Genomic DNA, 72,089 nt, shown 5'->3' on the forward strand with positions numbered 1-72,089 from the left:
TTTACTTTTGTTACTTGTTGCTCGTTACAATTTATCTTATCACAAAACTATCTGTTACCACTTATTTCAATACTTGCAGAGAAGACCTTGCTAAAAACCGCTTATCATTTCCTTCTGCTCCTCGTTGGGTTTGACACTCTTACTTATCGAAAGGACTACGATAGATCCCCTATACTTGTGGGTCATCAGCCGTTCACACGCCCTACTCATCCCCGTCTTCTACCTTACAACAGTTCGCTCCCAGTCGTCCCGTCCTTTAACATTAGTTCGCTCCCAGTTTTTTTTGCGGGGTACAACAGTTCAACTTCGCCTAACCCTCCTCCAAAATCCATGGCCTCCCAAATCTCCATGGTCGCCGCTGAGTACCAGGTTAGAGCCATCACCAGCGATCAGTTCATTGTCATCTACACACGTGGATCCGAGACAGTGAAAGCATGGCTTGCTCGCTTCCTACGCATGTTCAATAGTTCAACGGATGAGTGGGTCGCTGGGCTAGATGTTGAGTACACCACAGTCCTGGGACAAGAGAAGGATCTAAAGGACGAAGAGAGGAAGACGCCCGCTGTGATCCAGGTTTGCGTACATAACGTTTGCTTGGTCTACCACATATGCCATGCCGACATTGAGTGCCAGGATTTTAAGAACTTCCTCAAGGAAAAAAGAGTGAAATTCGTTACTGTGGGCTTTAAGAACGACAGTGACGTCCTGCGTCGGATAGGTCTCATTGTAGGCCAGCCCTTCGATCTCCAGAAGGCAAGCCTGGTGTCCTCCTCTCAACCTTCAATGATGACCCTGGCAGCAGCCATGATTGATCCTTCGTACGCTAAACTAAAGAAACCTCATCACGAGTTTCATCATGCATGGGAGTCGAAGACATTAGATGAAGATCACATCCTGTACGCAACAATGGATGCCTACCTTTGTTTAAATATCTACAAGGATTGGATGAAGAAGTAGAGCCCAGTGTCCGATACAAGCAAAGAAGCGTCGGCGAAGAGGAAGAGGAAGAGGGACGAGGACGAAGTCGAGGACGTGGACTCGGACTCCAAGTAGGTGGCAGTGCCGTCGCTCATGCTGGTTCTACTGCAGTGTCAAGCGAACTAGTTGCTTATTAGTTTATTTCAAGGGTGTGTTGTGCTGAGGCCCCAGCAGAACTATGGGGCTGTTTGGATTGTGACTATCTTTGCCATATGTTGCCACATGATTTTTTGCCACATTTGTCACACTTGCCTTACTTGAGTTGCTCAAATTGTTAGCCATACTTTGGCTTGCCTAAGGGAATCTTGCCACACTTTTGGTGTCTATGACATGTGGGGTTCACTGCTCATAAAAAATTCCTTGTATCAAGTGTGGCTAGAACCAAACACCTACCTAACTTGGTCAAACTTGCCTAAGGTTAGGTGTGGCAAAGTGTGACAATGTGTGGCTAGGAACCAAACAGCCCCTATGTTTATGTTCTTTCTCGTTATTTGAACTATTTAGTACGTACAGTAGTACTAGTACTATGTCTTACTACTGTTCTTCTTGCAGTTGGTACTACTGCTCATATCTTCGTGTTCCTACTGTACTTAATACGTTCGTACTAGTAGTATAATTTGGGTCAGTCGATTTGTGAAAGAAGTTCGACGGAGCGAAGGAAGAAGACGACAGAAGAGGTGGAAGAAGCCCTTCTAGCCATCCATGTTGCATCAAACGGCTCACATGAGTCGACTGACCCAAATTGCTCCTTCAGATTGCAGGATCTACGTGGCATTCAAGGTCTCGAAGATAGATTCCGCATCCGCACCCGGTTTGCGGGCTCGACGCGCACGCGACCGGCTTCCGCCGCGACAGCCACCATGCGCGCCTCCTACGCGCGGGCGGAGACGACAATGACATGCTAGTTCCTCCTCGCCGGCGTGCTGGAGCACGCGCTCGTCCTCCTCTTCATACGCTGCATGCATAGACGTGGCTCCACCAGCTGCTCGCGTGCTTGGCAGCGCGGCGGCATCACGAGGTGGGACTGCAGACGACATGAGCGGGCGAGCCTTCGGCTTCATGGCACAGGGATGGCGGCAACACGGCGGTGATGGGCGAGAAATTGTTGGCCGGAGCAGGCGGGCGCCGGCATGTGCAACGGCGGCGGCATATTGATGAGTGCGCGTGTGGGAGCTTACTTTAGTTTTATATATAAGGTTGGTCAAACTTAAAATAAAACCATACTAGTACACGTAAACATTAGACTTAGGCAGCGCTTTTATTAGTTACTAGCTTATGTTCTTGCCCATTGTGACCAGCCTTAGTACCACGGCCACGATATGGAATCCTGTGCAAGCGCGTGAACCGCGGCCGCGCGGTCGATCGAACGGTGCGTCACCGTGTCACGCTCGAAGGACATCCACCGAACCTTTTTGTGCATGTGAAAACAATCCTTGAATATTATTCAACTTTTTTCCTGTGAAAGTTCTTGACGCTGCAATATTTCCATATATTTGAATTTAGCTCCAGTTCGTGTTTATTTGGATTTGGACGTTTTAGGTGCACCCTAATTTTTTTTAATAATGATTTTGTGTATGTGACTGAGAGAGAACGTGTGTATGTGTCCATATGTGTGTTGTGGCAGAAGGGCAATGTGGAGACGGTGTGCGTGTGATACAGACATAGAGAGGTGTGAATGTGCAAATGATCGTGCATGAGTGAGACATAGACAGATGCCGATATGTTGTGTATACATGAGAGAATGGTCTTCGAATTTACCTGTGTGTGTGAGAGAGAGACAGAGAGAGGAGCATCCGTAACACAACAACCATCTCTCTCGATTCGTCCGTCCCTCGCACGGTCGCATGCAACACATGCATCAACGCGCACATTTTGACACCCTCACCCGGCCCCTGCCCACCTCAAGGCCCGCACAATCTCTTCATGAATACCCATTTCTCTCCTTAGGTTTGTTTTCTCTTAATATCTGACACACACACACGCACACACACACACACACAAAGAGAGAGACACACGCAGCACAACACACACACACACTCCCCCGAGCACACAATTCATCCCCATCCAAGGTTATACGGCGACCACTCTCACTTGTGCTTCTTTGCACCCCAACATGAACAACACCTCAATCTTCAAAGAGGGCAACGAGCAGATCGAAGACAGCGACCACACCGCGCTAGAGAATGCGGGGTCATTTGGAAGCAGGGTGATGTGACGACGGTTGACTGACTCCTCCCCCCACCCTCTCTCTCTCTCTTGCACAAAATTACCAATCCCTCTCTCCCCCGCACAAAATTTTCAATCCCTCAACCCACGAGATCCTTCCCCTCTCGTCCATGTTTTTCCTGCTCTCTCATCAAACATGTTGTCTCTTCTCCTTCCACGTATACAGAATCCAGATGCACACGCATCTCATGTATATTACATGTATGCATCTTTCTCACAGACCTAACTTCTTCCCCTCTCTTTCTCTCTCTATCTTTCTCTCTCTGTCTCGTTAGGTTTGTCTCCTACTCTCTCGTCCACATACATACAATCTTTCCCTCCCAATCTGCTCCATCTTCAAAAGCTCTCTCTGCACGTTTCATTCACACATTGGGATATGTCAAAATGTTGCTTCTATAATGGCTGATGTAGAGTTATGGTTGTTCTTGTTGCATCCTACAAAGTAATAACTATGAAATGCATTTAGATTCTCATTTGACTGGGATTATGTGAGTTTAAGCATGTTGTGAAGTACTATAGACCTTGTATATATCTTGGTATTCGACAATGATTGTAACTATTGAATTGTATAGACCATTACATTCGAAGTCAATAGCCTAATATATTTATTTCACAATTTCAACAAATGATTAGTTCACTACAAACTAAGAAAACAAATGTGTACTCCCTCCGTTTTTATATAAGTCCGCGTATTAGCATTGGTCAAAGTCAAGTTTTGTAAACTCTCAGAAAGCTTATAACAAAAAATATTAACTTATACAATAACAAATAAATACCATTAGATTCATTATTGAATGTACTTTCACATCATACATATTTGTTATGGCAAAAGTTTATATTTTTCTATAAACTTGGTCAAACTTTAGGAAATTTGACTTCGGTCAAACCTAATATGCGGAGTTTACTACTACTCGCTAGTTGCTTAGCTGAATCACTCAACACGCCACACGGGGAGTCCAATGTCACAAAATTTTGAGGTCAGCGGGAAAATCTCCCGCGACCTTGATTCGAGCAGTGGGAAGTTACCATCATAGCCTTCGGAACAGGCCTACGGATGACGCTTGGTAGGGGGCTGTTTTCGTAACTTCAGGTTTACCCTACCCAGCCAACCCCACCCCGGCACCCAGAGTAGTACACCTGAATACTCCCCAATTTCTATCCCCACCACAAAATAGACTTCTCCACGGCACCGCAGCCTTCGTGCTCCTCCCCTTTACATTGGCGCACTCGTCCCCCGCAGCACATCTGCCTAATCGATGACCTCGTACGCCACACTGGTGCCGGTCCACCATCGTCGTCGTACACGAAGCCTCTTCCCCGGCATCATCTTCCACGGTCTCGTATCTGCTTCCCGGAAGCCGACGCCAAGCGCAGAAGTACCATCGTCATGGACAATGAACTGACTCCCGTTGCCGACCATGACTCACAGAGGCCGCCGCGACCATCGTTCTCCTCCTCGATTGGTAATGTGTGTATTGAATCACTTAGCAGTACATGTGCAGTTCCAATTTTGTTCATACCTACCCTTCAAATTTCCTGGGTGCTATTGTTCCCGTAAAAGTAATTGGTTATAGCCTCCATTGTCCAACAGAATATCAGCTTGTAATTGTGCGTCGCTCCTGTATCACGCTATGCTTGGGTAGGTTTTTCATCTGCAACCATTAGTGTGGCAAATGATGGAAAGGTTTTTAGAACTAGCAAAATGCCCATGCGTTGCACGCATCAAGATGCATTTGTATGAGTAGTTTATCTTGTTGGAGATGCTCTAACATGGCAGACGAGTGCTTTAATGTTGCCCACAAGATGCACGAGTATTACTAGTAGTATATTTTTCTTGCCATGTTGAGATTTTAAAACCACGAGTGCGAACATGCAGAGGAGCAATGAAGATCAAACACGGGATATTCGGGACATCTTCAAGGAGCGTGGCAAGTTAAAGAGGAGCTGCACCAAACCTGTAAAATGAGCTTTGGTAAATAACACCCTTTCAATTACTTCCATGTAGCCTCGTGTTCTTCAATGTGTATATGTTGTAGTTTCTATTTCTCTTAAGCGTGGTGTTCTTCGATGTGCATTAAGAAGAGTCTTAATCGTCCTAATGCTTTCGTTTTTAGCTTGATGTAGGAAGTGGGTGTTCTCACCTTGTAGTCTGTTTTTATTTATTTATTCCTTTTGAATTCACTTCTCCGAGTTCTATTTATCTGGCTTCTACTAAATGGATCTAGGTTGCTCTGAGTATTGATCTAAAAAAGAAGTAACTTCATGTCAAGATGCAGTTCCTGCGAGGAGGGAAGTATGGTCAACCTCGAGATCATGTTTCCAAAATGAGGCTGGATTACACACAAGGTGCCAGTTCCCTAATGATGTTGGATTAGACACAAGGTGCAAATTCCCAGATGATGCTGGATTACACACAAGCCAGGTGGAGTCATCAGCTGTTCGTGTCCTCGTGGCATTAGTAAAGGCTGAAAGAAAGCGTGCAGCAACCCTTGAGAATGTAGATGAGTTCCTGAAGAAGCAAAAAGAGCAATCAGATGCTCTCTTCACCCAAGCCAAAGAAGAGATGCAAGAAGCCAAAAATAAGCTAGCAGAGGCAGAGCAGGCTAGGCGTCTCCTGCTATCTAAAACTGTTGTCAATACAAAATTTCCTTCATAATAGCTAGGTTCAAATGTTTATCCAGTAAGCATGCCTGTTGTGATGTCCGTGCATCTACTGATGTGGCACAAAATGTTTTTTTGGGTCATGTAATAACAGCAATTACTTTCCAAACAATAACAGACGAAGCATTGGACATGGTATAGTTCACGCGCAAGCCCAACATTCCAAGTTCAACTTCCACATCAAACTCATGTTCACAGATATCTGCACATTCATACATAATGTCCACAACCATGATTCACTTCAAAGCCAAAAAAATGTGAGGAGAGTTATAAATAAAGAAAATCATCTACTAGTTCCTGCTACCAGTGCGAGCACAATAAGTCAAGACCATGCATAAATTAATTATATTGTAGTCACTTTTTGTGTTCTAAAATGCCTGCCGGCTCGCGGAAGAACGTGTTGCCGGCACACGCGTGGATTCAACGAAGGCAGGCGGGGCAGTCTTAAGCTGGTTACACGCGGCGAGGAGGCGTGCTCAGCCGGGCCTGCAGCGAGTGCGGCCCTCTTGGCCGGCGCGCCAGTTCAATGCGTGCGCTATGAGAGGTCGCATCCGTGTCAAAGCAATCACTCCCTCCAGTCCTTTTTTGTTTGGGTATAACAAAATCTCCATTCACATTTTAGTGGTAGGAGTTGTGCGGGTGTGTCTGAGAGAGAGAGAGACGAGACGGTAGTCGGGGTTGTCTGATCGGTAAACAAATGAATAATGTCGGTCTAGGATGGAGACGAAAAGGAGACCGCAACAAATGTTGTGTCTACAGGAGAGATAGAGAGAGTAATTTTAGTGGTATTAGTCATATGTAGAGACATATAGGGTGTGTGAGAGAATCCCATAGAGAGAAAGACAAAGTGAAAGACGAGTGGAGACTGTGTGTTTGGCGGTGAAAAAGAAAGCTTAGGTACCAAGTGATACCAGAGAATAGTAGAGACGTGAGAGATAATGAAAACCGTGTAATTTATAATGATAGGGAGAGTGTGACACTTCTCAAGGGAGACGTCGAGAGACCATGTTTGCGAGGATAGGAGCAACATGAAGTGAGCGTGCGGGTGAGTTGGAGAAAAGAGAGTGATAGCTACCTGAAGGAGCATGCATGCGAGAGAGATGGGCGTGAAAGGAGTGAACAAAAAAGGGATTCAAATATTTGAATTCGAGATGATGATACATGTAATCCATACTCGAACCAAAATTGATCTATTAAACATGCATACTCATATGAATTCACGCACATCTATGTTATTTAATATGTAGATATTACTGATCCATACATTTTAGTAGAACATAATTTGGTTAAAAAATTTCGAATTCAACCTTAAGATTTCGAGATCGTTGTATTTGTAGATCATATTATACATATAAAGGAGCAGAATTCTTTGTTGTGCTTTTGAAAGTATATACATATAAAATGATGTATATAGAATGTAATTCCAATTGAAAATGGATCCCGCCCGAAAAAAATAGAATACAAACAGGATTCAAATTGAGTTGGCACGGTAAACGTGCACTCTGCAAAATTTGAACGAAGCGGGATGGAAATCACTGCTGCCTATCCCTGCCACGCAAAGCCTATATGCTGGATTTCTATAGGTTTCGATAGGGGTAGGTTTGTAATTTCACCCAAACGTGACGTAACCGCCTCTCACCCGGATTCATACACGGTGGGCGCCAAAACACAGTGTGTCCTCAGCCGAAATCGACTCCCTCCCCGATTCATATTCATACACGGTGGGCGCCAAAAACAAACTCTCGTCGACAAATATTCGTTGTATGCGAGATTATCGTCCTATCCCCGACCGACTAGTGTTGCTGTGATGTAGTAGAAATTTGAAACGGGGGCTAAGTTTGTAAATTTCCTCGCATTTGAGACAAGCGCGCCATAAATACATGGTTCCCCCATTCCTCTCTACCTCTCTTTTCCCCATTCGTACTCTGTGGGCGCCAAAACGCCCTCTCCACCCCACCCCCCTCCGTTCGCCGCTGTCCTCCACCCCATCCACCGTCGTCCTCCTCCACCATGCCGGAGCTGATACCCCGACGCCGCCGTCCATTACAAGAGATCGACCTCTCTCATCCACGGCTTCGGACCGGGATCCTTGCATCCCGTCCTCTCGCTTCATCCCCGCTGTCGTCCACCTTGCCGGCGCCGCTCCTACGATCGTCTCGTCCACCGTGCCCCGCCGCCACCGTCTACCCTCCTTGATCTGCTTCCATGCCGCCGACATCCATTGCTACCGCAGCACCGTCAAATTCTCAGCAGATGCCTACACGGCGCCGCACCAGAGGCGGTACTCTTTCGTATCTGCTCAACTTATTTATCGCAGCAAGAAAATAGATCGCCACTGCTTTACTCTGATTTCTTGTCTTGGTTGCGAAGTTTCCTTTGTCCGGTTTGCACCTTCAGATCCTCCATGGCACGCTCAACACCATACTAGCAATGCTTATGGTTTTCCCCTTTTATATTCCACACTAGTTAAATCACAGTAGACTAAATTTCAAAATTGGGTCAGCCAATTTTTCAGAGCTCACCGGAGTTTGCCGGTGCGATCGAAGGGGCTCGGGTGGTTGTGGGGCCTCACCGAACGAAGAAAACTCGATGCAGGTGGGGGTTGGGATGGGGGTGGGGCTGGGGGTGGCGGAGGAACACAGGCTGTGGGGGCCGGTGGTCCGGCCGGTGGCCCGTGCAGTGTTTTGTATGGGTAGAATCAGAGACGAGGAAGAAGAAGGATTAGGAGACGTAGGATCTTCATCCAACCGCCTGAAATGGTCGAGATACAGCTAGGAGTTGCATTCTTAATGTGCTCTGGTTCATCATGTGTGGGCACTGCGCAACCAACATTTTATTATCCAAGATTTGCTAGCTCTTCTTTACCATGTTTCTCTTCCGTTCTTCTTTAATATGTACTCTCTCCGTTCCTAAATACAAGTCTTTGTATAGATTCCACCATGGACTACATATGGAGCAAAATGAGTGAATCTACACTCTAAAATGTACCTGGATACATCTGTATGTGATCCATAGTGGAAATCTCTACCAAGACTTATATTTTGGAACGGAGGGAGTATGATAGTAGTACAGTATGTTCCTTGTACTGAAGATGAGTAGGGACATTTTCAGTGTAGAGGTCTATACGGTCGGTTGTGATGGACACTTTGAGCCTCTTTGATTCGTAGGATCTTGTAAACATAGGAATAGGATTTGTAGTGGCCTGCCCACTTGAATCCTGTAAGAATAGCAAGGAAATGCGGGGAGCTGTGTCGCCTTTGAGAGTTACATTGATATTAACAGTACCGCACCTTCACTTGAATAGAGTTGGTATCCGAAGCCTTTCTAGCCGTACCGGCAATACTAGCACATATATTCCAGCAAGTTCCACTTTGCTGATTTTACTCTGATGCTTAAGGTTTTCCTATTATATCTACACTATGATCTGTGTAGCTGCTTTGTGTCGCACTAGTAGCAGTCCACTCTTGAAGCTAAACACTGCAATGACTTACAAAATTGGCACCAAGGCATTGAGTGCCATTCTGGATGCAATGAAACTCATACGCTCCCCACCTGTTTATTCTTGTTCAGAATATAATCCTAATGACTATTCTAACCTCGAGGAGTCAAAGGCAGATGGCCTGTCCTGTTCACCCATCAAGGTGCCTGTTCTAATTTAGCAATGTTTTATTGATTGCGAGTATCTTGCATATGTTGTCTTGCATTTCTTTTACTTTGTTGCACCGCCATCTGCTTAGTTTACTCATCATATATGTCGATATGCCATGCCCATCCATTATCAATGCATATTCCATCTGTCATCATACCATGTTTTTCCACTCAAATGATGTTGTTGTGCATCAGACATCAAAAAGTTAGAGGGTGATTGCCGAACCTGAAGGAGCACCAGCAAAGTCCTTGAAAAACGTGGTGGTGCCGGAGAAATCAGACAGCACCCCACTTATATTGGTTGTACAACCAGTGACACAAAATGTAGGACCGACTCCAGCAGACTGTACCCATACTTCACTGGCCACACCACTAGCCCCACCACACAAGACCTGCACTCCAGCAAAAGGTATACCGATTCCATTTGCCATAGCACCAGCTATACCACAGAAAAATCCCACTCCAGCAAAAAGTACAGCAAGTCCACCGGCCGAAGACCTATCCCAACTGCAGAGACGGCCAATTCCTATAGTTGGAACCCCATTCCATTTATTCCCAGTTTAAAAGACAATGCTTTCAATGTTGTTAGGGACTACGTGCATATATTCCCATCATGGGAAGATTATTGTGAAGACAAACACCATTTTCACATCTTCCTGTCCAACTTACGTGTAAGTGCTATTATTCATGGATATTATTTTCCTGTTTTCTGCTGATTGAACACATCAATGATTTACATTACATTGTTGTAAATAGGCGAGGGTCAATCTGGATAGTCATGATGAGCAAAGCTTGCTTGTGCTTTTTAAGGAAGCATTGCAGCAGTATCGGTGTTACCTGAGGAAATCACACTTTGATGGCAAGTCTATAAACGAATTCCTGGTGAAGTCTCCTGTGCTAAATTTAGAAGACATTGAATGGAAAAACCTTGTTATGCACTGGTCTCGTTCCCAGGATGAGGTACTGTCTATGAAATCACATGACAATTTGAACTTCTACTTTTCCGCATGTGCCTTACGGATCTTTTTTGCAGGAAATCTTCTCGAAGAAGAATTCTGGTTTGACAAGAATGACAGGATATCTCAAATATGCTGCCCGCTGCTTTGCTCTTGTTAGTACCTGTTGTCCTGTATCACTGTACTTGCATACATACCTGGTTCATTATGTGACAGCAGTATGCATGATAGCTTGTTTATCAATTGTTCGCTCCAAATTATCTGATCTGTATGAATGGTTACATTAGTGTAGAATATATCCAATGCCAATTTTTTTTAGCTCTGCATTGTTCTTGTAAGTACATGCTGTCCTTTATCAGTGTACTTATAATGACAGGTAGTTGTTCATGTACCATCACTCTGCAGCTTATTTTCCTTTGCCCTCCATTTTCTACACATCATATCTATATTTACTCTTACCATAAGGTTGGTACTGAAGAAGTTTAGCTGTGCATTGCTCTTGGATGTACCTTTTTCCTGTATCGCTGCACTTACATTTATAGCTACTTGGTTATGTAGCATCACTCTTCATCTTATCTTAAATATTCTCCCATTTTTTGTATATTATCACATCTATATTTACTCTTAACAAAATGTAGAATAAAGGCAATGCTTTTGAAGAAGATTCTATGGTAAACTTCTTGAATTGCCCCCCCCCCCATCAGCATGGACAAGGCCTTTATAGAGCTTGTCTTCACCAATAATGTAAATGTGTCCATCTCAAGCCTTCAAACTTTGTTGTATATATTTGGTTAGGCATGACTGCAACAGATGTTTATTTTTGGTGTTTGCATCAAATTGCTCATTTAAAGTTTATTATATGTAGTTCATAAACAAAAGTTCGTCCTTTCTCAATTTCAGTTTTCAGTTGTACAACCAAGTTCCTTCTTCATACCATGTAAATTAAACTATACAGAGCAAGTGATCTTCTTTTGCACTGCATGTATGCTTCTGTTCTTCATCTGTAATCCAGTGGTGTGGTGAACCTACCCACTACAGCACAATATCATATTCTGCAATATCTTAACTATGAAAAATGTCATATCATTCTACTATTATTTAAACCGTCTCTTTATTTGCCAATCTGAAATGGTATAAATTGACAGCACACTAACCATTGATACTTATGACTTCTTGATCTGTAATCTAGTGGTGTCGTGAAGCTGCCAACTCCTTCACAATGTCATTTTCTGCCATGTCTTGACCTGAACAATACCATATTGTGTTAATGCAAATTTAATCTGTGTCACTTTATTCGTCAGTAAGAAATGTGATGAATTGTCAGCACTGATACTTTTATGTGCAAAACCTGTCATATGTCTGCTTGTTTATCTTTCAGAGTGAGGAAGATATAAGTGTTGAACAAGCGCAGTCTCATCATCTTGCTTAGCTGCTTGCGCTGCAGCTCCCCAGCAGGGCTAACCTTTCTTGAACTCTATTGAAGTGCTATCGGTTTTGTATATTATTTTGTCGGCATGTTTATTTGCACTGGTGGCGATCTTTGATGCCCAATGTATGTAATCTGCTGTCTGCTTGTGCTTTGTTATCATAGTGGCGAACTTTGATGCCCAGTGGATGTAATATGCCGTAATTTCTTTATTGTATAGTATAGGTTTTTTCTTATTCACGATGCTGCAATTATTTTACTGTATATATATATCCTATCTTCGCAGTAAACCGGCCAAACCGTAAAATTACGGTACATAATCGGGCCGTCATGCAATCACGATGTAGGTTGGGCCTGAAACGTGCCGATCAGCTCACGGGCCGGCAGCAGCCCGAAATGAACCCCGGCCCATGATTGTGTGAATCAAATCACGGGCTTTTAACAGGCCGAAAAATTGTCTTGGTCCTTATTTGGCCCAATCAGATATCGGCTGCGAGCAGGCCGGATGCAAACCGGGCCGTAGTTAGGCCCAACTATATGACGGGTTTTTAACAGGCTGAAATTAATATAGGGCCGAAATGTTAAACGGGCCCTTAACAGGCCAAAACTAATATCAGGCCGAATTACTAAGTGGGCCTTTAGCAAGTGGGCCCAAAAGCATAGTGTCCAGTTGACGGGCCGAATCTGATATGGGCCATAATTAGGCCCAAAACCTCTTAAAGGGCCGGACCTGATCTGGGCCGTAATTTGGCCCAGAACTGGTAGGCTTTTAACGGGCCGGATCTCATATGGGCCACTATTAGGCCCGGAGCGTGGCAGGCCATTAATAGACCGTATCAAATATGGGCCGGCATTTGGCCCAAAACATGGCAGCCAGTTAACGGGCCGGCCTAGTAGGGTCCTCAAAATCTTGTGAGCCTACAGCTGGGCCGGCCTATTAATGTCGGTGAAATCTCGTGGGCCTTTAGCTGGGCCGGCCTATTATGATCCGCAAGAATTTTGTGGGCCTTTTCCTGGGCCGGCCTATTATGGCACACAAAAATCTTGTGGGCCTGTACCTGGGGCGGCCCATTATGGCCCGCGAAATCTTGTGGGCCTTTAGCTGGGCCAGCCTATTATGGTCCGCAAAATCTCGTGGGCCTTTAGCTGGGCCGGCCCATTATGGTCCGCAAATCTTGTGGGCCTTTAGTTGGGCCGGCCCATTTAAACTTTTTGGGCTGTGCCACGTGTCGACGAATCATAGGCGCCTTCTGTCCAATGAGTGGATGACATTTGTCCCGACGATGAGCCGACACGTGTTTCCTCTACCCAATGATGATTTTACACGTGGAAAATCCCCATTGGTCGGGGCTGTTAATGGGTTATCGGATCCAAAACCCAACCCGATAGCTTAACAACGTTCCGTTACGGTGGATGCCACGTGTCGGTCACCCTTGACAAAAGCACTTCTGTGACGCGCGATTTATCGTCATGGAAGTGGACACTTCCGTGATGATAATTTTGGTAATGTCATGGAACACTTCTACGACAGCACAGATATGACTATCTTGATTCTGTCATAAATTTGTCGACCTACTGTGACAAACACGTATCATCACGGAAGTGTATTTTTTTGTAGTGATAGGAGACTCTCTATCATGAAGATCATGGTGCTAATTTGAAGCACATGTGTGGAAAAAGGATAGTAACATTGTCCCTTCTCTCTTTTTCTCTCATTTTTTTATTTGGGCCTTCTTTCTTCTTCTTTTTTCTTTTATTGGCCTCTTTTATTTTTTTTCGTCTGGAGTTTCATCCCGACTTGTGGGGGAATCATAGTCTCCATCATCCTTTCCTCACCGAGACAATGCTTTAATAATGATGATCATCACACTTCTTTTTATTACAACTCAATACTTTAGAACAAAATATGACTCTATGTGAATTCCTTCGGCGGTGTACCGGGATATGCAATGAATCAAGAGTGACATGTATGAAAAAATTATGAACGGTGGCTTTGCCACAAATATGATGTCAACTACATGATCATGCATGGAAATATGACAATGGTGAAGCGTGTCATAACAAATGGAATGGTGGAAAGTTGCATGGCAATATATCTAGGAATGGCTATGGAAATGCCATAATAGGTAAGTATGGTGGCTGTTTTTAGGAAGGTATATGGTGGGTTTATGGTACCGCCGAAAGTTGCTTGGTACTAGAGAGGCTAGCAAATGTGGAAAGGTGAGGGTGCATATAATCCTTGGACTCAACATTAGTCATAAAGAACTCACATACTTATTGCAAAAATCTATGAGTTATCGAAACAAAGTACTATGCGCATGCTCCTAGGGGGATAGATTGGTAGGAAAAGACCATCGCTCGTTCCCGACCGCCACTCATAAGGAAGGCAATCAATAAATAAATCATGCTCTGACTTCATCACATAATGGTTCACCATACGTGCATGCTACGGGAATCACAAACTTCAACACAACTATTTCTCAAATTCACAACTACTCAACTAGCATGACTCTAATATCACCATCTCCATATCTCAAAACAATCATCAAGTATCAAACTTCTCTTAGTATTCAATGCACTTATATTAAAGTTTTTATTATGCCTAAAAGCAAATTGACATGTTGTTCTAAAGGACTCTCAAAATAATATAAGTGAAGCATGAGAGATCAATTATTTCTATAAAATAAAACCACCACCGTGCTCTAAAAGATATAAGTGAAGCACTAGAGCAAAAACTATATAGCTCAAAAGATATAAGTGAAGCACATAGAGTATTCTAATAAATTCTGATTCATGTGTGTCTCTCTCAAAAGCTGTGTACAGCAAGGATGATTGTGGTAAACTAAAAGGCAAAGACTCAAATCATACTAGACACTCCAAGAAAAACACATATCATGTGGTGAATAAAAATATAGCTCCAAGTAAAGTTACCGATGAACGAAGACAAAAGAGGGGATGCCTTCCGGGGCATCTCCAAGCTTAGGATTTTTGATGTCCTTGTATTTTACCTTGGGGTGCCTTAGTCATCCCCAAGATTAGTCTCTTGCCACTCCTTGTTCCATAATCCATCAAATCTTTACCCAAAACTTGAAAACTTCACAACACAAAACTTAACAGAAAATCCCGTGAGCTCCGTTAGCGAAAGAAAACAAAACACCACTTCAAGGTACTGTAATGAACTCATTATTTATTTATATTGGTGTTAAACCTACTGTATTCCAACTTCTCTATGTTTTATAAACTCTTTTACTAGCCATAGATTCATCAAAATAAGCAAACAACACACGAAAAACAGAATCTGTCAAAAGCAGAATAGTCTGTAGTAATCTGTAACTAACGCAAACTTCTGGAACCCCAAAAATTCTAAAATAAATTTATGGACATGAGGAATTTATCTATTAATCATCTTAAAAAATAATTAACTAAATATCACTCTCCAATAAGCGCTAAAGTTTCTGTTTTTTACAGCAAGAACAAAAAGACTTTCCCCAAGTCTTCCCAACGGTTCTACTTGGCACAAACACTAACTAAACACAAAAAACACAACCAAAACAGAGGATAGATAATTTTTTTATTACTAAACAGGAGCAAAAAGCAAGGAATAAAAATAAAATTGGGTTGCCTCCCAACAAGCGCTATCGTTTAACGCCCCTAGCTAGGCATAAAAACGAAGATAGATCTAGGTATTGCCATCTTTGGTAGGCAATCCATAGGTGGCTCTCATAATATATTCATATGGTAATTTAATTTTCTTTCTAGGGACGTGTTCCATGCCTTTCCTTAACGGAATTTGGAATCTAATATTCCCTGCCTTCATATCAATAATTGCACCAATCGTTCTAAGGAAAGGTCTACCAAGAATAATAGGACATGAAGGATTACAATCTATATCAAGAACAATGAAATCTACAGGCACATAATTCCTATTTGCAACAATAAGAACATCATTGATATTTCCCATAGGTTTCTTAATAGTGGAACCCACAAGGTGCAAGTTTAAAGAACAATCATCAAATTCACAGAAACCTAGCAAATCACACAAAATTTTTGGGATCGTGGAAACACTAGCACCCAAATCACACAAAGCATAGCATTCATGATCTTTAATTTTAATTTTAATTGTAGGTTCCCACTCATCATAAAGTTTTCTAGGGATAGAAACTTCCAACTCAAGTTTTTCTTTGTAAGATTGCATCAAAGCATCAACGATATGTTTAGCAAAAGCTTTATTTTGACTATAAGCATGAGGAGAATTTAGCACAGATTGCAACAAGGAAATACAATCTATCAAAGAGCAATTATCATAATTAAATTCCTTGAAACCCAAGATAGTGGGTTCGTTGCTATCTAAAGTTTTAACCTCTTCAATCCCACGTTTATCAATTTTTGCATCAAGATCTAAAAACTCCGAATCATTGGGACGCTTTCTAACTAAAGTTGACTCATCTCCAGTCCCATCATTATCAAGATTCATATTGCAAAACAAAGATTTAATAGGGGACAAATCAATCACTTTTAGATCTTCATCCTTATTATCATGAAAACTAGAAGAACACGCTTTCACAAAGCAATCTCTTTTTGCACGCATCCTAGCAGTTCTTTATTTGCACTCATCAATGGAAATTCTCATGGATTTGAGAGACTCATTGATATCATGCTTAGGTGGAATAGATCTAAGTTTCAAAGAATCAATATCAAGAGAAATTCTATCCATGTTCCTAGCCAACTCATCAATCTTAAGCAATTTTTCTTCAGTCAAAGCATTGAAACTCTTTTGCGAAGTAATAAATTATTTAATACTAGATTCAAAATCAGAGGTCATCTTATTATAATTTCCATAAGAATTTTTGTAGGAATTACCATAATTATTAGAGGAATTACTAGGAAACGACCTATAATTAAAATTACCTCTATACGTGTTGTTACCAAAATTGTTCCTACCAACAAAATTCACATCCATAGATTCATTATTATTATCAATAAAAGTAGACAAAGGCATATCATTAGGATGAGTAGGAACACTCTTATTAGCAAACAATTTCATAAGTTCATCCATCTTTCCACTCAAAACATTAATCTCTTCAATTGCATGCACCTTTTTACTAGTAGATCTTTCCGTGTGCCATTGAGAATAATTAACCATAATATTATCTAGGAGTTTGGTAGCTTCTCCTAAAGTGATTTCCATAAAAGTGCCCCCCGCGGCCGAATCTAAAAGATTTCTAGAAGCAAAATTTAATCCGGCATAAATTTTTTGTATAATCATCCATAAATTCAAACCATGTGTAGGGCAATTATGTATCATTAATTTCATCCTCTCCCAAGATTGTGCAACATGTTCATGATCAAGTTGCTTAAAATTCATAATATCGTTTTTAAGAGAGATGATCTTAGCGGGAGGAAAATACTTAGAGATAAAAGCATCTTTGCACTTATTCCATGAATCAATATATACTATTTTTAGGCAAAGACGGAAACCAAGCTTTAGCACGATCTCTAAGCAAAAACGGAAATAGCTTAAGCTTAACAATATCATTATCCACATCTTTCTTATTTTGCATATCACACAAATCAACAAAGTTGTTTAGATGGGTAGCGGCATCTTCACTAGGAAGGCCAGAAAATGGATCTTTCATGACAAGATTCAGCAAAACAGTATTAATTTCACAAGATTCAGCATCGGTAAGAGGAGCAATCGGAGTGCTAATAAAATCATTATTGTTGGTATTGGCAAAGTCACACAATTTAGTATTATCTTGAGCCATCATGACAGGCAAGTAATCCAACACACAAGCAAACAAGCGAAGAAGCAAAAGAGGCAAACTGGAAAAGAGAAGGGGAACAGAAAAAGAGAGGGTGAAAGAAAAAGAGGGCGAATAAAACGGCAAGGGTGAAGTGGGGGAGAGGAAAATGAGAGGCAAATGGAAAATAAAGTAATGCGAAGGATAAGAGTTGTGATGGGTACTTGGTATGTCTTGACTTGACGTAGATCTCCCCGGCAACGGCACCAGAAATCCTTCTTGCTACCTCTTGAGCACTGCCTTGGTTTTCCCTTGAAGAGGAAAGGGTGATGCAGTAAAGCAGCGTAAGTATTTCCCTCAGTTTTTGAGAACCAAGGTATCAATCCAGTAGGATACCACGCGCGGGTCACCTCGTACCTACACAAAAAAATAAGAATGTCGCAACCAATGTGATAAAGGGGATGTCAATCCCTTCACGGCCACTTGCAAGAGTGAGATCTGATAGAGATGACAATAATAAGATAAATAGTTTTGGTATTTTTATGATATAGATTGAAAGTAAAGATTGCAAAATAAAATAGATTGGAAACTTTTATGATGGAGAATAGACCCGGGGGCCATAGGTTTCACTAGTGGCTTCTCTCAAGATAGCATAACTATTACGGTGGGTGAACAAATTACTGTCGAGCAATTGATAGAAAAGCGAATAATTATGAGAATATCTAGGTATGATCATGTATATAGGCATCACGTTCGTGACAAGTAGACCGACTCTTGCCTGCATCTACTACTATTACTCCACACATCGACCGCTATCCAGCATGCATCTAGAGTATTAAGTTCATAAGAACAGAGTAACGCCTTAAGCAAGATGTAGAGGGATAAACTCATGCAATATGATATAAACCCCATCTTTTTATCCTCAATGGCAACAATACAATACGTGTCATTTCCCTTTCTGTCACTGGGATCGAGCACCGCAAGATTGAACCCAAAGCTAAGCACTTGTCCCATTGCAAGAAACATCAATCTAGTAAGCCAAACCAAAATGATAATGCGAAGAGACTTGCAAAGATAAACCAGTCATACATAAAAGAATTTAGAGAAGATTCAAATATTGTTCATAGATAAACTTGATCATAAACCCACAATTCATCGGATCTCGACAAACACACCGCAAAAGAAGATTACATCAAATAGATATCCATGAGAATCGAGGAGAACTTTGTATTGAGATCCAAAGAGATAGAAGAAGCCATCTAGCTACTAGCTATGGACCCGAAGGTCTGAAGTAAACTACTCACACATCATCGGAGGGGCCATGGAGTTGATGTAGAGGCCCTCCGTGATCAATGCCCCCTCCGGCAGAGCTCCGAAAAAGGCCCCAAGATGGGATCTCTTGGGTGCAGAAGGTTGCCGTGGTGGAAATAGGGTTTCGTGGTGCTCCTGGATGTTCTCGAGGTATATGGATATATATAGGAGGAAGAAGTAGGTCGATGGAGCAACGAGGGGACCATGAGGGTGGAGGGCGCGCCCAGGGGGTAGGCGCGCCCCCTGCCTCATGGCCTCCTCGATTGTTTCTTGACGTCCACTCCAAGTCCCCTGGATCACGTTTGTTCCAAAAATAAAGCTCCCGAAGGTTTCATTCCGTTTGGTATTCCTTTTCGGTGAAACACTGAAATAGGCAAGAAAACAGTAATTTGGGTTGGGCCTCCGGTTAATAGGTTAGTCCAAAAAATAATATAAAAGTGTAAAAATAAGCCCATTAACATCTAAAACAGATAATATAATAGCATGGAACAATAAAAAATTATAGATACGTTGGAGACGAATCAGAGCTTATCAACCTTCCGAACTAGACGCCTCCGCCTCCTCCTCCTCCTCTGGCGAGTCAGGGCACTCCGCCTCCTCCTCCGGTGAGTGATCAGGGCACTCAGCCTCCTTCTCCGGCACGTGGCGGCACTCCGCCTCCTTCTCCGCCTGCGCCGGCGCGCCCGAGCAGCCAGCCTCCTCCTTCTCCACCTCGCCAGCAAGGGCGGAAGAGACCCGCCGCCACTCCGGCTGCTCCGGCGCGTCGTAGTCCTTCTCCTCCGCCTTGTAAGCAACGAAAGAAGACATCCACAGCCGCTCCGTCTGCTCCGGCGTCTAGCAGTACAGCCAGAGGCGGGAGGCAATACAGATTCGGTCCATCTCTCAAGCCTCTAGAGAAGTTACCATACGAGAGGACCGCGGAGGAAACCGCGAAGATCGTGGAAACCGAAGTGAAGGACTTCTTTGATCGGGTGAAAGCAAAGAAACATCCACCTCTGGAGGAGAAGATAGATCCGGTGAAATTAAAGCGCACTATCGATGCCCTGAGGAAACCACCAAAGTATCCACCGAAAACAAACTATGAGCACTGAGGGAGTCCTGGATTAGGGGGTCTCCGGACAGACAGACTATATCCCTTGGCTGGACTGTTGGACTATGAAGATACAAGATTGAAGACTTCGTGTGTCTGAATGAGACTCTACTTGGCATGGAAGGCAAGCTAGGCAATACGGATATGTATATCTCCTCCTTTTGTAACCGACCTTGTGTAACCCTAGCCCCCTCCGGTGTCTATATAAACCGGAGGGTTTTAGTCCATAGGACAACATACAATCATACCATAGGCTAGCTTCTAGGGTTTAGCCTCTTTGATCTTATGGTAGATCAACTCTTGTACTACTCATATCATCAAGAACAATCAAGCAGGACGTAGGGTATTACCTCCATCAAGAGGGCTCGAACCTGGGTAAACATCGTGTCCCCTGCCTCCTGTTACCATCCGCCTTAGACGCACAGTTCGGGACACCCTACCCGAGATCCGCCGGTTTTGACACCGATAAGCACATTACTGAAAAGGTATATATATCGAAGCAGAGCGGTCAGGAAGTACTATCATTGATCGAAGGTTAGCAGAACGTCGAGCTGGGAAAAATATTGCCCAGCTCGGCGAACAAGCAAACCAATCGTGCCCCCCGCTCAAGGTGTCTAGCGATATCGTCGCTAATGATCAGAGGATGGTGCCCGGTTATACCAATCTTGAAGATTACCTGCCCGACGATGTACATTATGAATTCTTGGAGGTGGACGAACACAAATACCATTACGGGAAACCTCTCGTCAAAGATGAAAAATCTCTAACAACGATGATGCGAAGATTGCATGATTGGTACATGAAAACCTGCAGAGAGTCTGGCGGGACGAATACTTTGACGCTGAGAGTTAAAGAGGAGCATGACCTCGTTGGAACTGATCTTTTGTCTATTCCATTTGAGGAGTTCTTCCAGTTTTTCAATCAAAAGGCCCTCGATAAATTAACGGTCACTTGCTACTGTCTGTAAGTACTACTTCTATCATTAAGTCTCTATATATAGCTTAGCTCTTTCATTGCATGTATTTATAATTATCCTCACTATATTATGCAGATTGAAGATCGTCGAGTGCAGAAAATCAGAAATATATGATATTGGGTTCATTAACAGAAATCTCATAGATGAATATATTGTTAAAAAGAATGCCAAAGAAGCCGAGGCCAACTTGCTCAAATCATTGGTAATAAATCAAAACAAAGATAAAATACTCTTTCCTTACAACTTCAAGTGAGTGTTACTGTCTTGTGCATATTCGGTTTCCCTTATTACTCGAGGTTATAGTAATGTAATTAATTGATGAGTTATGCATGCGTGCACAGCTTCCACTATATTCTCCTGGAGATTAAGCTTGAGCAGGGACTAGTAATCGTCTTAGACTCGAGACGAAAAGATCCCGAGACCTATGCGGACATGACTAAAATTCTCAACAAGTAAGTTCAATCAATCATTATCGCACCATATCGGCAACTTTTTGTTCATTTCCTGATATCTCAAGTAATAATTATTATCTTTATCTTGCAGGGTTTGGAAAAAGTTCACCACAAAAGCTCTGGGATTGCCGAGGGAGCTGCGATATACATACCCGAAAGTAAGTACTACTAGCTAGCTAGTTCCGCGCATCTCCCGTTGATTCTAGCTACTTTCATCGATGCCATTTATAATGCTTCATTATCAGTTTGATTGACCTCTATTTCTCGTAAAGTGCTTGTGGCAGGAACAAGGGAATGATTACTGTGGATACTACGTGTGCGAATTCATCTACAACGCGACTTGCAAAAATAAGCGGGGCTACTCTCAAAGACAATTTGATGTGCGTAAGCAATAATATTCACAATTTCATTTTATTACACCATCATTTCTGTTGAGTTTCATTCATATATATGTATTAACCCCCTTCTTCAAATTAGACGTGGCAGATGCGGAATGAACTCCTATTAGAAGATCGCATGAAAGCAATTCAAGAGGAATTAGCGGGATTCTTTTTTGACCACGTCATCAATAAAGCCGAAGAATAGAAGCTGAGTTCTTATATAATTAGGGGAGATTATATTGTAAGAGATCTTAATATTGTATATATGTAGCCAGTAGCGTCGGATAGATATACGAAAACTTGTTGTTCGCGCAATCTCTCGGAGAAGGAGAGGTCGATATCACTTCTCTCGATATGCATGACGAACTTATGTACTTAATGGTTTCCTTCATTTGCTTACTAGCTAGCGTGTCGAGGGACTCTCTATACGTAGCATCGACCAAGCACGGAGATAAGAGAGGACACTTCTCTCTATTAATTAATTAGCTACCTAACACAATATATGAAACACCTTAATTAAACATACAAAACCCTCAACCCCCCCCTTAAGAAAAAAAACAAAAACTCTAGCCCCTGAAAAGCTGACGCGTGGATGCCTTTTGGTCCCGGTTGGTGCCACCAATCGGGACCAAAGGCCCTCCTGCCTGGGCTCGCCGCAGCGGCCACGTGGAGGCCCATCTGTCCCGGTTCGTATAAGAACCGGGACTAAAGGCCTAGGGCTTTAGTAACGACCCTTTAGTCCCGGTTCCTAAACCAGGACAGATGGGCCTTACGAACCGGGACAAATGGCCCTTTTTCTACTAGTGTAACCAAAAGGAAAGGAGACAAGAAAGGTGAGAAGCGAGTTGGGGCATTAGTAAACCCGTTACAGGTGCTTGTCGTCAAAACACCTACCATGGGGCAAAAACCTATTAACACCAGCAAACATGAGATAAGTATCAAATAGTCTAGACGTCAACAACAAATGGACTACAACAACCAACTCAGGGGCGTCAAATCTTAGTGAGAGCACCTAAGAGATAACGAAAATCACAGATCGCCAAAGCACAATTACAAGCTTCATCTGCGTGAAAACATCAGCAACATATTAGATCAAGAGCCTACCATAAGAAGCAAACCGATCCTCCAATGAGGAAGCCACCTGAATCGCCCTCTTCAATCTAGCCTAAAAAGAAAATATATGTTCCATCTTCTTTAGCCCTGTATAATATAGCATAAAGGCACACACATTGAAGACAACTTCTAACGAGGAGCGCACAATGTGCCCCTCTTGTTATGGGTACACCAAATACCCCAGCAAACATCACCATGTAAATATTTCTTGCCACTAGGAAGGAAACGATACAACCATGAACAACTTTGCCAAAGGAATTTGGGGCAACACGAAGCACCCAGAGTCAAACCAAAAAAACCAAACTAAACGAGCAAAAAGACAAGTGAAAAATAAGTGGCTACCAATTTTAGCAGTGGCAGAGCTAGATAAAATCTATCCGGGGAGGGAGGGCAAAGATGGATATGAGGGGGGGGGGGGGCACACCCTCAACTCAACACATAGCTTCGCCTCTACATTGCAACAACCTTCCTTAGCTTCTTGAATAAGCGGCCCAACTAGAAAGAGGTTCTTGGCAAATTATCATCGCTTTACAGTTGAGCTCAACAATTAGTTTTGGGACGTCTATTTCCACCTCTAATTTCATCAGTCTGTCAGCTGCAACATCACAACATTGGCAGGTACTATCAATGCACATGGCAACATTATTACTACAAGAAAGAAGGGAAACGTAACAATAGATACCATTGCCATAGTGGCCATCAGCACGCAACAAAGAAGGAACTGGTTTGCTTTCACAAACTCAGTAATAATGTACAATTTTAATTTACCCAGGGTTATTAGAATGTCAAATAGCAAGGGGTAAGGACCATTAATGAATATCATTCTACAACATTCTTTTGTGGAGCATATATTGAACGATGTCGTGGCTCTCGAAACAACATTAGATTTACAAGCATAGACTTACCTTCGCCAAAAGAAGAAGGAAGAGTTGCTTGAAACAGAGGTCATGGGCAGTTGAAGATACCACAACCTGTTTGGTACCCCTTTTGGACAGAGAAATGTGAGTTTCATAAGGGTGTTACATGGAGAGATTAGGCGCAACAAATTTATATTCCCTATGGTCTTTTTTACTTCGCATATAGATCCGTCTGAAGTAAAACTTCATAAAGTTTAACCAATTTTATAAAGAAAAAAAATCAACATTCACAATATGAAATCAATATCTTGTGTGTCATGAATTTAATTTTTAAATTGCATAACTTTAGTATTATAGATGTTGATATATTTTTATATAAATACGGTCAAACTTTCTGAGGTGAGTCCGTGCCACAAATCGATGGAAGTTGCCCCCCTCAACTTCATTTATCTTTTGTTCCAAAAAGAGCTCTCATTTCCTTTTAAAAAGGATCATACTGGCGTCAGATACGAGCACATGACATTTCTGAACGTTTTTGACGCCAAATTTAGTGACATGAGGATGGCAAGTTTATTTGCCAAGCATAGCAACTTTTGTGTTTTAGTTCTTTTTATAGAAACTTGCACCGTGTCAGTGGAAATTTGTCATCCTTGCGTGGCTGAAATTGCCATCGAAAACGACAGAGCCGGAGTGCCATGCACCTGACGTGTGGCACTTATCATTTGTGTTAAAAAAACTCCCATTTCCTTTTTCATTTATAAACCCTGATTTCCCGTTCAACAGTGGGTCCTAATTGGAGGTTTCTCAAGATCACGCGGAGAACACAACGGCCAAGTTGCCCACGCAAGTTTCATTCCCCCTGTGGCACACAGCTGTCCGGTCTCCATTCCCAAAGCCATTCCCCTGCCTAAAAAACTCGAGCGAGAAAATCCAAAATCCCGGACCAACGAACCAGCCCCTCGTGTGTGTGTCGCAGGAATCAAAGACACGCGGCCGCCGCGCCGTCCCCGCTTCTAGAACCTTCTGGATCCAGCGGGGTGGGAGGGAGCCCCGTCGTTCTTCGCCCGCGCCAGGGGTCGCTGAGCTCCCGACGGCCGGCCTCTGATGGCGTCGGGCGCCGCCAGGTCGTCGCGGTCGCGCCCCGCCGGCCACTCCGGCGTGCTCCCGGCGGGCGCCGCGGCGGCGGGCGGCGTCGGCGTCGGCGCCGGGGTGCAGCTCGCCGACAAGCTCAAGATCTTCAAGACCGACAAGTTCGACCCCGACTCGTACGTGCAGTCCAAGTGCCAGACCATGACCGAGAAGGTGAGCGAGTCAGTGCCTCATGGGAGAGACCGCCCGCCGGGAAGTTTTTTCTTCCGTGTTCCGCGAGATAGTAGCAGTACTTTCTTATCTGTCGATGCGAGTTCCTCCTGGTAGAAATCGCCATCGATCGCGCTGCCGCTGCGTTGTGCAGGACATGATCCAGGGGGGAGACGAGTTTTTTTCTTGGTTTAGTGCCCTAGTGGAGCAGCTTTGGAGGAGGCACCACCGAAGCAGAGAGGGATGCCGTGCTGCTCCTCATGGGGTAATCCGCGGGCGGGCACGTGTGTTGGTTTGGAGCTGACGGTTAGCCCTGCCTGGCTAAAAATGGAAAAGGGAATGCAACTTCTTACCTAATTATTATGCGTTACCTTTCGATTCTGCAGCTGTTCTGTGAGAAACTCTGTTTCTATCACGCGTTAGGATCCTGTACCTATTGGCTATTGTTATGGGTTGGGGCCACTGTTGGATGCTTAACAGATACTGTAGTACTTTCTTAACGCAGCCAAATTTGGATGTTGGATGTTTTTGGTCAACTGAAGGTAGACCTCGGAAACAAATGACAGTTTATGATTCCCCCGTTACTGGGTTATCTGATCGACTCCTCCCATAAGTTTAGTGAACAATCTTGATTCTTAGGTAACATCAGGTTTTGTGAATGAACACTTTGTTGCTGGACTAACGTATGGACTATGGAATGTTCTACTCTTGCAACTGCACCATGTCATGCACATGTGCTTCTTACGGCCATTTCTAGTGGTGGCGCTTTGATGTCTATTATTGTTCACCAAACGCTTTGGAAAATGAACCATGCCTCATGTTTTCATAATTTGTGCCAGGAAATAAGGCACCTGTGTTCCTATCTGCAAGATCTAAAGAAGGCTTCTGCTGAAGAGATGCGCACAAGTGTATATGCTAACTATGCTGCATTCATCAGGTGCGTTCAAGTGTATACACTTAATTACTCCCTCTCTCTCAGTTTACAGGGCGTGCGCGTACCCCTAGGTCGTCAATTTGACCAACCTAATACAAGTCATATATTACAAAAAATATACAATATAAACTTGAAATGTTCTATTTTCAAACGGTATAATTTTTGTGTTCTATAGTTTATATTAGGGTGATAAAATTGGCAACCTAGGTATACGCGCATGACTTGTAAACTGAAACGGAGGAAGTATGTTCTATTTGTCATGCGTGAAGTCAACTGTTGATATTTAATCTCAACCAACAGAGTATCTTCCTGGAATGCGGAGTATTGTGCCTGATAAATTACCCCCCTCCTCCTATTTTCATTTCTCTGAAATGGTTTGTGCCCTAGCATATCCTGCTGCTAATAGTCTCTCAAGTTCTGCACGGTCAATACAACTATATGCCTAACAGAATTTCTTGGATGAAAGAACCACATTCCATGTTTCCAATGAATATTTGGGAACGACATGAAGCCAGCAATTTCTTAATAGCAGTTCTTCTATTGTTCTGAGTGGATGGTGTTTCTTATTTTCTTGTCCATTTACGGCAACATCCTATTCATAAATCATGAATTTATATGGCATGCATTATATTTTTACACTTGAGAAATTTCTTATTATTGCTATTCTGTCACCTCCCAACTTCCGTGTTCTTCCTTCCTACTACCCATGACTTTGAAAAACAATGTCTGAAAACTACTCTCCTGGTTATCAGAACATCAAAGGAGATATCTGAACTTGAAAGGGAGCTGCTATCTATCAGGAATCTGCTAAATACAGAGTCAGCTCTAATTCATGGTTTATCCGAAGGGATTCAGATTGATTCCTTGATTATGGGACCTGAAGATTCCGCAGAAGAGAACATCTCCACTGTTGAATACCAGGAGCTTTCAGAAATACAGAAATGGCATATAGATTTTCCCGACAAGCTTGATGTTTTGCTAGCTGAGAGAAGAGTGGATGAAGCACTGGATGCCCTGGATGAAGCAGAAAGAATTGCTGTTGATGCAGAAAAGCAACAGACTCTTGCCACAGCTGACATTGTTGCTTTGAAGGAGATTATCTCTGATAATCGTCAAAAGTTGTCAGATCAGCTTGCTGAAGCTGCCTGCCAGTCTTCTACTTGTGGCATTGAACTTCGTGCTGCAGCTTCTGCTCTCAAGCGACTTGGTGATGGACCTCGTGCTCATAGTTTGTTGCTCAGTGCACATAACCAAAGGCTTCAGTCCAAAATACAAACAACACGTCCGTCTAGCACAGGACATAGTGTGGCTTACACTGCGTCTCTTGCAAAGCAAGTTTTCTCTGTCATAGCTAATGCTCTCAGTGACTCTATGGAAGTGTTTGGTAATGAACCATCTTATACCTCTGAACTAGTTACTTGGGCTACTAAGCAGGCAATGGAGTTTACCTTGCTTGTAAAGAGGCATGCTTTAGGCTCTTGTGCAGCTGCTGGGGGCTTAAGAGCTGCTGCCGAGTGCGTTCAGATAGCACTTGGTTATACCTCCTTGTTAGAAGCTCGTGGTCTGTCACTTTCAGCAGTTCTGTTGAAACAGTTCAGACCCTGTGTTGAGCAAGCATTAGATTCCAATTTGAGGAGAATCGAAGAGAGTACTTCTGCATTAGCGGCAGCTGATGACTGGGCACTAATCTATCCTCCAACTGGTATAAGAACATTTGCTAGAGCATCTGCTGGTAATTTGGCACTCCAGCCGAAGCTCTCGAGCAGTGCCCATCGGTTCAATTCAATGGTTCAGGTAACTATCTATTTATTGTCAGATGATTCAACTTTCAAGCTACATTAATTGGGGTATCTTTGTCCCGCCCTTTAAGCATATGGCAGCTGATTAATTATTATGTTTTGCTTCGAGAGACACTATTAATATGATTTAATAATTCTTTTACAATATAATTACTGTGCTCTGTTTTTGTAGAATTCATATGCGATGATAATTAATGGTATTTTTTGCAGGATTTCTTTGAGGATGTTGGGCCACTGCTTAGCTTGCAGTTGGGTGGTTCTACAATGGATGGGCTTCTGAAAATATTCAGTACATATGTCGATTTGCTCGTGAGTGCACTGCCAGGCTCAATGGATGATGAAGCAAATTTGGAAGGTTTAGGAAATAAGATTATTCGCATGGCAGAGACTGAGGAGCAGCAATTAGCATTGTTAGCCAATGCATCCTTACTTGCTGAGGAGTTGTTACCTAGAGCAGCTATGAAGCTCTCATCTGTAAACCAGGCCAGCATGGGTAGTATGCGTATAAGGGGTCCAGACAAGCAAAACCGTGCAGAGCAACGTGAATGGAAAAGGAAGCTGCAACATATGGTGGATAAACTTAGAGATAGTTTCTGCAGGCAGCATGCTCTTGATCTTATATTCACAGAAGAAGGTGACACCCATCTCAGTGCAGAAATGTACATCAATATGGACAATAATGCTGAAGAGACAGAATGGGTTCCATCTCTAATTTTTCAGGTACTACAAGTTTCTGCCCTTAAAAACTTGATCGATAAACCTTAGGTTTAATATTAGTTTGAAGAACATGGTCCACCATGGTAAGTGTCGTCATGCTGGCTATTGTATCTTCTGTTGAATTTTATTTTTGGCAAGACCACCTTCCATAGAATGTTGATTCTTGATAGATTTTAGTGGCGGTTTGACTCTTAATGATAGTTGTACGGTGAATAAGTCTATTATGCATGAATCTGTGATCCAGTGATACTTTCTGTGCTTGTATATATAGTAAACGCATTGTATCTAGTCCTAGATGTTACATTTTTATTGTGTGTTTAGCCTTATGTTAGGATAAACAACCTAATTGTAAACAAATCATATTTGAAATTTATCAAGGCAAAATATTACTTCTAGTTCTGATTTAGTGAGCTGCTTATCCGTCTGTTTTACAAATATCTTTGGAAGGAAAGATGAATCTCGAGAAAATTTGTTACCTTAATGACTTACAGAAATGCTAGCCATTTGAAAGTGTTTGGAATTGGGTAGAGTAGTGTTTTGCTAGATTTCAGATAACAAGTCATGAGGCTTGAGTGGTCAGCTGCACCTCGTCTAGTATTTCCTTCTGCGGTATCTCATCTGCAGTCCACATTGCAGGAATTATACACAAAACTGAACAGGATGGCGAGCATCGCCGCAGAGATGTTTGTTGGCAGGGAAAGGTTTGCTACGTTGCTGATGATGCGGCTGACTGAAACAGTCATACTGTGGCTCTCGGATGACCAGAGCTTCTGGGAGGAAATCGAAGAGGGGCCAAGAGCCCTTGGCCCCCTTGGACTTCAGCAGGTAAGCTCCTTTTGTGCCTCATAATATTACGCTAGTACCATTTTTTTTAAACATTTTTCTTTCCCAGTTCTACCTGGACATGCAGTTTGTCATCCTTTTCGGGCAAGGCCGGTTCTTGTCCCGGCACGTGCACACTGTCATACTGAACATAATCGATAGAGCGATGGCAGCATTCTCTGCTACTGGATTGGATCCTGATAGGTAAATTTTAACTGTTTATCCAACTTCAACATTCCATCCCAGTGACCCAGTGTCTAATACAATCTGTTCAAGCCAGTTAAATTTGAGATACTAGCACTTGTGTCTGAATCTGACATAGCAGCATTGCCAATCTCTGCTGCAGCGCGCTTCCGAGCGACGACTGGTTCATTGAAATCGCGCAGGACAACATCAGCAGGATCAGCGGGAAGGCCCGGGCCGGCAACTCGGAGAGGGAGGTGCACAGCCCGACGGCCTCTGTCTCGGCGCAGTCTGTGTCGTCGGCCAGGTCCCACGGCAGCTCCTAGCTCGCATCATCTTCAGTATACAGGTCCTTGCAGTATAGGTGTACGTGTGTAAGCAGTACGTGTTCCTCTTTATCTGTATATATCCATTCTCTGCTGTATCTGTGTCCGGTCTGTGATCTGTTGTGCAGCTAGCTAGTTGTGATTGTAGCCCAGTGAGTATAGAGTATATAGACTGTATAGTATAGATAAAGAAATAATTTGCATTGGAATCGCATAAGAAGAGGAAAATATATGTTCCTCTGTTGAATCATCGACCGTTCAAATGTTCAGAGCTAAGGTTTGTATATTTTTCGCAAAAAGAGAGCCAAGTTTTCTTTTTCTGCAGCGAAAGAGAGGTTTTCATTTTCTGAGGAAAAGAGAGTTAAAGTTTGTATATTCAGCATGGACTGGAAAACAGGCCTACTCGGCTCAATTTCCTAGCCTATTTTCTTGTCAAGCTATCCAAACTTCGCATATTTGATACATCTCATGCGGACCAACTTGTGGTAGGATGATTAGGAAGATAGTGTCTTAGACTAGACACCGGTGCTCGCATTTTTCTGGATTTATTATATGCCTTCATTTTCTTGGATTTATTCTAGGCCTTCCAGCGTTGTGCATTCAGTGGGAGCAGACGTTCTTATCGACTATGAAAGCATCTATGATGACATCGTCAATCTTAAGATGATGTACCGACTTAGTTTCTCGGAGGTGCTCGGGTAGAGTGCTTACATGTGTTCATAGGGTTAAGTGTATGTGCGTAGATATGCGCTGTGTGTTTGTACTATGTTATTAAAGAAAAAGAAAAATTCTTATTTATGGCTTAAAAAACCAGCCACCAAACCGGCGGTCCGGTCGGTGAAAACCTGAACGGAGGACCCCAGTGATCTGGTTTTTAAAACTGTGGCATTCAGTTTCGTGCACTAATCAGTAGAACCAAAAGAGAAGGTTGGGCAATCCACGCACACTTCAACGGTATGCTTGTGTTCCCGCCAACAAGAAAAAAAACCCGGCATGCTTGTGTATGTGGTGAGCACTTCATGACATGAGTGCGCGTGGTTCAGTTCACCTTCCAATCAATTGGAGAAGAAACAAGAAACCTCTTTGGCCGACCGGGTCTCCTCCGCTCTCCACCAACCAAAAATCTTCGTCACCCTGGCTCGCACGTCAAGCCACTGTTGTTCGTCACTGATGGCGATGATGAACACGCGACCAGTCTCCAGTCGCCAAAGCACTAGGATTTGAAAGCGTCTTGCAAAAAAGAATCTAGATGATTGGCGCCAAACACCAACCGCAGCTAACAAATTAGCCAGGGCGACCGTGGTAAAAAAGGCGTCGATAACGCGTGCGTGGATTCCGTGCTCCCGGTTGGACTTTGCACCAATTAGTTTAGAAAAAAATAAAATCCGAAGACATATACTTTAAAATTTCAAAAAAAATCTTGAAACAAGTATGTCAATTACATTTGCGTGTGAAAATGTGTTAGTTCATGTTCTTCAACAAGTGATAAAAAATTGTGCCTACGAGCAAAGCACTTTACTGCACCGAATTTGTTATTTTTTCACGAGGCACAAAAATTCATGTAATTGCACCAAACGTAAAGCTTTGTTTGCAAAACTTTGTGTATTTTTTATTTTTGTAGAAAACACAAAAAAATGGGAATTTTCGTTGGTCATGGCGTGTGTCCCCGATTAGTTACCGATGACGATGCACGGAAACTTCGAACAAGACATGTCCACGTCTCGGTGCGAAATGAAGGGAGACTTTAGTGAGCTTTTGAACCCTTCAACCCCTTTGACATTTGTTCCCTCCCTTCATCCCAACTCTTCTCTCCCGTGTTATATATACACCCATCCCCGATCATCCTCACCACAGTACCACAACACGTACGCGCCAACAACCTCATCGGCTCTTTTTAAAAAAAAAAAAAATCTCGTCGGCAATGGCGCGCTCCAGAGTCTCGATCATGCCGTCGCCGGTGCTCCTGTTGATCGTGGCCGTCGCCGCGCTCGTCTCGGCGTGCGCGGCAGACCCGGAGCCGGTGCAGGACTTTTGCGTGGCGGCGGCCACCAACGGCTCGGCCGACCATCCATCGTACCCGGGGTTCCCGTGCAAGCCGGCGTCGGCGGTGGTCTCCGACGACTTCTTCTTCGCGGGGCTGGCGCGCTCGGGCGCCGCCGACGCGGCCGAGAGCCCGTTCGGGTCCAGCGTCACGTCCGGCAACGTGGCGGCCTTCCCGGGGCTCAACACGCTCGGCGTCTCCATCAACCGCGTCGACCTCGCCCCCGGCGGCGTCAACCCGCTCCACAGCCACCCGCGCGCCGCCGAGCTCGTGCACGTCGTCACCGGCCAGATGCTCGTCGGGTTCGTCAGCACCGCCGGCACCTTCTACTCCAAGGTGGTGCGGGAGGGCGAGAGCTTCGTCATCCCGCGCGGCATGGTGCACTTCCAGTTCAACACCGGCAAGGAGGCCGCCAGGGCCGTCACTGTGTTCAACAGCCAGCTCCCCGGAGTTGTCCTTGCCGCGCCGTCGCTCTTCGGCGCCGACCCGGAGATCCCCGACGCCGTCCTCTCCAAGAGCTTCCAGGTCGACGGCGAGATCATCAAGCTCCTCAAGTCCAAGTTCCGGACTTAAAAAACGACGCACGAGCTTCACGGTCGAAGCTGCCTGTTGTTAGCTTGATTGGTTTATTGTTACACATATACACTGTACACCAGTAAATACGGACACCTAAAGTTGTTCACTGTTTCATGTAATTTTGATTGGATATTAAATGCGCCAATAAAATTTAAGGTTTTTTTCAAGGAAAAGCATCAGCCTGACTTTATAAATAAAGCCACCAGGCAGCGTTCCAGGGCTCACAGGCCACAACCTCGGCACGCAGGCCGGAACTAAGAAACATGAACCAAGAGCGATAAGCAAACACTGCCAATAGCTAAGCCAAAAGGTCATCCAGGAGATCTAGCCATGTGGCTCTTGCTGTGATGAAGAAGACGACGAAGCCTGAATTTTAGAAGATAGGAGGTCCAAGGCGTCTCGGTTTTCCGTCTTAGTTAATGATATCCACTACTGCAGAAACATGCAAGATTTAAATAAGCAATCCGCAGGTTTAGAAGGAAAAATAAGTTCAAAAAATTTAAATTCAAATTCAGTTCATTTTAAAACCAAACTTTTACCTCTTGCTTCAGAGGAAGGAAGAAGATGAGGGCCTTTTTAGAGGTTTGAAAGTACAAGGACTTTCTTGCAAATATCAGGTGTACTCCACGTGCGAGACACGTAAAACGGGACGTAGGGAATAATAATAAGTTTGTATTGTACCCCATCCGTAAATAAATGTAGGAGTGTTTAGATCAAGCAAGTCTATATCATATTTTTACAGCATTTTACGTCAAACATTTGATTTTACAGCATGTCCCCACATGTCAGGGCCACGTGGCGTTGACTTGAGCATATACATTTTAGACAAGAATGAGGGTAAGAACAAGTTTGGCGTTTGGACTTGAGATTATGAGAACAAAATTGCATTATTTATTCAGAGTAGCAAAAATTCATATTCAGATCCGTGAACGACTCATTGTTCTTGGTGTCCTGTCCTTTGAAGCGATGCTGCTGCTGCAGACCAGAGTCGTCGTCGAATCTCCGATGAGCCGTGCGTCTAGAAGGAGTAATTGACAAAAAACTACCACATTTCACGTATTCGTCCCACAGAACTACCACATTTTGAAAACTGACCAAAAACTCCAGTTTAGCGCTGATTTCGTGACAAAAAACTACCACATCGCGTTGATGACCGTTTGAAGCGTTTTAAACGACTTTCTGACAGACCCGGCCCACCGGTCAGGACGGCGGCCGCGCTAACGGCTAACAGCGCTCGCCTGCCGCCCGTTAGCCGCGTGGGTCGGTCGGGCCCGGTCGGACCAGGCATAACCTGGCCGACCGGCTCGCTCCTCGTCCTCACCACCTCACTCTCCCCCGACTCACTCTGCTCCTCTGCTCTCCACTGCTCCTCCTCTTCTTCTCGCACTCCGGCGACGCCGCGACCATGCCGTCGTGGCCCAACAGCAACGAGACCTCTGACGATGATGACGAGTACATGAGCGAGTTCAGTAGCATGAATATGGAGTATTTTGTAAGTCAGCTCAATCTCTCCTCTCCTCTCCTCTGCTAGGGTTAGGGTTTGAAGAAGGATAGGGATTTCTCCATTTAAGTTCATGTATGCGAGCTGTAGTTGACATATATGTGTTTCCTGCTGCAGCAAACTCCAGATACTGTGATAGATCCAAGCTTTTCTGGGCTTGTGACTGAATCTGATCGTAGGTGCATCCTGCACAGGGAGAGGGCTGGCAAATTTGTGGCATTTGAAGGCACTGACACTAGCAGGAGATTCATAGGATGTGCAACTGAGGTAATGAACCAAGTTGTCATGGCTGTGATTGATTCTTTTTGTGCTTTTCTGAATAATGCTGCTGTTTTTCTCATTTTTGATTAATTATAAGAACATTGCTATGTCTAAATTATGTACTTGTAGCAAATAGCAGCAAAGAGCAATGGAAACATAGCACTGATTTATAATTTGTAGCATAGAGTTAGCTAGTGTATTGTAGCTACATATATGAGTACTGTTTATGATTTGTTATTGTGAATATGTTAATGAAGAATAAAGCTCACTTTAAATTTAACTGAATTTTCAGGATGGTGTGAACTGTGGTGTTTTAGAGTGGGTAGATGCCCCTTGGTCTGTGATTTTGCAAAGGTGCTTCACCAAGCTCTGGGATATGTATCATGAGGAGAACCTTGGTAGAGTGCAAGACAAAGAGGCTCATGAGATAGAGGTTGAGAAACTGAAGAAGGAGCTGGATTCTCTTGGCAATCAGTACAATTAGCTTGTGGATGATGTATCCAAGCTGTTTGATTACCAGCATGGGAAGAAATCCCATGACATGGATTACACAAGCCAGGCAATCAATGAACTTAAGGAGAAGAAGCATCAGCTTGAGGAGCAGACAAAGATTGAGATTCAAATGGAGAAGCTTAAGCTAAAGAAAGAACAAAGGTGCATCCTGCAGAGTCAAGCTGATATCATTCAAAACACCAGGAAAGCCATGAAGGAGATACAAGTTGAGAGAGACCTCCTTAAAGAAGAGAAGAAGAAGCTGGAGCATATCACTGCTGAGCTCTTGAAGGCAGGTCATGGCTGCAAAGAAAAGCTAGACAAGATCAAAGAAGTTGTCATGGAGGAGTGAAGTGGTACCTAGGGTTGGTAAGTGAATATGAGGCCTATATATATATAACTGGCCTAGTACTAGAGTCTGATGCAGATATGCATCTTAGTATTAATATGAACTCCCTATGAACTTCCTATGGTTTCAGATCATTTTGGTTGTGTTGTTGGGTGCTGTAATGCCACTGATCTGTAATGCTATAAGATAATCCTATTTGTAATGCCACCTGAACCATATTATCCAGATGTTGTTATATCTCCATCTGCAATTTGTTGCTGCTAGGTAGTTGTTGCTAATACTTACACTTTAATCTAGTAACACCAAACAACATTGAAACTGGAAATGAAAATGAAACTAAAACTTGCATTACACAGGAGGTAGCATAGATAACACAAATTGTCTGAGGATGCAACATACATAGCATTACATAGATAGATAGCACCAAATAGTTTGAGGATAACTGAAACTAGCCAACACTGAATAAGACCGACGAAACTGAATGTGAAACTGAATAGTTTCACATTCAGTTTCAGTTAGGCGCCTGCCCTGCTAAGCGGCCTGAGCGTCGTACCTCCTGCTTCACTTCGGTAGGATGATTTGCCAGCATCTGCACCTCCTGTTCTTCTTCATCTTCTTCTTCATCAATGAAGATGATGGGAGGAGGGCGGCGACGAGCCTGCAGTGATGGTGGTGCGATGATCTGGAGGTCGTCGTCCTCGTCTTGGTGCTTGTTTGCGTTTGCTTCAGCCGTAGATTGTGCTGGGGCGACGTAGTGGTGGTCTGCCCACCGCTGCCTCTGCCCAGCATCGGCGGAGCCCCGCCTCTTTCATTGCCCATAGCAGTGTATCTATGGGCAGGATCCCCTTACCTCGGTTTCCATATTGCTGGTCCATGCGTTGCTTCTCCTCACTCGTCGCCTTCTTTCTCACTTCGTCTGCTCCATCCACCAGATCTTGAACGCTGGTGTACCTTGTGACGACTTTCATGTCGTCCACGAAGAGGTCGTCGTCACCGCGCGCTGAACCATAAAGCATGGCAACCCATCCCTTGCCAGTTGGGAATGGGTTGAGCCATGGGTCCAAAGAAGAGGAAGAAGCAGCCATGTTTGGAGCAGGAAGTGGTGAGTGCAGTGGTGTTGAGCTAGGTGAAGTTATCGTGAGGTAGAGTGATGTGAGTAGAGTAGCTGAAGAAAGAGGGGGGGGGGGTATTTAAAGAGAGGTGGAGTGAGGCAGTGGAGAAGTAAAACTTGTGCAACAGTAGTTGACAGGTTGGTAGTTGTGCAGTAGTTATTGTGTGCCGAAACTTGTGCTGGTTAAGTGATGTTAGGTGAAAGTTGTGCAGTAGTTATTTTGTGGTGAAAACATATATTGTTGACTGAGATACTGTTTCTAGAGAAAAATCAGAGAAATTGACATACATTCAGAGCACAAATTCAGAAAATCAACAGATGCGCATAGATTCAGAGCACAAATTCGGAAAATTCAGAAAATCCACGCATACAAAAGCGCATAGATTCAGAGCACAATTATGCAAATCCACGCATACAAGTGCGCATACATTTAGAGAAATTTCAGACACATCATCACATACATAGTAGAACCAGAGACTTGGAGAATTCAGATAACATTGAAGAACTTAACCTTGAACTGTTTCAAGATGCAGAATCAAGGATTCTACTCCACCTAGCCCTTGTGACTTGGTAGCGATGGAAGGTTGCCCTATCTCTAGCCCACCAAATGATCAATTCATCGGTGATGATTGTTCCATCTGGGAACACCTCCTTGAACTGCAACACGTCGAGGGAGTTGCGGGCTGCCATAATCGTTGCAGCCAGCCTCTGGCGTTGCTCACGTGCCTGAGCCCTACGACTCCTCCTTTCTGCTCTTGCGGCCCTTCTTGCTGCTCTAGAACTCTCTTCCTGGTCGTCGACAACCTCTCCTAGGCTTGGATCCATCTTTGTGGCTAAGGTAGGGTTGTAGTGATGCTGGCGGCTAGGGTTTTAGTGGTACGGGAAAGGACAGGTTAGGGTCTTTTTATAGACACCTACGCAGGCTTGTGGACTGTGGTCCGATATGAGAGCCCAGTCCGAGGCCCATTTCCACAGTTATGTGAACAAAACGCTTTCAAACAAATGCACAAATTCAGAAAGTGCACGACAGGTTCAGATAGTGCACGACAGGTTCAAATAGTGCACAACAAGTTCAGAAAAGTGCACGACAGGTTCAGAAAAGTGCACAAAAAATTCAAAAAGTGCTAAACAAATTAAGAAAGTGCACATAAAACCTCCCAAATTTGAGCTGACAGGTTTCAGTAGTTACCACTGCAGTAGAAGTAGCCTGCCAATTTTGAGCTTGGGGTCCTCTTCCTCTTGGTCCCAACTTGAATATCTGAAGTGGTTGCAGCTCTTGGTGCAGTGAATCCATGGATCCTCCCTCCACCTGCAGTCCTACCTCTTTTAGCTCTTGGTGTAGGGCCTGGTGTAGAAGTAGAAGGACCTGGTTGAGATGTAGCAGGCCTACATGAAGCTTGTGCTCCTCTTCTACCTCTTGCAACAGGGACTGATGTGGTTCTTGAAGCAGGTATATCAGAGTAAACTGCCCTGTTTTCCTGCATGTCAAACATAACTTTTATTTCTAAAAGTGTACTCATTCAGAAATGTCTGAGATTTTTTCCAAGCTTGATAATTACCTAGTGTTTGTTTTTCCTCATCTGAAGACTAGGCTTCAGAGTCTTGTTGTATGTTGTATACCTCTGTCCTTCCAAACCACAGTTTCCACATGTGATAGTGCCCATCCTACTTGTGTCTCTTGGAGCTGGAACCTCAAACTCTCCCTTCCTCCTTGCTGTCTGCTTTTTGCCTGCCTTTTCTTTAAACACAGGAGGATGAATGTCTTGAGTGTTTGTATCAGGCCAGCAATCTGGACCAGGGACAGGGTAAATAATTGCTTTGTATGTCTCCATGTACAATGGCTTCTTGAAGAATTCAGACACATAGTCCTCAGGATGCAGCTTTTGCTTTGTCATTGCAGATATGCCATGACTGCAAGGTACACCTGTCATGTTCCATCTCTTACAGTCACATGTGCAGGTTGCCATGTCCACACAATATTGCTTTTCTTTGCTTGTTACTTGCCAAATTGTTTCACCAGCTCTGTCAGCCTGGCAGTACTTGGCATATTTTTTATTCTCCTCTAGAATCTCTGAGTAATTTGGTGTGATTGTCCACCTGCAAGTCTGTAACTTCTCCCTAGTCTGTTGCCTCTTGATCATCTGCTTTGTCTTGATCCCTTCAAACATTGTCCTTATTGGTTTGGATCTTACATCAAGTATCATCTTGTTGAAGACTTCACTAAGGTTGTTCACAACTAGATCTGTTTTGCAAGTATGGTCCATAGCATACATAGCCCAAGCAGAGACTTCTATATTTTAAGCCATTTCCAAGCATCCTCACACTGTGCTTTTAGCTCTGCCATCCCTAATTCATGCCCATGTCTAGTATAAGAGTAGCTAGCCTTGTCAACACACTTCTTTAGTTCTTTGCTTCTGTAACCAGCTGATTGGAAGTTGGCATATATGTGCCTAAGACAGAATCTTTGAGGTGAATCAGGGAACACTTCATTTATTGCCTTAAGTAAACCCTGTACATTCAGAAAATAGATCTACATATGAACACACTCACATAATTCAGTGAATTACTATACCAACTATGATCAATGATTTAGTTTCTAACCTTTTGCCTGTCAGATATTATCGTGCATGTTCCAAATTTGTTGCCACTACCAATGCAACATCTCAACTGAGTTAAAAACCAAGTCCAACTGTCTCCATCTTCCTTGTCAACCACACCAAAAGCTATAGGGTAGATGTTGTTGTTGCCATCCCTTCCTGTGGCAGCAAGAATTTGTTGTCCAGTGGTTAACTTGATGAAACATCCATCAAGCCCTGGATGGAGTCACACATTAGCTACAGAAGAAAATTAACACACAAATATGTACAACACAATCAGGAAATATTTACCTATAAATGGTCTACAACCATTAAGAAACCCTTCCTTTGAAGCTGCCAAACAGTAGAACATATACTTGAATCTAGGAGTGGGTGCAGGGTTTTCTGGGTCAACAAATGTTGTTACAATACACCTGCTCCCAGGGTTTGTATCAAGAACAGCTTGAAGATAATCCCTCAGCCTCAAGTACTGCTGCTTGTGGTCACCCTGCACTACACCAACAGCCTTCCTCCTGGCCCTATAGGCAACACTTCTTGAAACATCAACTGAGAATTTAGTCTTAGTCTTCTTTATTAATGCATCCACAGGAGATCTAATGTCTTCTCTCAATGCTGGTTGTACTGATTTGGACAACCACTTTGTAGTAACCTTTGTGGTCTCTACACATGCTCCACAAGTATGCAACATATCACACTTCTTGATGCAGAAAGTTTTTTCATGAGCTATCTTAGATGCACTGATATGAAAATCACATCCATGGGCTCTCTCTGAGCACCAAACAATAATCCTATCAGGGGCATTTCTGTGATACTGGAAATTCCTCAGAGTCCTGATGTGAAAATCCCTAAGTGCATCTCTGAACTCATAAACAGTGGTGAAGCACAATCCCTTACAAAACTGTTCATGTGGATCTGGAAGCTTCTCATTGAACCATACTCTATCCTTTGACTTCTTCAACACTCTCTTCCTGCCACTTGCTAATTTGAAAGCTCCTTCAGGCTCTTCTTCTTCATCACTAATGCCAACATCACCAGGAAAACAAAATTCATCTGCTTCAGGAAACCAGTCTGGTTTTACCTCTTTCTGAACCTCTTGGTGGGATCTAATGGTTGGACCAGGGTTTCTGACTGGCTTAAGTTTCTGGACCACTGATGTATCTACTTGTGCAGCTTCTTCTTCAGAGGGGGAACCTAGATGTAATTGCACATTGTTGTCATCTGAACCCGACTGCGCATCATCAGAAAGAAATTCAGACACATCAGTGTCACCTTCAAAATGGTTAAAGTCAGCTTCTATCTGCAGACAACTTTGCTTAAGCTCATCCTTTCTGTCACTGATTGCATCCACCAACTTTGTGCAACTTTGTTGAGTGTTAATGCAATGTTCAGCAAAATAACTATCTCTATTTTCATCTGCATTACATGGCTCATCTGCTCTGACAACTTGTATGTTCACACTCTTTTCCTTCTCAAAGTGAATCAACATCTGCTGCACATCATGTTCAGAACCAAGATGCTCCATACCTTCTATTCCTTTCTCCTCATCGACAATATAGTACATATAATCATCAGCTCCATAGCCCTCACTCCGAATGAGAGAAACCATAGTCAAAAATGATATGTCTGACTGGTAAATTCCTCTAATCACAGATTCTCTGGCTAAGAAATGGAACCAAATTTCCCACTTGGGGTCATCAATACTGCACCACAAATTGGAAAATTTATAATTAAATGGTCTGGACAATATTTAGTGTCTGACAGTTCAAATTTTCTAGTTTTTGACATTTTGGATTCAGTCACAGCAAAACAAATTGTTCATGTCCCCAGCAGATTTCAATTCCTGTTGTGCTCAAACATGGTTCTAATGTAAATCTAACTATGCAACTATCCTATATATGGTGATTCCTAACAAAACAAATCATTTCAGAAAAACAATTATAGATCAGTTGCCATACCTCGCGCCGCCAGCAGGACAAGGAAGCTTGCGCCGGCCTCGAGCTGCGCCTCTTCTCTTCAACGCTGCTACACGCCTCTTCTCTTCAACATTGCGCCTCTTCACAATCGTCTGGGACGGCTCAGGTTGAGGCTGGGATTGGTTTTCGACCGCAAAGCTACTGCTGCCTAGCCAGTTATCAATCTCAACGAAGATGGCATCCCCGCCGCCAACCACGTCGGGGGGCGCTCCTCCAAGCGATTCGGCGCCGGAGTTTGGATCCGCCGCCGCCATGAATGAAGACGGTTAGGGTTAGGACAGTGAGGTCGGGGGAGAGTGAGGTGGTGAGGACGAGGAGCGAGCCGGTCGGCCAGGTTAGGCCTGGTCCGACCGGGCCCGACCGACCCGCGCGGCTAACGGGCGGCAGGCGAGCGCCGTTAGCCGTTAGCGCGGCCGCCGTCCTCACCGGTGGGCCGGGTCTGTCAGAAAGTTGTTTAAAATGCTTCAAACGGTCATCAACGCGATGTGGTAGTTTTTTGTCACGAAATCAGCGCTAAACTGGAGTTTTTGGTCAGTTTTCAAAATGTGGTAGTTCTGTGGGATGAATACGTGAAATGTGGTAGTTTTTTTGTCAATTACTCGTCTAGAAGTTGCCTCAACGAGGCACTTTGATGCCATGTGTTGGAGAAATTTGAGTACACATGATTCTTCCCTTTTTATTTCCTGATTCGTTTACAACCTTTTTTCCCTAATTTGTTTACAACATGAACATACTGCTGTAATGAAACATTTCTTGTTTTTCCCTGCATAATTTAGTTTCCCCCTTCATTACTTTTTTTTGAAATAAAACGAAACTTTATTCATTAGAAATAACCAATAAATCGTTTGTGAGGCTGAGTACAATTTCATTGATAGGTTCCTCAAACCAATCCAAAGTTGAAGAAAATCTAGCTAATCTAGCAAGTTCATGTGCTACTCTATTTGCCTCTCTATTACAATGTTCGAATCTAGTCATGATGAAATCACATGCGTAGTGGAAGCAGTCATCGAAAATAGCCGCCGCCGCACCCGTTGACTGTCCTCCGTCCTGCATGGTCTCAATCACCTCTAGATTATCTGAGTTGATGATTAGGCGATTGCACCCCGCCCTTTGTGCTAGTGTTAGTCCAAATTTGAGGGCTAAACCTTCTGCCATCAGAACATCCGCGCAATGGTCAATCTTTCCATTTCCTCCTGCAATAAACCTACCTTTGTCATCTCGCAAAACCGCCCCCATCGTACCCTTCAACATGTCCTGGTCAAAAGAGGCATCAACATTGAGTTTCATGAAACCCCTAGGGGGACAATGCCAACCCCCCTTTTTCATGGACGCCTTTGAAGATGATGCATTTACAAAATTGTATGTGAGGGCTATGATCCCCATTGATATCGGAGTTGCATTCTGAGTTCTTTCCTTGTGCACTAATTTTCGTCTCTCCCATCATAGATACCAAGCTGAAATAGCTATCATTTCTCGTACATTTTGGTACCCCATAATACGCAAATCTTGATCCGGGAGAACTAAAAGGTATTCCAGTATCGCTTCTCCAGCACGATCAACCTCACAAGCTCTATCAATAATCTCATCTAATCCTAGCCTCTTCCAAACCTCCTTTGCTTTAGTACATAGGAAAATCATGTGCTTCGTGTCTTCTACACCCTGAGAGCAAGTAGGACAAAGGGGCGAGACCTTCATGTGTCTATTAGCAAGTGTTGCCCGACATGGGAGGGTGCCATGTAACGTACGCCATATAAATTTTTTGACTTTTGCCGGACAGGATAACTTCCATATCTGACACCAAATAGGGTTAGGTGTGGTTCTCCCCATCCCATTAGAGTGTTTTAGTTTACTCCCATACTGATCATTCCACTTCACGGAATAAGCAGACCGTACCGAGAACATACCATTTTTTGTATAACTCCAAGCAATGAAATCTGACATGTTATGTTGCGAAAGTGGGATTGAAAGAATCCGTTGAGCGTCAATGGGACACATAGTTTGTCTAATCAGGTCCTCATCCCAATTATTGGAAACAGGGTCAATCAGATCAACCACTCTTGATAACAATTGTCCCCCCCTAGGAGTCACAATTTTCCTAGTGGCACAATTTGGGATCCATGCTTCCCCTTCATTACTTATTAGTACATTACTTATTAGTACAACGATAAAAAACAGTCTCATTATGAAGTCAACTACTCGCGATCGCAGGTGGCAACACACATACCATAGAAATATGAACACAATGAACTGAAAGATGAATACGCAAATGACGTTAGCGACGGACAAAGGTGTTCAATAAGAAAAGGTACAACTAGCATCCCCAGGATTAATTCACGTTAGCGAGGCAGTTTCCACTTGTCTATTCACCAGTCGGTTTGTACAACACACAACAATGGCGCAGCGCTTGACCTCTACAACAAGAAGAATTTGTGAATAAAGGAGCTCGCGGATCTTGTAGTAGTCCTCGCATAGCGGACCCTCGACCACAGTCTGCTGAGAACCCGTGCTACCCTGCAATGCACACCAACTAAAAGTCTAAAACCATACATGATCTAAACTAAAAGGCAGTTTATCATGGTTCATCTGGAGTATCTTTCATCGTATCATTCGTTGTTCAAGGACCGTGCCAACCATAGTTTGGCCAATCATGATTGATGAAATTGCTGCTAAATGTATAGTAGCTCTAGTAATTAGTTTACCTTCTGGCTAGAATCGCCAATCTTGCGTACGGTGATGTACTCCCCACACCGTAGAGCGCCCCCAGCAAACTCCACCTGGAATTTATTTCTTAGCATTAGATTTCGGTCTTGTCGGCGTTCTAGGTCGGGGTACCCAGACTTGCCTGCCTATGGCCCAGCGCGTGACTCTGTCGACGGGCCGATACGGCCCGGCTGCAAGACTCTGCGAACAAGACCCTCGCGAGGGCCTCCCGACCTCGCGAGGCGAACGACATCAAGATCTCCCGAGGAGCGGAGATATCTATACATGTACACCACCTCACGAGGCCCGTGATGACGTGAGCCATGACGACCAAGGTCAGGCGGGCGTCAGCAGGCGCAGTCCAGGACAATTTTCTCTTTTGTGCTAAGGAGGCAAGGACGTACCCGGGTTCCCAAGGGATCCCCCAAAGGTTTTCATTCCCGTGCAACAAGACTAAGACCACGAGCTCGACAGGACGGATGTCATCGTCGAGCCCACCTCTGCGTCATGGCCAGAAGTTTTGCAGGCGAAGACCACCTTTCGTCTAGGGATGGCAGTGGATAGGGTATGGGTGGGTACAACATCCTTCTGCCCAAACTCATACCCATAGAAACTTTCTATACCCACCCATTTCAATACCCATGGGTATAAATTGACACACATGCCCATACCCATCAAGTATCCTATACCCAATGGTATCCAGTGGATACAACATATATCATTTAAATTTTAAAGTAGAGAAATGAGTGTAAAATTCATGTGATTATGGGTGATCTGTCTAGTATCGACGTAACCTCCTCCGGTGGGTGGCCAATTATAGGCGACAAGGGAGTACGATAAGCAGTTGGTGGAAGCCCGACACAGTGGGAGGTGGCGGTGGGAATATGGAATCACTGGTTCAAGAGTTGGACAAGAGTGTGTTGGTGATGAGCCGAGATTTCATTGTTTCAAGGAGTCATGTAGGACATAAGAGGAGAGCGAGCAGATTGTTGCAAGCCTATGAACTATGGTTGGTTTAGGAAATAACGGATTGAGAGTTGGGCCATAAGAGTTGGATGTTGACCCCACATGTCGCAGGAGTTATTTTCACTTATTATTTTTTCTGGGTATCCATTGGGTTACCCGTGGGCGCAGTCTCATATCCATGCTCTACCCATATATTTTGCGGGTATGGAGACCCATTACTCATGGGTACAAAATCTTGCCAAGTCTTACCCATGCCCGATGTTTTCGGGTAGGGTACCCGCGGATATCCATACCCATGGGCAAAACTGCCTCCCTACTTTCTTCAGGATAAAATGTACTACTGCCCCCCTTCAAAATTGGCCGTTGTGGAATCCCTTCCCGCCTAAGTTATGAGGAAAGAGCACCAAGGCCACTATAAGTACCATCGTAGAGAGGGATCAAACCCTTCGGCAATTGAGCCCTCCTAAGGCAGCTCATCCACTTGTACTAGTTCATCCCCATCCTCCTCGCGAGGCAATCCACCACAAAGCAGGAGTAGGGTCTTACACCGCAGGGTGGCCCGAACCTGGGTAGATCTCTGTGTTCTTTCTTTCCCCCTCTCGCACGAACCCGGCGAGGCCAAGCCATGAGGCGATGACCTTGAGGCTGTAGCTAGGCAGGGTCTTCGTACACGCCCTAGAGTTCCAACCTTGTTTGGGATCGCGGAGCCCCGATTCCGACATTTGACGCGCCAGGTAGGGGTGTGTCGAAATCCTTCTTCCGGCTTCGCGTCATCCCTGCTTCATCGCCCCCATGGCCGACGCCCGCCGAGTTCGCGCCGAGCGCCGGGCTGCTCGCGTCGCCCAGATGGCGCCCATGGGGCACGGTGCTCCTCGCCGCTCCGCTTCTCCCGCAGCTAATGTTGCCACCAATCTCGCTGCTCATGACCAGCAGGACTCTTTGCTGCCACCCTCCGTGCAGCGTGGCGGCCGCACCGCCACGCCTTCCTTCACCCCCGCCATGGCGTCGTCCTATCATGCTCATCCTGGGCCGACGAATGCGCAAGCTGCGCTCCTCATGGTGTGTGAGTTGTTGAGCTACCGTCCTGCCAACAATGACTACGACGCGTGGCTCGATCGTGTCGCTGAGCTTCTAGATGCCCCTTGTGGGGGCTTGGAGCCTTTTCTCTTCCTGCATGTGTCGCGGACCTCGCCACAGCTCTGTGCTTGCCCCTGCTGCGTCTGCTCGTCCTTTCGAGGGGGGACCTGGAGGGCCCCTCAGCGGCGAGGATGGAAGCGGGGCTTCTCCTCCGGCTCAGGAGGCGCTCCCCCGGGCTCCGATCGGAGTAAACCATGGTAACCCCCCGCGAAAGCTGCCATGGTGGGCCCCCTCTCAGGTGTCGCGATCAGGCAGGAGCGTCGATGGTCAGCAAGAAGATGGATCTGGGGGCTAATATCAGGTGCCGGCCCACGGCCGTCACTCCAAACGACTCCTCATGAACTTCTCCAAAAGGGAGTACGAGTCGGAGGGCAAGCATATGGTGGCATACCTGAAGGAGGTATGTGAAATCAAAAGGAAATCCTCGTGCTTGGGATTGCGGCGCGTCCCGAGGGGCGTGAACAAAGAGGCAGGCAATATCGCCAAGCGGGCACCGCGCTGCAAGCCCCAAAGCCCTGGCTTCTTTTGAAGGAAGGCTCTTCAGGCCATCAGCCCCAGCCCCGACATCAGGAACCATGCTGCCTCAGGAGGAGCTGCCTCCCTTGCCACCCAGGCGCCTCAGCCCGTAGCCCTACTTTAGGAGCCCGCCCACTCCTGGCACCGGTGCCTCAGGAGGGCCATTGGACCCAGGAGTTCAAGGGGTACCTGCTTCGCGGCACCCTGCCTAAAAAGGGGGAGGTGCAGAGCGTGGCTCGTCGGGCCGTTGCTTACTGCTTGCAGGATGGCAAGAGGTACCGCAGGCACCCTAATGACATCTCGCTAAGGTGCATTTCAGAAGTTCAAGGACGCGAGCTGCTGGTGGATACCCACGAGGGAGATTGCGGGCATCATTCTCTGTCACGCACCCTTGTGCGCAAGATGTTCCACGGCGGATTCTACTGGGCCATGACACTACATGATGACGTCGAATTGGTTCAGTCCTGCGAAGCCTTCCAGTTCCACGTGAAGCAAATTCACTAGCTGGCAGAGGGGTTCCAGACGCTTTTGCCCCCGTTGCCCTTCGTGGCCTGGGGGCTAGATGTACTGGGGCTTTTTCCTCAAGCGGCTGGTGGCTGCCATCACCTCTATGTAGCGGGCGCCAAATTCACCAAATGGGCGGAGGAAGAACCCGTATGCACCATCCCGGCGGACTCGACGGTCAAAACCCATTAAGGGCCTCGCGAGCCATCTTGGCATCCCTGACCGCATCATCACTAACAATAGTTCCCAGTTTACAAGTAACTTCTTCCGGTCATATTATGCTAACCTTGGAACACATATATATTACGCTCCGGTGATGCACCCGCGAAGCAACGGCCAGGTCGAGCGCGCCAACACGGAGGTCCTCAGTGGCCTCAAGACTAGAATCTTCAAGAGGAGCCTTGGGGCTCACGGCAGGGGTTGGCTGGACGATCCACAATCTGTGTTATGGCCCATCCGCACCACCGCGACTAAGCCGCCGGCATGACCCCGTTCTCCCTCGTCCATGGGGCCGAAACGGTCCCTCCACTTGAGATCAAGTGTGTTTCCCCATGGGCCTTGGCGCTCCGTGGGGCGTGCCAGGATGCCGCATGGGGGACCAACCTCACGCTCGGCGAGGGAACCCGACGCCAAGCCCCCCTCCTCGTCGCAAGATACCAGCAGGCCTTGCAACGTTACCACAGCCGCAACGCCCTCTCTCGGACCCTCGAAGTCGAAGATCTCGTCCTGAAGCGGGTCCTGAAGGAAATATGCCCTAGAGGCAATAATAAAGTTATTATTTATTTCCTTATATCATGATAAATGTTTATTATTCATGCTAGAATTGTATTAACCGGAAACATAATACATGTGTGAATACATAGACAAACAGTATGTCACTAGTATGCCTCGACTTGACTAGCTCGTTGAATCAAAGATGGTTAAGTTTCCTAGCCATAGACATGAGTTGTCATTTGATTAACGGGGTCACATCATTAGAGAATGATGTGATTGACTTGACCCATTCCATTAGCATAACACTTGATCGTTTAGTTTGTTGCTATTGCTTTGTTCATGACTTATACATGTTCCTATGACTATGAGATTATGCAACTCCCGTTTACCGGAGGAACACTTTGTGTGCTACCAAACGTCACAACCTAACTGGGTGATTATAAAGGTGCTCTACAGGTGTCTCTGAAGGTACTTGTTGGGTTGGCGTATTTCGAGATTAGGATTTGTCACTCCGATTGTCGGAGAGGTATCTCTGGGCCCACTCGGTAATGCACATCAGTATAAGCCTTGCAAGCATTGCAACTAATGAGTTAGTTGCGGGATGATGTGTTACGGAACGAGTAAAGAGACTTGCCGGTAACGAGATTGAACTAGGTATTGAGATACCAACGATCGAATCTCTGGCAAGTAACATACCGATGACAAAGGGAACAATGTATGTTGTTATGCGGTCTGACCGATAAAGATCTTCGTAGAATATGTGGGAGCCAATATGAGCATCCAGGTTCCGCTATTGTTTATTGACCGGAGACATGTCTCGGTCATGTCTACATAGTTCTCGAAACCGTAGGATCCGCATGCTTAAAGTTCGATGACGGTTATATTATGAGTTTATGTGTTTTGATGTACCGAAGGAGTTCGGAGTGCCGTATGAGATCGGGGACATGACGAGGAGTCTTGAAATGGTCGAGACGTAAAGATCGATATATTGGACGACTATATTCGGACATCGGAAAGGTTCCGAGTGATTCGGGAATTCGTATTGGGCCTTAATGGGCCATACGGGAAAGGAGAGAAAGGCCTCAAAGGGTGGCCGCACCCCTCCCCATGGGCTGGTCTGAATTGGACTAGGGAGGGGGGCGCCCCCTTCCTTCCTTCTCCTTTTCCCTTCCCTTTCCTTCCCTCCTACTCCTACTACTTGGAAGGGCTCCTAGTTCTACTAGGAAAGGGGGAATCCTACTCCCGGTGGGAGTAGGACTCCCCTAGAGCGCGCCATAGAGAGGGCCGGCCCTCCCCCTCCTCCACTCCTTTATATACGGGGGCAGGGGGCACCCCAAAGACACAACAATTGATCATTGATCTCTTAGCTGTGTGCGGTGCCCCCCTTCACCATAGTCCACCTCAATAATACTGTAGCGGTGCTTAGGCGAAGCCCTGCATCGGTAGAACATCAACATCGTCACCACGCCGTCATGCTGACGAAACTCTCCCTCAACACTCGGCTGGATCGGAGTTCGAGGGACGTCATCGGGCTGAACGTGTGCTGAACTCAGAGGTGCCGTACGTTCGTTACTTGATCGGTCGGATCGTGAAGACGTACGACTACATCAACCGCGTTGTGCTAACGCTTCCGCCTTCGGTCTACGAGGGTACGTAGACGACACTCTCCCCTCTCGTTGCTATGCATCACCATGATCTTGTGTGTGCGTAAGAATTTTTTTGAAATTACTACGTTCCCCAACAGTGGCATCCGAGCCAGGTTTTATGCGTTGATGTAATATGCACGAGTAGAACACAAGTGAGTTGTGGGTGATATAAGTCATACTGCTTACCAGCATGTCACACTTTGGTTCAGCAGTATTGTTGGATGAAGCGGCCTGGACTGACATTACGCGTACGCTTACGCGATACTGGTTTTACCGCCGTGCTATCCACACAGGTGACTAGCGGGTGTCAGTTTCTCCAACTTTAGTTGAACCGAGTGTGGCTATGCCCGGTCCTTGAGAAGGTTAAAACAGCACCAACTTGACAAACTATCGTTGTGGTTTTGATGCGTAGGTAAGAACGGTTCTTGCTAAGCCCGTAGCAGCCACATAAAACTTGCAACAACAAAGTAGAGGACGTCTAACTTGTTTTTGCAGGGCATGTTGTGTGATGTGATATGGTCAAGACGTGATGAGATATAAGTTGTTGTATAAGATGATCATGTTTTGTTGAAGTTATCGGCAACTGGCAGAAGCCTTATGGTTGTCTCTTTATTGCATAAGATGCAAGCGCCAAATAATTGCTTTACAATTATCACTATGCGATAGCAATAGTTGCAAGAGCAATAGTTGGTGAGAAGACCATGTGACGACACATTGATATAGATCAAGATGATGGAGATCATGGTGTCATGCCGGTGACGATGGAAATCATGACGATGTTTTGGAGATGGAGATCAAAGGCACAAGATGATGATGGCCATATCATGTCACATATTTTGATTGCATGTGATGTTTATCTTTTATGCATCTTATCTTGCTTTAATTGACGGTAGCATTATAAGATGATCTCTCACTAAATTTCAAGATAAAAGTGTTCTCCCTGAGTATGCACCATTGCCAAAGTTCGTCGTGCCCAGACACCACGTGATGATCGGGTGTGATAAGCTCTACGTCCATCTACAATGGGTGCAAGCCAGTTTTGCACACGCAGAATACTCAGGTTAAACTTGACGAGCCTAGCATATGCAGATATGGCCTCGGAACACTGAGACCAAAAGGTCGAGCATGAATCATATAGTAGATATGATCAACATAGTGATGTTCACCATTGAAAACTACTCCATTTCACGTGATGATCGGTTATGGTTTAGTTGATTTGGATCACGTGATCACTTAGAAGATTAGAGGGATGTCTTTCTAAGTGGGAGTTCTTAAGTAATATGATTAATTGAACTTAAATTTATCATGAACTTAGTCCTGGTAGTATTAGCATATCTATGTTGTAGATCAATAGCTCGCGTTTAGCTCCCTTGTTTTATTTTTGATATGTTCCTAGAGAAAACTAAGTTGAAAGATGTTAGTAGCAATGATGCGGATTGGATCCGTGATCTGAGGTTTGTCCTCATTGCTGCACAGAAGAATTATGTCCTTAATGCACCGCTAGGTGACAGACCTATTGCAGGAGCAGATGCAGACGTCATGAACGTTTGGCTAGCTCAATATGATGACTACTTGATAGTTTAGTGCACCATGCTTAAAAGCTTAGAATCGGGACTTCAAAGACGTTCCGAACGTCATGGATCATATGGATGTTCCAGGAGTTGAAGTTAATATTTCAAGAAAATACCCGAGTTGAGAGATATGAAGTCTCCAACAAGTTCTATAGCTAAAAGATGGAGGAGAATAGCTCAAGCAGTGAGCATGTGTTCAGATTGTCTGGGTACTACAATCGCTTGAATTAAGTGGGAGTTAATCTTCCAGATAAAATAGTGATTGATAGAATTCTCTAGTCACCATCACCAAGTTAGTAGAACTTCGTGATGAACTATAGTATGCGAGGGATGATGAAAATGAGTCCCGAGCTTTTCATGATGATGAAATCGATGAAGGTAGAAATCAAGAAAGAGCATCAAGTGTTGATGATTAACAAGACCACTAGTTTCAAGAAAAGGGCAAAGGGAAAGAAAGGGAACTTCAAGAAGAACGGCAAGCAAGTTGCTGCTCAAGTGAAGAAGCCCAAGTCTGGTCCTAAGCCCGAGACTAAGTGCTTCTACTGCAAAGGGGCTGGTCACTGGAAGCGGAACTGCCCCAAGTATTTGGCGGATAAGAAGGATGGCAAAGTGAACAAAGGTATATTTGATATACATATTATTGTTGTGTATTTTACTAGTGTTCATAGCAACCCCTCGGTATTTGATACTGGTTCAGTTGCTAAGAGTAGTAACTCGAAACGGGAGTTGCAGAATGAACAGAGACTAGTTAAGGGTGAAGTGACGATGTGTGTTGGAAGTGGTTCCAAGATTGATATGATCATCATCACACACTCCCTATACTTTCGGGATTAGTGTTGAACCTAAATAAGTGTTTTTTGGTGTTTGCATTGAGCATGAATATGATTTGATCATGTTTATTGCAATACAATTATTCATTTAAGTAAGAGAATAAATTGTTGTTCTGTTTACATGAATAAAACCTTCTATGGTCATACACCCAATGAAAATGGTTTGTTGGATCTCGATCGTGGTGATGCACATTCTCATAATATTGAAGCCAAAAGATGCAAAGTTAATAATGATAGTGCAACTTATTTGTGGCACTGTCGTTTAGGTCATATTGGTGTAAAGCGCATGAAGAAAATCCATACTGATGGGCTTTTGGAATCACTTGATTATGAATTAGTTGATGCATGCGAACCATGCCTCATGGGCAAAGATGACTAAGACTCCGTTCTCCGGAACAATGGAGCAAGCAACTGACTTATTGGAAATAATACATACTGATGTATGCAGTCCAATGAATGTTGAGGCTCGCGGTGGGTATCGTTATTTTATGACCTTCATAGATGATTTGAGCAGATATGGGTATATCTACTTGATGAAACATAAGTCTGAAACATTTGAAAAGTTCAAAAAAACTTCAAAGTGAAGTGAAAAACCATCGTGACAAGAAAATAAAGTTTCTACGATCTGATCGCAGAGACAAATATTTGAGTTACGAGTTTGGTCTTTAATTAAAACAATGTGGAATAGTTTCACAAAATCATGCCACCTGGAACACCACAGCATAATGGTGTGTCCGAACGTCATAACCGTACTATTATTGGATATAGTGCAATCTATGATGTTTCTTATGGATCAACCACTATAGTTTTGAGGTTATGCATTAGAGACAGCTACATTCACGTTAAATTGGGCACCATCTAAATCCGTTGAGATGACACCGTATGAACTATGGTTTGGCAAGAAACCTAAGCTGTCGTTTCTTAAAGTTTGAGGTTGCAATGCTTATGTGAAAAAGTTTCAACCTGATAAGCTCAAACCCAAATCGGAGAAGTGCGTCTTCATAGGATACCCAAAAGAAAATGTTGGGTACACCTTCTATCACAGATCCGAAGGCAAGATATTCATTGCTGAGAATGGATCCTTTCTAGAGAAGGAGTTTCTCTTGAAAGAAGTGAGTGGGAGGAAAGTAGAACTTGATGAGGTAACTGTACCTGCTCCCTTATTGGAAAGTAGTTCATCACAGAAATCTGTTCCTGTGACTACTACACCAATTAGTGAGGAAGCTAATGATGATGATCATGTAACTTCAGATCAAGTTACTACCGAACCTCGTAGGTAAACCAGAGTGAGATCCGCACCAGAGTGGTATGGTAATCCTATTCTGAAGGTCATGTTACTTGACCATGACGAGCCTACGAACTATGAGGAAGCAATGATGAGCCCAGATTTCGCGAAATGGCTTGAGGCCATGAAATCTGAGATGAGATCCATGTATGAGAACAAAGTATGGACTTTGATTGACTTGCCCAATGATCGGCGAGCCATTGAGATTAAATGGATCTTCAAGAGGAAGACGGACGCTGATAGTAGTGTTACTATCTACAAAGCTAGAATTGTCGCAAAAAGGTTTTTGACAAGTTCAAGGTGTTGACTAGGATGAGAGTTTCTCACTCGCATCTATGCTTAAGTCTGTCCGAATCATGTTAGCAATTGCCGCATTTTATGAAATCTGGCAAATGGATAAACAAAACTGCATTCTTTAATGGATTTATTAAAGAAGAGTTGTATATGATGCAACCAGAAGGTTTTGTCAATCCTAAAGGTACTAACAAAATATGCAAGCTCCAGCGATCCATCTATGGACTAGTGTAAGCATCTCGGAGTTGGAATATACGCTTTGATAAGTTGATCAAAGTATATAGTTTTATACAGACTTGCGGTGAAGCCTGTATTTACAAGAAAGTGAGTGGGAGCACTACAGCATTTCTGATAAGTATATGTATGACATATTGTTGATCGGAGATAATGTAGAATTATTCTGCAAAGCATAAAGGAATGTTTGAAAGGAGGTTTTTCCAAGAAAGACCTCGGTGAAGCTGCTTACATATTAAGCATCAAGATCTATAAAGATAGATCAAGACGCTTGATAAGTTTTTCAATGAGTACATACCTTGACAAGATTTTGAAGTAGTTCAAAATGGAACAGTCTAAAAGGAGTTCTTGCCTGTGTTACAAGGTGTGAAGTTGAGTAAGACTCAAAACCCGACCACGACAGAAGATAGAGAGAGAATGAAAGTCATTCCCTATGCCTCAGCCATTGGTTCTATAAAGTATGCCATGCTGTGTACCAGACCTATTGTATACCCTGCCTTCAGTTTGGCAAGGGAGTACAATAGTGATCTAGGAGTAGATCACTGGACATTGGTCAAAATTATCCTTAGTGGAATAAGGATATGTTGCTTGATTATGGAGGTGACAAAAGGTTTGTCATAAAGGGTTACATCAATGCAGGTTTTGACATTGATCTAGATGACTCAAAGTCTCAATCTGGATACATATTGAAAGTGGGAGCAATTAGCTAGAGTAGCTCCGTGCAGAGCATTGTTGACATAGAAATTTGCAAAATACATACGGATCTGAATGTGGCAGACCCATTGACTAAACTTCCCTCACAAGCAAAATATGATCACACCTTAGTACTCTTTGGGTATTAATCACATAGCAATGTGAACTAGATTATTGACTCTAGTAAACCCTTTGGGTGTTGGTCACATGACGATGTGAACTATGGGTGTTAATCACATGGTAATGTGAACTATTGATGTTAAATCACATGGCGATATGAACTAGAGGAAATATGCCCTAGAGGCAATAGTAAAGTTATTATTTATTTCCTTATATCATGATAAATGTTTATTATTCATGCTAGAATTGTATTAACCGGAAACATAATACATGTGTGAATACATAGACAAACAGTATGTCACTAGTATGCCTCTACTTGACTAGCTCGTTGAATCAAAGATGGTTAAGTTTCCTAGCCATAGACATGAGTTGTCATTTGATTAACGGGGTCACATCATTAGAGAATGATGTGATTGACTTGACCCATTCCGTTAGCATAGCACTTGATCGTTTAGTTTGTTGCTATTGCTTTCTTCATGACTTATACATGTTCCTATGACTATGAGATTATGCAACTCCCGTTTACCGGAGGAACACTTTGTGTGCTACCAAACGTCACAACCTAACTGGGTGATTATAAAGGTGCTCTACAGGTGTCTCTAAAGGTACTTGTTGGGTTGGCGTATTTCGAGATTAGGATTTGCCACTCCGATTGTCGGAGAGGTATCTCTGGGCCCACTCGGTAATGCACATCACTATATGCCTTGCAAGCATTGCAACTAATGAGTTAGTTGCGGGATGATGTGTTACGGAACGAGTAAAGAGACTTGCCGTAACGAGATTGAACTAGGTATTGAGATACCAACGATCGAATCTCTGGCAAGTAACATACCGATGACAAAGGGAACAACGTATGTTGATATGCGGTCCGACCGATAAAGATCTTCGTAGAATATGTGGGAGCCAATATGAGCATCCAGGTTCCGCTATTGGTTATTGACCGTAGACATGTCTCGGTCATGTCTGCATAGTTCTCGAACCCGTAGGGTCCGCACGCTTAAAGTTCGATGACGGTTATATTATGAGTCTGTGTGTTTTGATGTACCAAAGGAGTTTGGAGTCCCGGATGAGATCGGGGACATGACGAGGTGTCTCGAAATGGTCAAGACGTAAAGATCGATATATTGGACGACTATATTCGGACATCGGAAAGGTTCCGAGTGATTCGGGTATTTTTGGGAGTACTGAGGAGTTACGGGAATTCGTATTGGGCCTTAATGGGCCATACGGGAAAGGAGAGAAAGGCCTCAAAGGGTGGCCGCACCCCTCCCCATGGGATGGTCCGAATTGGACTAGGGAGGGGGGGGGGGCGCCCCCTTCCTTCCTTCTCCTTTTCCCTTCCCTTTCCTTCCCTCCTACTCCTACTACTTGGAAGGGCTCCTAGTTCTACTAGGAAAGGGGGAATCCTACTCCCGGTGGGAGTAGGACTCCCCTAGGGCGCGCCATAGAGAGGGCCGGCCCTCCCCTCCTCCACTCCTTTATATATGGGGGCAGGGGGCACCCCAAAGACACAACAATTGATCATTGATCTCTTAGCCGTGTGCGGTGCCCCCTCCACTATAGTCCACCTCAATAATACTGTAGCGATGCTTAGGCGAAGCCCTGCATCGGTAGAACATCAACATCGTCGCCACGCCGTCGTGCTGACGAAACTCTCCCTCAACACTCGGCTGGATCGGAGTTCGAGGGACATCATCGGGCTGAACGTGTGCTGAACTCGGAGGTGCCGTACGTTCGGTACTTGATCGGTCGGATCGTGAAGACGTACGACTACATCATCGGCGTTGTGCTAACGCTTCCGCTTTCGGTCTACGAGGGTACGTAGACAACACTCTCCCCTCTCGTTGCTATGCATCACCATCATCTTGCGTGTGCGTAGGATTTTTTTTTTTGAAATTACTATGTTCCCCAACAGGTCCTCCCCAGAGAGGGCCTTCACAAGCTCTCGCCCATGTCGGAGGGCCCGTTCAGGGTCGCCCGTGTCTCCACGCATGGCGCCGTGCGCCTGGAGGCAGCGAACGGGTTCCCCGTGCAAAATGCTCGGAACATCCGACACCTCCACAAGTTCTACCCATGACACTCTCATGTAATAATGAGTGGGGTTGTACACGCACCGAAGCTCCCGTTGCGCCACCCCACGGCCTCGCGGAAGCTCCCGCCCACGCCCAAGTGGAAGCCCCATGCTCCGCGCTGATGAAATGGTCAAACAACGACTATGCCCACGCCCAAGTGGAGGCCCCATGCTCCGCACTAGTGGGAAGACTAGTTTAGGAACTGGACGCAGCATTTTCCTTTTCTTTGTGTAACCCATTTGCGATTTCCTTGAATAAAGCTTAGCGTTCTTGCAATTTTTTAGAAAAGGGGTTGAAGTATTTTCTCGCGGTGTTTTCTTCTTCGAATTTTTGTAAGAGTGGCTATGGCTACGTGCCGACCGCCCCCCGATCATCCCGCGAGCGGCGGCCGGTCCAGTGTTTGCGTTTAGGTCAGCCCGACTACGGCCACATCGGTTGCGGGCCTGCCTCTACGCGCACCTCACCAAGACTTTGGTGCCTGAGTCCTCGTGCGACGCTCTCGAGCGAGCCTGCAGGCACGCGTTGCCCGAGGTCCCCGACCTTAGGAGCACCCATCTTCTGGCCTCGACTGGGCATCACGACCCAGCATACCTGTGACGATCGACCCTCGCTTGGGGGCTGTGGGTGCAGGATAAGCAAAGGCAAGGCGACCTAAGGGAGTGTAGCGTTACTTCATACATCATGAGGGAGTTCCCTCCAAGTTCCTTTACATTCTCGCGGGGTTACGTTAAAAGTGTCAGCATGAAAATAGGAGGGGGCGTCCTAAGAAGAGGCATCATCATCATTATCATTGACAGCAGCCCCATGTTCCTCGACTTCATGCTGATCCTCGGGGCTGTCGGAGGTGAACAGTGCAATCAGGTCATCCACATGGTCCTCCAGCCACTCCCCTGTTGGAAATATGCCCTAGAGGCAATAATAAAATGGTTATTATTATAATTCATTGTTCATGATAATTGTCTATTGTTCATGCTATAATTGTGTTATCCGGAAATCGTAATACATGTGTGAATACATAGACCACAAGACGTCCCTAGTGAGCCTCTAGTTGACTAGCTCGTTGATCAAAAGATAGTCATGGTTTCCTGACTATGGACATTGGATGCCATTGATAACGGGATCACATCATTAGGAGAATGATGTGATGGACAAGACCCAATCCTAAGCATAGCTCAAAGATCATGTAGTTCGTTTGCTGTAGCTTTTCTGAATGTCAAGTATCATTTCCTTAGACCATGAGATTGTGCAACTCCCGGATACCGTAGGAGTGCCTTGGGTGTGCCAAACGTCACAACGTAACTGGGTGACTATAAAGGTACATTACAGGTATCTCCGAAAGTGTCTGTTGGGTTGGCACGAATCGAGACTGGGATTTGTCACTCCGTATGACGGAGAGGTATCTCTGGGCTCACTTGGTAATGCATCATCATAATGAGGTCAATGTGACCAAGTGGTTGATCATGGGATCATGCATTATGGCACGAGTAAAGTGACTTGCCGGTAACGAGATTGAACTAGGTATTGGGATACCGACGATCGAGTCTCGGGCAAGTAACGTACCGATTGACAAAGGGAATTGTATACGGATTGATTGAATCCTCGACATCGTGGTTCATCTGATGAGATCATCGTGGAGCATGTGGGAGCCAACATGGGTATCCAGATCCCGTTGTTGGTTATTGACCGGAGAGGCATCTCGGTCATGTCTGCATGTCTCCCGAACCTGTAGGGTCTACACACTTAAGGTTCGGTGACGCTAGGGTTGTTGAGATATTAGCATACGGTAACCCAAAAGTTGTTCGGAGTTCCGGATGAGATCCCGGACGTCACGAGGAGTTCCGGAATGGTCCGGAGGTGAAGATTTATATATAGGAAGTCAAGTTTCGGCCATCGGTAAAGTTTCAGGGGTAATCGGTATTGTACCGGGACCGCCGGAAGGGTCCCGGGGGTCCACCGGGTGGGGCCACCTATCCCGGAGGGCCCCATGGGCTGAAGTGGGAGGGGAACCAGTCCCTAGTGGGCTGGTGCGCCCCCCTTGGGCCTCCCCCTGTGCCTAGGGTTGGAAACCCTAGGGGTGGGGGGCGCCACCCTTGCCTTGGGGGGCAAGGCACCCCTTGGCCGCCGCCCCCCTAGGAGATTGGATCTCCTAGGGCCGGCGCCCCTCCTAGGCACCCTATATATAGTTGGGGGAAGGGAGGGCAGCCGCACCTAAGCCCCTGGCCTCTCCCTCTCCCTCCCGTGACACTCCTCAGTCTCCCTGCGCTTGGCGAAGCCCTGCCGAGATTACCGTTGCTTCCACCACCATGCCGTTGTGCTGCTGGATCTTCATCAACCTCTCCTTCCCCCTTGATGGATCAAGAAGGAGGAGACGTCTTCCCAACCGTACGTGTGTTGAACACGAAGGTGCCGTCCGTTCGGCACTAGGTCATCGGTGATTTGGATCAGCCGAGTACGACTCCATCAACCCCGTTCTCTTGAACGCTTCCGCGCGCGATCTACAAGGGTGTGTAGATGCACTCCTCTCTCCCTTGTTGCTAGATGACTCCATAGATTGATCTTGGTGATGCATAGAAATTTTTTAAAATTCTGCTACGTTCCCCAACAGTGGCATCATGAGCTTGGTCTATGCGTAGTTACTATGCACGAGTAGAACACAAAGCAGTTGTGGGCGTCGATATTGTCAATTTGCTTGTCGTTACTAGTCTTATCTTGATTCGGCGGCATCGTGGGATGAAGCGGCCCGGACCGACCTTACACGTACGCTTACGTGAGAGTGGTTCCACCGACTGACATGCACTAGTTGCATAAGGTGGCTGGCGGGTGTCTGTCTCTCCCACTTTAGTTGGATCGGATTCGATGAACAGGGTCCTTATGAAGGGTAAATAGAAATTGGCAATTCACGTTGTGGTTTAGGAGTAGGTAAGAAACGTTCTTGCTAGAAACCTATAGTAGCCACGTAAAAACTTGCAACAACAATTAGAGGACGTCTAACTTGTTTTTGCAGCAAGTGTTTTGTGATGTGATATGGCTAAAGGATGTGATGAATGATATATGTGATGTATGAGATGATCATGTTCTTGTAATAGGAATCACGACTTGCATGTCGATGAGTATGACAACCGGCAGGAGCCATAGGAGTTGTCTTTATTTATTTATGACCTGCGTGTCAACATAAACGTCATGTAATTACTTTACTTTATTGCTAAAGCGTTAGCCATAGTAGTAGAAGTAATAGATGACGAGACAACTTCAAGAAGACATGATGATGGAGATCATGATGATGGAGATCATGGTGTCATGCCAGTGACAACGATGATCATGGAGCCTCGAAGATGGAGATCAAAAGGAGCAAATGATATTGGCCATATCATGTCACTATTTGATTGCATGTGATGTTTATCATGTTTTACATCTTATTTGCTTAGAACGACGGTAGCTTAAATAAGATGATCCCTCATAATAATTTCAAGAAAGTGTTCCCCCTAACTATGCACCGTTGCGAAGGTTCGTTGTTTCTAAGCACCACGTGATGATCAGGTGTGATAGATTCTAACGTTCGAATACAACGGGTGTAAGCCAGATTTACACACGCAATACACTTAGGTTGACTTGACGAGCCTAGCATGTACAGACATGGCCTCGGAACACGGAAGACCGAAAGGTCGAGCATGAGTCGTATAGAAGATACAATCAACATGAAGATGTTCACCGATGTTGGCTAGTCCGTCTCACGTGATGATCGGACACAGCCTAGTTAACTCGGATCATGTTTCACTTAGATGACTGGAGGGATGTCTATCTGAGTGGGAGTTCATTTAATAATTTGATTAGATGAACTTAATTATCATGAACTTAGTCTAAAATCTTTACAAATTGTCTTGTAGATCAAATGGCCCACGTTGTCCTCAACTTCAACGCGTTCCTAGAGAAAACCAAGCTGAAAGATGATGGCAGCAACTATACGGATTGGGTCCGAAACCTGAGGATCATCCTCATAGCTGCCAAGAAAGATTATGTTCTAGAAGCACCGCTAGATGACGCACCTATCCCAGAGAACCAAGACGTTATGAACGCTTGGCAGTCATGTGCTGATGATTACTCCCTCGTTCAGTGCGGCATGCTTTACAGCTTAGAACCGGGGCTCCAAAAGCGTTTTGAGAGACACGGAGCATATGAGATGTGCGAAGAGCTGAAAATGGTTTTCCAAGCTCATGCCCGGGTCAAGAGATATGAAGTCTCCGACAAGTTCTTCAGCTGTAAGATGGAGGAAAATAGTTCTGTCAGTGAGCACATACTCAAAATGTCTGGGTTGCATAACCGCTTGACTCAGCTGGGAGTTAATCTCCCGGATGACGCGGTCATTGACAGAATTATTCAGTCGCTTCCACCAAGCTACAAGAGCTTTGTGATGAACTTCAATATGCAGGGGATGGAAAAGACCATTCCTAAGGTATATTCAATGCTGAAATCAGCAGAGGTGGTAATCAAAAAGGAACATCAAGTGTTGATGGTGAATAAAACCACTAAGTTCAAGAAAGGCAAGGGTAAGAAGAACTTCAAGAAGGACGGCAAGGGAGTTGCCGCGCCCGGTAAGCAAGCTGCCGGGAAGAAGCCAAAGAATGGACCCAAGCCCGAAACTGAGTGTTTTTATTGCAAGGGAAGTGGTCACTGGAAGCGGAACTGCCCCAAATACTTAGCGGACAAGAAGGCCCGCAACACTAAAGGTATATGTGATATACATGTAATTGATGTGTACCTTACCAGTACTCGTAGTAGCTCCTGGGTATTTGATACCGGTGCGGTTGCTCACATTTGTAACTCAAAGCAGGAGCTGCGGAATAAGCGGAGACTGGCGAAGGACGAGGTGACGATGCGCGTCGGGAATGGTTCCAAGGTCGATGTGATCGCCGTCGGCACGCTGCCTCTACATTTACCTATGGGATTAGTTTTAAAACTCAATAATTGTTATTTAGTGCCAGCTTTGAGCATGAACATTGTATCAGGATCTCGTTTAATTCGAGATGGCTACTCATTTAAATCCGAGAATAATGGTTGTTCTATTTATATGAGAGATATGTTTTATAGTCATGCTCCGATGGTGAATGGTTTATTCTTAATGAATCTCGAGCATAACGCTACACATATTCATATTGTGAATACCAAAAGATGTAAGGTTGATAATGATAGTCCCACATACTTGTGGCACTACCGCCTTGGTCACATAGGTGTCAAACGCATGAAGAAGCTCCATGCAGATGGACTTTTAGAGTCTCTTGATTACGAATCATTTGACACGTGCGAACCATGCCTCATGGGTAAAATGACCAAGACTCCGTTCTCAAGAACAATGGAGCGAGCAACCAACTTATTGGAAATCATACATACTGATGTGTGCGGTCCAATGAGTGTTGAGGCTCGCGGTGGCTATCGTTATGTTCTCACCCTCACTGATGACTTGAGTAGATATGGGTATGTCTACTTAATGAAACACAAGTCTGAGACCGTTGAAAAGTTCAAGGAATTTCAGAGTGAGGTTGAGAATCAACGTGACAAGAAAATCAAGTTCTTGTGATCAGATCATGGGGGAGAATACTTGAGTCACGAATTTGGCACACACTTAAGAAAATGTGGAATAGTTGCACAACTCACGCCGCCTGGAACACCTCAGCGTAATGGTGTGTCCGAACGTCGTAATCGCACTCTATTGAATATGGTGCGATCTATGATGTCTCTTACCAATTTGCCGCTGTCATTTTGGGGCTATGCTTTAGAGACTACGACATTCACTTTAAATAGGGCTCCGTCGAAATCCGTTGAGACGACACCGTATGAATTATGGTTTGGGAAGAAACCTAAGCTGTCGTTTCTAAAAGTTTGGGGATGCGATGCTTATATCAAGAAACTTCAACCTGAAAAGCTCGAACCCAAGTTGCAAAAATGCGTCTTCATAGGATACCCTAAAGAAACGGTTGGGTATACCTTCTACCTCAGATCCGAAGGCAAGATCTTTGTTGCCAAGAATGGGTCCTTTCTAGAGAAAGAGTTTCTCTCGAAAGAAATAAGTGGGAGGAAAGTAGAACTTGATGAAGTATTACCTCTTGAACCAGTAAGTGGCGCAGCTCAAGAAAATGTTCCCGAGGTGCCTGCACCGACTAGAGAGGAAGTTAATGATGATGATCATGAAACTTCAGATCAAGTTGCTACTGAACTTCGTAGGTCCACAAGGACACGTTCCGCACCAGAGTGGTACGTCAACCCTGTTTTGGAAATCATGTTGTTAGACAACGGTGATCCTTCGAACTATGAAGAAGCGATGGCGGGCCCAGATTCCGACAAATGGCTGGAAGCCATGAAATTCGAGATAGGATCCATGTATGAAAACGAAGTATGGACTTTGACTGACTTGCCCGTTGATCGGTGAGCCATAGAAAATAAATGGATCTTTAAGAAGAAGATAGACGCGGATGGTAATGTGACCATCCATAAAGCTCGGCTTGTCGCTAAGGGTTATCGACAAGTTCAATGGGTTGACTACGATGAGACTTTCTCACCCGTAGCGAAGCTGAAGTCCGTCCGAATCATGTTAGCAGTTGCCGCATTCTATGATTATGAGATATGGCAAATGGACGTCAAAACGGCTTTCCTTAATGGTTTCCTTAAGGAAGAATTGTATATGATGCAGCCGAAATGTTTTGTCGATCCTAAGAATGCTGACAAGGTGTGCAAGCTCCAACGCTCAATTTATGGGCTGGTGCAAGCATCTCGGAGTTGGAACATTCGTTTTGATGAGATGATCAAAGCGTTTGGGTTTACACAGACTTATGGAGAAGTCTGCATTTACAAGAAAGTGAGTGGGAGCTTTGTAGCATTTCTCATATTGTATGTGGATGACATACTGTTGATGGGAAATGATATAGAATTCTTGGAAAGCATAAAGGCCTACTTGAACAAGTGTTTTTCAATGAAGGACCTTGGAGAAGCTGCTTATATATTAGGCATCAAGATCTATAGAGATAGATCGAGACGCCTCATTGGTCTTTCACAGAGTACGTACCTTGACAAGATATTGAAGAAGTTCAAAATGGATCAGTCAAAGAAGGGGTTCTTGCCTGTATTGCAAGGTACGAGATTGAGCACGGCTCAATGCCCGACCACGGCAGAAGATAGAGAAAAGATGAGTGTCATCCCCTATGCCTCAGCCATAGGGTCTATCATGTATGCTATGCTGTCTACCAGACCTGATGTAAACCTTGCCGTAAGTTTGGTAGGAAGGTACCATAGTAATCCCGGCATGGAACACTGGAAAGCGGTCAAGAATATCCTAAAGTACCTGAAAAGGACTAAGGACATGTTTCTCGTGTATGGAGGTGACGAAGAGCTCGTCGTAAAGGGTTACGTCGATGCTAGCTTCGACACAGATCTGGATCACTCTAAGTCACAAACCGGATACGTGTATATTTTGAATGGTGGGGCAGTAAGCTGGTGCAGTTGCAAGCAAAGCGTTGTGGTGGGATCTACATGTGAAGCATAGTACATGGCAGCTTCGGAGGCAGCACAAGAAGCAGTCTGGGTGAAGGAGTTCATTACCGACCTAGGAGTCATACCCAATGCGTCGGGCCCGATACTCTCTTCCGTGACAGCACTGGAGCTATTGCCCTTGCCAAGGAGCCCAGGTTTCACAGGAAGACCAGGCATATCAAGCGTCGCTTCAACTCCATTCGTGAAAGTGTTCAAAATGGAGACATAGAGATTTGTAAAGTACATACGGACCTGAATGTGGCAGATCCGTTGACTAAACCTCTCTAGAGCAAAACATGATCAACACCAGAACTGCATGGATGTTCGATTCATCACAATGTAACTAGACTATTGACTCTAGTGCAAGTGGGAGACTATTGGAAATATGCCCTAGAGGCAATAATAAAATGGTTATTATTATATTTCTTTGTTCATGATAATTGTCTATTGTTCATGCTATAATTGTGTTATCCGGAAATCATAATACATGTGTGAATACATAGACCACAACACGTCCCTAGTGAGCCTCTAGTTGACTAGCTCGTTGATCAAAAGATAGTCATGGTTTCCTGACTATGGACATTAGATGTCATTGATAACGGGATCACATCATTAGGAGAATGATGTGATGGACAAGACCCAATCCTAAGCATAGCTCAAAGATCGTGTAGTTCGTTTGCTGTAGCTTTTCTGAATGTCAAGTATCATTTCCATAGACCATGAGATTGTGCAACTCCCGGATACCGTAGGAGTGCCTTGGGTGTGCCAAACATCACAACGTAACTGGGTGACTATAAAGGTACATTACAGGTATCTCCGAAAGTGCCTATTGGGTTGGCACGAATCGAGACTGAGATTTGTCACTCCGTATGATGGAGAGGTATCTCTGGGCCCACTCGGTAATGCATCATCATAATGAGCTCAATGTGACCAAGTGGTTGATCACAGGATCATGCATTACGGCACGAGTAAAGTGACTTGCCGGTAACGAGATTGAACTAGGTATTGGGATACCGACGATCGAGTCTTGGGCAAGTAACGTACCGATTGACAAAGGGAATTGTATACGGATTGATTGAATCCTCGACATCGTGGTTCATCCGATGAGATCATCGTGGAGCATGTGGGAGCCAACATGGGTATCCAGATCCGCTGTTGGTTATTGACCGGAGAGGCATCTCGGTCATGTCTGCATGTCTCCCGAACCCGTAGGGTCTACACACTTAAGGTTCGGTGACGCTAGGGTTGTTGAGATATTAGCATACGGTAACCCGAAAGTTGTTTGGAGTTCCGGATGAGATCCCGGATGTCACGAGGAGTTCCGGAATGGTCCGGAGGTGAAGATTTATATATAGGAAGTCAAGTTTCAGCCATCGGTAAAGTTTCGGGGGTAATCGGTATTGTACCGGGACCGCCGGAAGGGTCCCGGGGGTCCACCGGGTGGGGCCACCTATCCCGGAGGGCCCCGTGGGCTGAAGTGGGAGGGGAACCAGCCCCTAGTGGGCTGGTGCGCCCCCCTTGGGCCTCCCCCTGTGCCTAGGGTTGGAAACCCTAGGGGTGGGGGGCGCCACCCTTGCCTTGGGGGGCAAGGCACCCCTTGGCCGCCGCCCCCCTAGGAGATTGGATCTCCTAGGGCTGGCGCCCCTCCTAGGCACCCTATATATAGTGGGGGGAAGGGAAGGCAGCCGCACCTAAGCCCCTGGCCTCTCCCTCTCCCTCCCGTGACACTCCTCCGTCTCCCTGCGCTTGGCGAAGCCCTGCCGAGATTACCGTTGCTTCCACCACCACGCCGTCGTGCTGCTGGATCTTCATCAACCTCTCCTTCCCCCTTGCTGGATCAAGAAGGAGGAGACGTCTTCCCAACCATACGTGTGTTGAACGCGGAGGTGCCGTCCATTCGGCACTAGGTCATCGGTGATTTGGATCACGTTGAGTACGACTCCATCAACCCTGTTCTCTTAAACGCTTCCGCGCGCGATCTACAAGGGTATGTAGATGCAATCCTCTCTCCCTCATTGCTAGATGACTCCATAGATTGATCTTGATGATGCGTAGAAAATTTTAAAATTCTGCTACGTTCCCCAACATCCCCTAGTACGCCGCGAATCATCCTGGGGACGGGGTCGATCACGGCCTCGAAGTTGAAGTCGGGGTCAGTGCGAAGAAGATGGCTCAAAACACGAGTTGACGCCTGCGTGAGGAGGTCGCAACTTTCCTCATCAACGAGCTGGCGCACTTTCTCTGTGCTCCCTTCAAGTTGCTCGATGACCCTGGTAAACAAGGCGAGGTAACCGACATCAGCGGCCATGAGCAGGATGGAGACGCTCTCCTTACAGATGGAGCGTAGGGCACGATTTGCCCGGCGCTCAAGGTCTTGAAACATCACGGATCGCGTGTGTTGCAGACCCCGAGCCTAATTCACCTCATCTGTCACCCACTCCACCAGGGAAGCGACATCCCCCACCTGTTGATAGAGGGACACCAGCTCGGTCTCGGCTGCGGCTTGGGCATCGAGGGCGGCCTTCTGGCGCTTGTCTGTCCCGGCCAGTTGCTTCTTGAGCCCTTTGATCCCAGCCTTCAGTTCGTCGCGCCGGGTGCGGAAGCGGGTCTCCTGAAGCTTCCCTTTCTTGTGATAATCCTTGGCAAGGGCTCGGCAGGCCCCCACGATCCCCTCATCGATCTCCGCCCAAACCTTTGCCTCCCGAGAGGGCAGGGCGGCCTCGGCGGTCATCACTTGGCACTCCATCACCTCCAACCGGTCGTGCTACAGGTCCTGCTCCGACACCACCAGCTCCAACGCCTCTCCCAGGGCGCGGAGCCCCACTTCAAGGTTCGACAACCCTTCTGTGGGATTAGGCGCGATGACTTTGCACTCCCGAGCTTGCCGCTCCAGGGCTGCGATGGAGGCTAGAAGCTCCTGCTCGCGCTTTTCAGCAGCCCAGGGCCGCCGATCCGCGGCTTCAGACTCTTCGAAAGCGCGGTCGCGGGCTCCTTTGGCCGCAGCAGAAGAGTCCTCATCCTTCAAGCGAGCGGCTACATGCTGGAGGCGGCTGAAGTTGACAACTACTTCGAGCCGGCGCCACTCGCGCGTGAGGCGCTGACGCTCGGCCTGGAGGTGAAGGTCGACGTCGCCAAGCTCCGCCTGGAGCCGGTCCAGGGTGCCCCTCGCGTCCTAAAGAAGCCCGTGCCGGACTAGGGGGTACTCACCATGTCATCTCCCAACCAGGTGGATCAGGGCCGAGGACCCCCGTGGCGGTTCTATCATGGGCCACTTCGGACAGCCCATGCCGCATACAAGGAAGATTCCGCAAGACTTGACACTCAAGACGAGGACTCTCCTAAACCCTAGGCATCCGGTGTGTTATATAAACCGAGGCCAGACTACTCAATAGATAATCTGATATTCATTAGATCAATCTCATGGTAGACACATGTACCCCGCACCACACCCATATCAATATAATCAAAAGCATGATGTAGGGTTTTATGTCCATCAAGAGGGCACGAACCTGGGTAAAATCCCGTGTCCATGTTACCATCGCTCCAAGATGCCTAGCTTAGGACCCCTACTACGAGATACGCCGGATATGGAACCGACATTGGTGCTTTCATTGAGAGTCTGCTTGGCGATCGCCGCGGATCGATGGATGATCAGGTGATATTTTTTCAGTTAAATTCGTATCAAATAAATCTTCTTTGTAAATTGTATCTACTGCCCTGCGCTATTTTGCTGGTTGCAGATGGCAGATTGCTTTTGTTTTGAGGGCGGCCGGCGATCCGCACTGTGCGCAGTCCGGCGAAAGTGATCCGAGGAGTTTACTAGATGACCCTGGCAACCATCACTTATGCGTGCATAGGATTGAAACTGGACGCTGCACCAACCTTTTTCTTGTTTTGCGTGGGATCAAGAGAGTAGTCCGAGAATCAATCTCCACATAAATTGAATATTGATTCATCTGCATACACGCAACTCGAAAAAAGATGCTTTTCCTCGTCGGATTATTGTCTCAGAGAAAACAACACATCAGGGATCTCCTACTTCCACTTCACGTGATCAGGAAAGTGAATTGATATGTTAACTGGTAGTACTACTAGTCCAAGTACATGCATGATTTTCGAGGCCAAATCAGTGAATAATGCATCTTGCTTGACCACATGAAAACCGAAGCTAATGTATTTGATTTTTTGCTCTTTTACATCAATTGGAGTACCAACTCATCACGGAGGCAAACCTGGCTTAATTGATTTGGCTCGCGTACAAGAAGCTGTCGATCCTACATCGATCTTCAACTGCTACATGATGCATAAAAATCTGCTGTTTGGACACAGGATAACCTCAGGTTTTATTTTTCCTAACTATTCAGTTAGCCCCTAAAATTATTACCATAGAATATTTTTTGTTGTTTTGCAATGCATTATTTTTGCAGGGATATTTTATCGACACTTGTGCACGACGCCGGTCTAGCCGGCGTCTCACCGTCACTAAGGCTGGCTGACCTAGGTCGATATCGCCGCGCCACAACGCTGTCATGCCATCGAGCCGACCTCGGCGCTCAGGCCATATTTCTTTAATTACTTACCACACTTGAGTTAATTAAGTAGATTAAAAAAACATATATTACTATCTTATTTTTATTACTTTTGGTCTGCACTGTTTCATGTGCACAGGTAAACCGACGCCGACCTGTTTCAACGCGTCGACTGACGTGGGGGCTCTGGCGTCACCCGCCGACCTGCTCCATCGCCTCGGCTAAACTAAGAACTTCACCTCTCCATGGCGCTCGTGCTGTGTTGCCACTTTGGAGTGCCGAGCTTTTCGCTCGGCCACCTCGGGACATGCACGGGGGCTGGGACCTCGATCCTTCAAAGGATCATGCGCCGCAGGAGGACCGGTCGATGGAGATCCAGATTGGTGGCATCATATAGGGAAGATTCCATCTATCTTTCCTCTTATTTATTATTTAGCATTTAATTATAAAGGTTGAACGAGGCTGCACTTTTGGCTAGTCCATCCACCTTACGTGCACTTTTCAGTTGTTTTGTCCTTTTGATTAAAAAGGGGGGGGGGATCTGTCTGACAACCCATGCGAAGAGACTGCGCAGAGGCCATTCCACGTGAGGATGGGATTCACTACTGGTGCTGCTTGTCAGCACCCAACCGCGGTATGTTGTACCACCTTCAGTGCGGATTTCAAGGTCCGCTTGATCTTCATGCAAACGCGGTGCCAATCGCTCACTTTGGATTTAATTGTCCTCTCGCTACCCTACGAATCAGGTTGTATTTCTCCTAATTACACATGTTGTATACAACTTTCAACAGAATTTTGTTTTTCTTTTTTGCTGGTTTGCATGGTTTTTTCGTGCAGATTTCCTATGGTCGGTTACATTTCGGTTCGTTGTCGATTTTGACTGCATCACGTGGTCACCTTGCTGACCTACTCCACCATCTCGGCTAGACTGAGGGCTTCGCCTTACCACATCGGCTGAGCCGTGTTACTACTCTGGAGTGACGAACTCCTTGCTTGGACACCTCGGGCTTGGGGGCTAGGACCTCGTCCATGCCAGAGATCAATGGGCGTCTTCGTCTTGCCACAAGCCCGGATCGCGTCATCAACACCGAGCACATTAACCAGCTAAGTCGCTTTCATGCTCAAAATCTTTTAGTTTTAAATTTTGTTCGGTTCGACCAAGCATTATACCTTTTTGGCAAAAAGTTGTTTGTGAAAAACTTCCTTGTCAAAACTTTGTTTGTGACCCACAAATTCAAATACCGCGTTTACTTGGGGGATTCCTTTATGAAGCCTTTCCTCTTACATATGATTATACTTGTATGGCTTCGTTCCTGGCTCGTGTATTACGCCACAATATGCAACATGTTGACTTAAGTGTCCCACAAGCTAGGTTGCCTTGCTCCTGTGTTTACCCCTACGTTCCCGATTGTTCGACTAGGGAGTAAAGGGAGCACCTCTGCGATTGTCACGATCGGGTCATCCGAGCTCGGACCTCAGACTGGGTGAAGCCGAAAGCTAGCGCTCTTATTGTTTTCAATCATGGTCGTCACACAACGGAAATCATGAGTACAAAAATCTATTGCACAAGTCTCATAGTAACAATGAGCAACCAAAGAAAGGTATCGGTGGGGGTACTATTTTCTTCGAAGATGCTTCTTACACTTCGTCAGTAATATAACATAAGTTCCCTGAGCGCGCTTTGTCTGTTACAGCCTTATGGCCTAATTGCCTGGTTATTAGAAGCACCATCGATATTCTCAACAGGTGGAGTACATAACACTTTTCGGCCCTTGACTGAAGAGGGAGAAGCCGATGGTCGGTTAAGACGCGTTTAAAAGTTTGGGTGAATACAAATATGATATAAGTACTTCGGTACATACAATCATTATACATAAAATTCTTTTACCAAAGTCACTTGGGGGCTCTTAAATTTATGTGAGCTGTTTTATAATAAATGTTCTTCTTCTTCTTAGTCATCGCAAAGTCTTTTTCTATCACTCCTTTTTTTGACCCGAGTGTGTGGTCAATAGCCCGGGGGCCCAATTTATCTCTCAAAGCTGCTAGAGTTTAGTTTGCTCAACTGGCCTAACGAGAATTACTCCGCCTTTGGGATAGGAGGTTGAAGCCGTAAGTTGACCCGCTTGAAGTCTTGAGATAGGATGTGTCATGTTAAAGCACGACAGAAGCACTTCTTTTTTTTTCTAAAGACCAATTTTTGGATTGGCACCGAACACTTGATCTAGTTCGGATGTCCAGGTTTTACTGAAGGTTTTTGGCTTTCCAAGCCTATGGTACTTTTAAACTATTTGTGTGTTTCCAGCATAAGTCTCGCAGTGCAACGCCGGATACCTTTAGAGATTCAACAAAAACTGTCTCAGATATCGCTATATATGCATCGGTTTCGACTTGTGTCTTCGGTCAATAGTTGGGTTGCCCGACTCCTGTGCTTACCTCCTACGTTCCGCTTTGTTCGGCTAGGTGTGCAAAGGGAGAACCACTGCGATTGTGCTTCCAACTCACATGGTTAAGCGCCTCAGTAGAGAAAGCCAAAAACTGACTGTCACAATAAGCATAAACTAGTCAGCGATCTGATGACTGTATTAACCTGTAAGATCGATAGAGGTCACCCCGTGTTAAATGACGGGCCAATCATAATATTGCCCAAAGTGTTTACGGCTTGACCTCGGCTGTCACCGAGCACTAACCGGGGGCTCATAACTAGCCTCTCCAGTTTAAAGTTCCTATGACTACGTGAAAGTTATAAAGCCCGCATATCTGATTGCCTCGTTTCCGCTAACACATCCGCCTTTGGGCACCGAGACGTCGGCTAAGGGTTGTTTTGTTATTGCGAAAACACCCTGCGTAGCATCTACAAGGGGGTGGAAGCCGACGATGGTCCACTTTCAACTGATAAACGGTCGCAACAAAGTCAAAATAAACATATCATCGGCATTTATATTTCATATACGAGGGCTGCCTTCCGCAATCATCGTTATAAATCCATAAATATGCATCAATTTGACTTAAGATTTTGGCCAAGCTGGGTTACCTGGATCCTGTGCTTACCCCTACGTTCCCGATTGTTCGGCTAGGCGGTAAAGGGAGCACCTCTGTGATTGTTACTACCGGGTCATTCGAGTTAGTACCTCAGACTGGGTGAAACTGAAAGCTAGCGATCTTAAAGGATATAATTGGTCGGCAATGACAGAAGTGAAAATTTTGGTTCATTAATACTATATAATTTGGGAACTTTCCCCGAACTAAATCCTCAATATTTTCCTCCCACATTGATCGAAGGTGAGGTTTTATGATCATGATCAGCATGACAACCCAAAGAAAGAAACCGATAATGGGACTATTTTCTTCGGAAGATGTTTCTTATGTTAGAATGTAATATAACATATCTCTCCGTGTACCTTTGTTTATAAAACCGTATGGACGGATGGCCTTATTTGTCGTAAATCTTTGCCCTCACAAAGGCTTTATAAAGTAGGACAAACACTCCCCGGCTACTGGCCGAGGAGGTTGAGGCTGATGGTCGGTCAACAAAATTTTGTACAGTGCGGATCCGAGCATTAATGATGTAAAGTACTTGGATACATATAATCATTACACATAATTTGTGATTTTACTCTGGATATCGATCCTTAATTTGGACACCCGTGCCCGCATTAAGGCTCGGGGGCTACTGGGCTTCGGGCTTATCATTCACTAATATTAAAGGGGCACATTGATCCCTTGATCTGGTGTTGCCACCCGACCAGTGTCTCGAGGGCTACTGCATTGCCTATTCAATGTAGAAAATTCAAAGTGCTCAGTGTTCGGCTTAACCGAACTATGGGCAAACACGTCTTCGGACAACAATAGGTACCATCTGGACCTATCCGGCATCAAGCTAATACATTACAGCAACTTCTCAAGACCCTATCTCAAGGGCCCGTTCGTCGATCACTATTTCCTCTAATATATTACACTATGTTTC

At 45.1% G+C, this 72,089-nt stretch overlaps 2 protein-coding genes across 2 annotated transcripts; both read left to right on the forward strand.

Annotated features, from left to right (window-relative positions):
• Positions 1–24,919: 24,919 nt before the first annotated feature.
• On the forward strand, positions 24,920–30,203 carry LOC119303646 (exocyst complex component EXO84B-like). The gene is made up of 7 exons (XM_037580772.1): positions 24,920–25,117; positions 25,954–26,051; positions 26,801–27,842; positions 28,058–28,567; positions 29,201–29,389; positions 29,457–29,590; positions 29,733–30,203. Exons 1-7 carry the CDS (start codon positions 24,920–24,922, stop codon positions 29,893–29,895), a joined length of 2,334 nt encoding a protein of 777 aa, XP_037436669.1. The 3' UTR covers positions 29,896–30,203.
• Positions 30,204–31,758: 1,555 nt separating this feature from the next.
• LOC119303647 (germin-like protein 3-7) lies at positions 31,759–32,673 on the forward strand. Its single transcript, XM_037580773.1, has one exon. The coding sequence runs from the start codon at positions 31,817–31,819 to the stop codon at positions 32,507–32,509; it is 693 nt and encodes a 230-aa protein (XP_037436670.1). The 5' UTR covers positions 31,759–31,816; the 3' UTR covers positions 32,510–32,673.
• The last annotated feature ends 39,416 nt before the right edge of the window (positions 32,674–72,089 follow it).

Source organism: Triticum dicoccoides, chromosome 5A (genome assembly GCF_002162155.2).
Source record: "Triticum dicoccoides isolate Atlit2015 ecotype Zavitan chromosome 5A, WEW_v2.0, whole genome shotgun sequence".
Classification (NCBI taxonomy): domain Eukaryota; kingdom Viridiplantae; phylum Streptophyta; class Magnoliopsida; order Poales; family Poaceae; genus Triticum; species Triticum dicoccoides.

Coding starts and splice junctions, on each gene's coding strand:
- LOC119303646 (XM_037580772.1), top strand. CDS start 24,920: ATGGCGTCGGGCGCCGCCAGGTCGTCGCGGTCGCGCCCCGCCGGCCAC. Junction 26,052..26,800: donor AACTATGCTGCATTCATCAG/GTGCGTTCAAGT, acceptor CCTGGTTATCAG/AACATCAAAGGAGATATCTG. Junction 27,843..28,057: donor GGTTCAATTCAATGGTTCAG/GTAACTATCTAT, acceptor TATTTTTTGCAG/GATTTCTTTGAGGATGTTGG.
- LOC119303647 (XM_037580773.1), top strand. CDS start 31,817: ATGGCGCGCTCCAGAGTCTCGATCATGCCGTCGCCGGTGCTCCTGTTG.